General features: G+C 36.1%; 1 protein-coding gene across 1 annotated transcript; it reads left to right on the forward strand.

Moving 5' to 3' along the window:
• The first annotated feature begins 28,091 nt into the window (after positions 1 to 28,091).
• On the forward strand, positions 28,092 to 59,777 carry LOC145787126 (uncharacterized). The gene is made up of 45 exons (XM_082598851.1): positions 28,092 to 28,212; positions 29,978 to 30,045; positions 32,024 to 32,124; positions 32,392 to 32,598; positions 32,889 to 32,997; positions 33,406 to 33,560; positions 34,684 to 34,822; positions 35,968 to 36,087; positions 36,429 to 36,551; positions 36,937 to 37,133; positions 37,686 to 37,811; positions 38,820 to 38,996; positions 39,367 to 39,499; positions 40,258 to 40,493; positions 41,070 to 41,159; positions 41,595 to 41,805; positions 41,925 to 42,079; positions 42,563 to 42,701; positions 43,051 to 43,148; positions 43,863 to 44,004; positions 44,170 to 44,301; positions 44,528 to 44,706; positions 45,062 to 45,175; positions 45,309 to 45,429; positions 45,846 to 45,950; positions 46,546 to 46,659; positions 47,192 to 47,327; positions 47,660 to 47,775; positions 48,025 to 48,150; positions 48,497 to 48,617; positions 49,427 to 49,512; positions 50,129 to 50,281; positions 50,621 to 50,799; positions 52,155 to 52,292; positions 52,858 to 52,991; positions 53,263 to 53,479; positions 53,990 to 54,179; positions 54,628 to 54,750; positions 55,595 to 55,735; positions 56,269 to 56,400; positions 56,872 to 57,054; positions 57,628 to 57,717; positions 58,426 to 58,506; positions 58,780 to 58,904; positions 59,258 to 59,777. Exons 2-45 carry the CDS (start codon positions 29,979 to 29,981, stop codon positions 59,414 to 59,416), a joined length of 6,120 nt encoding a protein of 2,039 aa, XP_082454977.1. The 5' UTR covers positions 28,092 to 28,212; position 29,978; the 3' UTR covers positions 59,417 to 59,777.
• The last annotated feature ends 1,171 nt before the right edge of the window (positions 59,778 to 60,948 follow it).

The raw sequence follows: 60,948 nt of genomic DNA on the forward strand, positions 1-60,948 counted from the left end.
TTATGTTTTAATTAGTAGGCGAGATATACAATGTAAGAATATTCAAAAGAAATTGTTTTTTTGTGACATTGACAAAAAGTATGATAAAATATCATGCAAAGTTGGATATCCTTGAGAAGCAAGATTGGTTGGTTGGTTTTGAATGTTTATCCTCGGACTGACAAAGCCTTGATAGGCTATTTCTGGTTGTTTCGCATAGGCTAGCCTACTTGTAGAGGCTTTTGACGCAGGGCCAGTTACCGAGATTGACAGAGTAAAATTTCCGATTGTTAAAGTGTTGTTGCCAGGGAATTATTCCATCAATTAGGTGCCGCTGAATGGAGAGCAGTCCTTAACGTGGGTTGCTCAAGCGCACACCCCGAGAGTCGAACCAGCGCCGATTGATCTTGAAGATTCTTCGTACACGAAGTCACTCGTTAATCAACTGAGCTATTGAGGCGGACAAATTTGCGGAGTGATTTTTAAAAAGGAAATTTAGAAAATTGTTTTCAAATAGGCTATGAAGTCTAACTGAGTTTGGCAAAAGTGAATTTTATTTTTGGTGCATCATAATTGGTTGCAAATGAGATAGAGCACTCATTGTTTGGAAGATTAAGTGACGCTGACTCGACACTCGGGGTGTCGAGTCAGCGTCTGGCTTCGTCTGACTCGACACACTGGCTTTGAGAAACGCATAAACTCCTCTGCATTTAGTGGCACCTGTTTTTTTTTTGTTTGTTTGTTTATCTTTATCCTGCATTGCGGGAAAGCGGACTTGAGCGCTATGCATCGGTGTACGCCTTCCGACATACATCTGACCCACGCTGCAGCCGACGGCAATGTCTGTTTCCGGTTGTCTACTCTTCTTATGACTTAAATTTGGTACTACCCATTACTCGAAATCGATCACTAGGTAGAGGCAATTATCGTAAAGTTTCTTGCCCAGAGAAACAACAGCAAGTGCGGGTGGCTGGAGTCGAACATGCAGGCTCTCGACTGCGAGCCCAACGCGCTAACCACTCGGCCACGGCTGCCGACTAATTGGATGGAATACTTCCCAGACAAAAACACTTCGACAATCGAAAACTTCACTCTGTTAACCTCGGTAACTTTTCAGAGGCTTTCTCAGTCCGAGGATAAAGATTCAAATAAACTAACTGGGACTTTCCTGAATAGGCCTACCTAATCTCGTTATGATGATTGAACACAATAAAATCTCACTTGCTGTAGAAACGATTTATGCAATTCCTTTCTTATTTTTTGAATGTTCTTGTTTTGCGTTCACGCTTCAGTGACCTCCACTTGAATGAGTTTGAATTAGTGTTTCATTTATCGAAAAGTGTTCTTTTTTGTGTTTCGACTTGAGCGGTGGACGGTCACATTTTTTCAACAATTTTCTTTCTGATGATGGTTGGCTTGTGTGCGTGGATTACAAGTAAGTGTTTTCGTGTACTTGTATAAACATAGGTCAGCTTGAGTCAGAAGTAATCAATTGAGGCCTAACCTGGTAGCCGTTCTTGTCGGACAAAATAAAGCACAACTGTCGGATGCAGGGTCCGTTAAAGACCCAGCAAAATTCGGTTGTTACACTTGCAATGAATTGAATGTAGCCTATAAGTTTGCAATTGTTGAAAAGTTATTTTAGTTTCTTTATAGTGCTCTTAGCTGAGTTTACCGGTTATTTAATTTTTATGCTTTCGTTTGTCCACGCCTTTTCAAATGCTGAAGGAGCGTATTTAGGCTACGATGGCGAAAGCTTTATCAATAAACTGTTGCCGACAAGTTCCCGAACTTGCCTGATTTTATTTACTAGTTATAATTAATTGTTCGACTGCATCTCAAAAATGTAGTGTTGCTCTTAATTTTCAATAACATAAAAAAAAAACGGAGCAGAGGTTAAGTGACGTCAGGGTTTATGCCTACTTTATTTCTTAGCACTATTAATCATCCTATTTATATACCAATCAAACCAATAAAAAGGTAGCCTAACTTCTAGAGTAGCCTACACTTTTTGACATTAGGTTTAACCATGGCCACCTGGAGATGCGGCCTGATTTGTCACATTTTGCAGATTTTGATTACAGCTACTGCTAGTGCTTAACTGACATTTTTTGAGATGTTTTTACTTTGTGCTGTTTCCTAATGACAAAAAACTTTTTTGTTGCCTTGGGGAAGCAGTAGCAAATGAGAAAAAGTAAGTTGAAAAACGCAAAATCAGACTGTTATTGAAAATTAACAGTCTGACTAAAATCTACAAAATCAAATTTTCTTTGTTTTTCAACATGTGAGGATGTTAAAACCTATTGTGTCATCTGGGAAAAAGAATAAAGAAAGCGTAAAAATCTTATTTTTTGAAAAATTTATTTAAACGTTCGCCCAAAGTTAGAAAAACCTGGAAATTTCTGCAAAATGTGACAAATCAGGCCGTATCTTTAGGTGGCCATGGTTTAACTAACAAAAGTTATGGGAGGTTGGGGGACTGAAGGCTGACAGGATAAACATGTTAGTTTTTGTCATGAAAGTGTATTAATTATAGACCAATACAACCTAGCAACCACACGCCATTTAACATAATACAATAGGCTAACAGAAAAATAAACTTTAAATTGCGAACGTTTTCGGCCATCCTGCTCATGTTAACCCTTGTCACTTAACAAAATGACAGATGTTTTACACAACTTGAAAAAAAAACATAACTGATCTGCATAATACTGAATCGAAAAAAGAAATGCTCAAGAATGAACCAGCAAGGCAGAGGAGAGGCAAAATCACATGGCGCTTAATTAGCCTTCGCAAGGCAAAAACGCATCACATGACGCATAATTATTAAGCGAAGACGTTCAGCAGAATGTTAAACGCCGTGTGGTTGCTAGGTTGTATTTGTCTATGGTTCAACACAATCATCTCTTTATCAAATATATAGTAACTAGTTATGGTTAAGTGAAAAAGATCAAAAATAAATAGACGCGGAAGAGCAGTGAACGGCAAATCTATCGAAAGGCAGAGAACTAAAGCAGTAAACATTAAAGTTTTATTATCACACATGAAAACATTAAACTACAATTTTTCCGCAAGGTGAAGTAGTTGTACTGCTTTGTTGATTTGCAATACTTCAAAAATAAAACCTGTCTGAAAAAGTTGAGCTAAACATACTGGTTTATAAATGAGATCGCATGTTCTGATGAGCTATAGCCTACACTCAACGCTAAAGCCTGTTTTATATAGCATACAAGCCACAAGGTCAAGTTGTTGAGATTATGTGCTACACAAAAGTTAGCCTATTTATATGATAGGAAAGACAAGCAAAATAACTAGGAATTAACCTACAAGAAAACGGTTTTGGTCGGGATCATTCCATTCTATATCGAAATCGCTGCAAGCTGATGCATTTACAGCAAAGTATATGGTATTACAAAATGATAATACTTAGGCTAATAATAAGCTATTTTATGATTTTATCCAGCACCTTATCCGTCTCAGATATGTGTTCTTTTCTCCGTTGTTTTGCAAATCAAACATTTTCTTTATCTGTATCTGCTAAGTAGCCTATAACGCACAGCCTGACCGAATGGGTATTGGGTATTTGCTTCAAGGGCGTAGCCGAAGGTCGTGAGACAACAAAATGTTTTAAAACTAGCAAAATCCTTCCAAATGTTTCAACAAACACCCGGCAACATTTCCATACTTTTACGCTTTCCCAAGTATAGGAGGCCTATAGCTGCATGTTTTGACTTGTTGCAGCACAATTCAGTAACCTTACAACACTGCAATGCACATTATGTAACAAATCAATGTCACATGTAGGTCAGGTGCAAAATCATAACCATATAAACAATATCCTCCTTATCTTTAGGTTACAGTAAAGAAACCTGAATTGTTTGAAAAGTAAATATGTTAAAATCGTATCAGGGCGGCATTGACATGACGTGGGCCTTGACTGCCCGAAACACTAATAAACAAAACAAAATTTAAAATATGAACGTTCGACTTCCTTTTTTTTGCAAAGCTATTTCGTTTTTTGATGGTCTACTATAGCTTGTTTTTATATATTGCTGTATCAAAAATAGAGGTGACCCAGACAGCCGCTTTATCCGGTAAAGATCTGATTAGATCCGTATCCGATCAAGTAGATCTGGTCAGATACCTATCCGATCTGGACCAGATAAAGCGGCTGTCTGGGTCACCTCTATTTTTGATACAGCAATATATAAAGACAAGCTATAGTAGACCCACCCTCAAAAAACAAAATAGCTTTGCAAAAAAAAGTCAAACTTTCATGTTTTAAGTGTTATTTTGTGACAAACAAAATAAATGCAAATTTTCAACTGTACATAGCCTATATAGGCTACGTGACATTGTAAAAATTAATCCTTTGTTATCGAAAAAATGGCGGCTTCGTCTATCGCCCTCTTTTCTATGAAACTACAGTAGCCTACATCCAGTTTCTTTTTGAGAGTTTATGTTGTAGCCTACACTGCACAGGAGCGATGTAAGCTACAAGCTACTTATAATTTTATGCACATCACAATCATTTTGCCTCCACTCCTTTCGACTTAACTCCCCTTGGCGTTTATACCTTTGCTACCTGCATGACAACTTTAATTTTTACTGCTGTTTACGCTTATTCGTATTAGTTAGCATTGTACTCGTGCAGTATCTGATTCAAGGGAGGCATTTGGTCGCTTGCTCACTTGCCCCCCTCACGAAATCGATAAAAAACATGTACCGGTAGGTTTAAGCTTTCTTATTTTATTGTTACAATATTTTCTCTCTAGCTTTGCTCGCTTTGTCACACTTCATTCATCTATCTAGCAGCATAGGAATCGCGTCTTTTCAGCAGCACTGTAGGCTAGAATGTAGATACAAGGGGTATGGATATTTGTGCTTTTTAAAAAATGAGAAAGTAATACAATAAGCTTATTCCGAAGTGAAATGCATTGCCAACCCAACTAGTTATCATTTAAATTAACCTATTCCATTCCAGTGTCAATATAAGTACGAAGGTCACATGTAGCTTACATTGTGCACCTGCGATGTGGTAAGGTGGAGATACCGCTGACAGATATTTGAAATCACCTGTAAAATTATGTGATAGCCTACTGTAGGCTACAAGACTAAGCAAAACTTCGTCACAAAATAAGACCGTCCACTGAAATTCTTTGTGGTCATGGAAAAAAAATGATTTAAAACTTTACTTCGATTTTAAACCAAACGTTGTCGCTTTATAGCTTCCACAGAAATTAAGTCTTGATTGGATAAATTTAGCCAAATACACAGTGTGCATTTTAGACGAAAAGACAGATTGGAGGACAAAATAGGCTATTCAAAACGTGACCAAAACGGTGTCCGACGTTTTCTTCGTAAACAGTTCTTCGTAAAGCAATTCTTCGTAAGCAATTTTTCGTAAAACAATTCTCCGTAAACTTAATTCTTTGTAAAACAATTCTTCCCAAAGCATTTATTCGTGCATGCAATGGAGATTTGATGTATACGAAGAAATGCTTTAGGAAAAATTCTTTTACGGATTTCATTTCACCAACAACTGTTTACGAACAATTGTTTTACGAAGAATTGCTTACGAAGAATTGCTTTACGAAGAATTGTTTACGAAGAATTCGCCTATAACCGACCAAAACATGGTAAAAATTGCTAAATCCCCAGAATGTCTGACAACTTTTTTACTTTTTTTATTTCATCATTTACAGTAGCCTACATGGTTCGTTTTGCTTGAATTTTTTCGTTATTGAAATTTTGCTTTCCCACCAGTTTTTTTGGTAGATCGTTATTGTCTGTGGTTTCTGTACAATCAAAGCACATAACATCACAATTTTTATCACTTCAAAACCAGTCTTTGCTAAGCTTTGTCTATTTATAATTTGTGGTTTTGTGTTTATAAACCATCAGCAGCGCGCGTGTTTGGTGCAATCTTGCTTGGTGTCAGATCAGGCAGCATCGAAAATAGCCTATTGTCAAACAAGATTTGAAAAAGATTTATTGACGTCTGATATGACGAATAAAGAAATCTTAAAAACTTACAACTTCTTCGCTGCACGTTTATTTCCACCAAACGACAATAGCCCAAAATGGAAATGGTCTTTTGGAGAACAACTTAATAGCTTTAACATTAAAGCTGATTGGAGTTTCTTGATGCATCGTGAAGAGGTTTATCATTTATTCGTAAGCAATTGTCTCTGCTGTAAACAGCAAAATCGAACAAACGAAATCTTACACACAAGCATAGCTTAATCATGTTTATATGTAAACATCAGGCTTAAAATAAACCGATGTCTGCAAAGCCAGGTCTTTGTGTATTTAGACAATATTTAATACACATAAGAAACTAAATTCAGTTTCATTACTGGCTCTATGTTGAGTAAAATAACAAATAACATGTTGTTTTATTGTGCAAACATACCCCGATGATTCCCAAACCCAATGGCTTATGTTCCTCTTGCACATACACCAACAACCATGGGTTCCTGCAGGATTGGAAGTAACGACTAGTTGTCACTATTCGATAGCGTTATTCGTTACTTTCTGAATATCGAATGCTTATACCCATTCCTTTTAAAAATAAATAAGTTATCGAATGCGCGTTATTCACTGCTTTTTTATGCAAGCAACGAAGTCATTATTCGTTTTTCACTAATCGATATTTAGGAGGACTGCTGAATCATTTTTTGTTGTTCACTTACTTCGTCGTCAAAACGAATTTACAAGATTTAGTCTTCGGATTACTATCCGACTTAGTCCCCTTCCGGTTTTCGAACTTTAAAAGATTAAGGAAAATTTTTCGGCAACACAGTTCAGAAAAACCATGCCAGTGAGAGTCGTAACTCGTTAAATACGCAAATACAATAAAATACAATATTTTTAGTAATTGCTATTCATTGCTTTTTTTAAGTATCGATAGCGGAAAGTCATTGCTTTTTTGGGCATTATCGAATAGTCAAATAGTCATTGCTTTTTGACTAACGACTTCCAACCCTGCTGGGTTCCTGCATAATAATAAAGCGCTTAAATATGATTCAACGTTCGATTTATCTATTAATTTCTACTTTACGTTTGATGGTAAGCAAAAATATGCCATAGCCTATATCAATATAAAAAAATTCTTCATTAATGCAACTAGTGAAAAACTTTTTGTTGGAATTGTAAGCTACAGTAGGCCATTTCTGTTATTTCTATGAATTTAGATTATTAGTAGGCTACAGGAAGGCAGTAATAAACTATTTCTTATTTGAGTCTTTTCTTCATAGGCTCTGGCCAGGGCCGGACTTGGAGAAAGGCCCTAGGCCATTTCTCTTTTGAGGCCCTCAGCCCCCGCCTTCACAGTCATAGAGACGAGCATTTCAAACAACCACTGATTCCATGATGAATTTTATTGGTGATGGAGAAATATGAACACATATGTCGTAATTAACCATTTAAAGATAACCAAAGTTTGTTTTTATTGTAGACTAAACCTTTCGTGAAATATTACTGTAAAATAGGCAATGTTAGTCAAACAATATATTTGTAGGCCTACTTTATCGTTAATGTGATGTTCTTAGTAAAAATAGTGCATTTACAAATTTCATATTGCCTGTATGAGAAACACCAATCAGTAACAAGATAATTATAACTAAGTTATAGCCTATACTTGACAACAATAGTGATCACATAACGCATAGGTCCTACCCGTCCTACAATACACTTTTTCACTAAATAGTATGGTTTAAAACACATAAGAAATGAAATATATTATGATCAAAAATACTTAGATGAATTAAAAAGTTTCTTTCTAGCCTTCCTCATAGAAAAATCGTCAAAAATCTCATAACGATTTATTTGCCTCAGTTTGTCACTTTTAATACACAAAATACTTATAGCAGATAACTTGTCTTGGAGCATTGTGGACTCACAAGACTTCAAAGCTTCATCTCTGACACTGGCCCCCACCTAACAGAAATGCTTTTGCCAAGAAAGGCCTGAATGTGGCTCAATCGCCTGCACACTGGCATCAAGCTGTTTTGCTCAAACATGCGCAAATGGAGGATGGCATCATTTGCGATCTGTGAGTGCGGCAAGGAGAAAGATACGGCCGACCACACCACCTGCAACTATGCTATCTATCATGAGCCAAATGGTGTGCGTGGTCTGCAAACTGGCTGATCAATCAATGCAATGGATGCTCGAAACCTTCCTAAATATCTAACCCGAGTTGCCGCCACTGCACTGCTCAAAGGTGGCGAAAGGCAAACTCCTTCAACCCTTGGAGTGGCAAAGAACGAAAGTTTAAACGAAAAAGAAGTGGATCTTCATTCACTTTTTTAAAGTTTTAAAAAGAACCTCTTTCCTAAGCAGCTGATAACCATTAAGCTAAGAAATAGCCCGATAATTGACTAGAGGAGGCCATCTGAATTTGTTTGCTTGCATATAATTTGATAAAGGTCCGTAGCCTATGAGACAAAACGTTCTCTTCTCTAGGTTAATAGTTTTGTTTCATGTACGCTACAACGTGCGAACTTGTTCAAAACTAGTAAAGGTGTGCAAAAAATAAGAGTTTGTTAAAAATTAGCAGGTAATTTTCTTTTACTGACAGTAATTACTGACAGTCAAGACATTTGCAAATTAACAGTTAAAATTGTAACCTCTAAGCTGTGGTATATTTTCTTTCCATAAAAAGTCTACACACCAGAAATTTAATTTGCATTACGACCTGTTTATGAATACTTACTTTATTAGATCTGCGAGCCAGAAAATTTACGTTATTACCAAGGGAAAGTTTCTACAAATATATTTGTTTAAACATTTTTTAACCCCATTTGGACCAAGTTATTTTTGGCAGCTAATGGCCTGACGTGTGGACTTATTCCATCCACACTTTCATTTTCTAATAACTTTTGATATAAAAACGTTACGAGGTTGCTTTCTTCGCAAAGTTAGATCAAAATTATTGACAAATTGGTTAAAACTTTAAGTGGACACACATAGGCCTACTCTACCAGTTTTTTGCAATTGCCTTTTTGCTAAAAGTAAGTTTTTGCTAAAAAGTTTTTTTGCTAAAGGTATGGACAGAACCCGTCCACCCGTCAGTCCGAATAGGGTACATCTTAAATTTTGAGTGGTACACGTGGTAGACTACATCTTAAATTTTGAGGCCCCTAATTCTTGAGATTCTAATCTCTCAGTTTTTCCAGTCTTGTGGTAAAGCCGACACTGGCTCTAGCCTACTTTTGCTGAGAAAAAATATTTTTATTCTGAGGGAAACCATTCAAACTATAACGAACCAACGACAGAGCGAACCCGAACACTTCGGGACAACATTTGCCCTCGTTAGGAACAAAATTTAATGTCAGAAATACTTTCTCGGATGTTTGCAGACAAGAGCATGACTGGCAGTGGACCAGTGAAAAATCTAGTTAATCAGATATCATATTATTCAAAAAAAAACCTATGATCGGTACGAATGCGATATGAATGTGTTTTTCCGATCATAAATTATTAAAAAAAATGGATTTATCCAAATTGAAAAGCATTCTTTACTTATTACAAAAACTACGGTAGCTACTTTGTTAAATTTCGTGATACATCATGAAAATTTTTATAGTTATTAAAAATTTAGCTGCCGCTGTTTCCTTAGCTTATTGTATTTCAGATTGTGTTTTTTTAGGTAGGTCCATGCAGAACCTTACAATTTACTGTGAGTAGTTATCGGGCTGCCATTGTCGAGTCACTCTTTGTTTTTCTCCGCTTTAAGAGCCAAATAGAAAAGTTTGAGGTCTTCGTTCTCAGAAGTAAGAAAGGTTACAGAAAAAAACTTGTTTTGCATTAAGTTTTGTTTAAAACGTGACTTGAAATTTAAAAAAAGATTGGTTGAAATTTTTTACCTTATCAAGAAAGCAAAATAAAAGCTTTGGATATTTTTAAGACAAAATTTCTTTTTAAAGTTTTTTTTGTACTGACTTGAAAGTTTTCGGAAACTTTTAATGTAACAATTTTTTGCTTTGCAAGTACCGGTACTTTATTTGGTAACATTAGGCTACCAAAAGTTAGCATCAAAACAATACCGTAGTCCCGTTGCAAACAAATATATCCATGCTTCAATTCGAGGATCTACCTTATTCACATAATAAAACTAAAAAAAAATCTAATGTGCTTGCTTTCCTTAGATTACTAGCTTATGCATTCTCTAACTCGGAACAGAATTCTTCAGTTTGAAACGTAGGCTATCAGCAATGGTAGCAAACGCCAAGAGGGTATTTGTATGTCCGAGCATTATCATATCGATGCTTACTTTCGAAAGCCTATTGTTACCAAACTCATTGTTTCTGCAAAAAATTATAACGTTTGAAAGTTAAACACTACTTTAGACGTTAATGAAAGATTAACCCAGTTTTATATTAAACATTCATAAGTTGTGTACTTGCGCTATTTCATAACAAGCCACTGTTGTTTTTTTAACACCCCACGAATTAATCTTTTTTGTTGTTTTATCTTCGAAATAGTGGGTTTTAAATTTTTTAAATATGAATTAGGCAAAAGTGCTTTTTGCTTCATATTTAAAAGTGTTAGCTAAAGATGTTGTGTTTTCAACAGATTGCTCCTTTACGGCGTAGCTCAGCGGGTTGGATACCTGCTAGGATGGGTAGGCAGCTCGTTGGAGTGGGACGCACACAGTACGCAGTGCGTCGTTGATGGCGGTATCAATCTGGTGGGTGTGAGCACTACGACACTAGACCGGCGCGCAGTACTCAGCGGTGGAATGAACAAGGGCTAAGGTAGCTGTACGAAGAGTTTTAGCACTAGCTCCCCAGCCGGAACCCGCCAATCGCCTCAAAAGTGCGACGCGTGTAGATAGTTTTTTGCGCAGTGACTTCAAGTGCCGGCGGTACGTGAGTGACCTGTCCAGGGTTATGCCGAGGTATGTAGGTTCGGCACAGTAGGGCAGGCTTTCCCCATCAATCTTGGATTTCTCTCGCTCGCCGCGCTTTGGACCCCGACCATCTCCTCCAGGCAACATTCAAGAGACCACCACCTATAAAGCAGCGGCTGAAATCAAGACGCCCCTTTGTGCCTGCCGCACAACAACTCCTTAAGAACGCAGAAGAACTTGGTTTAAGTGCGGCACACTGGACGAACCACATGTGGAACACGGAGTGGCAAAATCACATCTCCACGCTCCGTGACTTCATACCCGACGCCGATCCCCGTCCACCAGGGATGTACCTCGCAAGGCTTGCGTGGGTCAAGCTTAACCGCCTGCGAACTGGCGTCGGCCGCTTTCGTTCGGACATGCACAAGTGGGGCCTGGCTCCTTCATCAGAATGCGAGTGTGGTGCCACGGAACAGACCGCAGACCATGTCATCCACCACTGCCTAACCCACCGGCCTCCACACAGTGTGCATGGTCTGAGGGTCCTGGACGACGAGACTGCTGAGTGGCTGAAGATTTCCTGCCCTCCAATCTAGCCTGAAAAGATCGCTCATACGCCATCATCATCAACAGATTGCTTTTAGAGAAATGAAACGCCAGCAATGAAAGCAAACTCTCTACCAAAGCTTTAGATTGCTTTTACAAAATTAAAACCAGTTTTTCAAGTTGATGTGATTACTTGTTCAACCAAAGAATGTTATCTTTAGTAATGAACAAGTGACACGAAGACACGTTTAAAGGAATTTTTAGTATGTTTATACTTCACGTTTTCCTGCTCAGGTTCAAGTGTTCTACGTTGCTGTAGCAAGAGACTATAGTACTTTATCAAAAATTGAAAATTGTCATAAAAGTTCGTAATTTTTTTGTTTATCAATTTTTATGGGGGAAGGCAAAACTTGATTAGGCAACAGCTGAAGCTCAATCCAAAAGTTTTAATTTGTAGCCGAGATTTTAGTTTTGGTTAAGCTATTATTTCGCCAGTGGATCCGGTAAAAATTCGAAATTTTATGTTTCTTTCTTTCTTTTTGTTTTGTCCTTTGTGTTTTCTTCTGCTTTGTTTCTTTTTGTTTTCTGTTTTTTTTTGTTTTTTTTTAACTTCTGGTTTTGTCATCTTTTCGATTTGTTTGTGTTTGAGTTGTGTGTTTACTTTGTCGTTCTCTACATGTTCGCGCCAGCAATGAAAAACGAAATAAAAGGGAATTGAAATGTACATTACGCTTGTTTGAGGACCAAATCCAGAAATAAACTAATAACGAATCAGCACATCGAAAAAGATACGCAGGACAAAAGCTTTGAAACAAGCTTTTTAGTATCTTTAAGCAATCAATTTTTATCTATTTTTTCGTGCGATGAACCACCCTCTCCATGCCATTTTCAAATTTTGCAACTCAAATCAACCTTTTATTTTGTAAGCAAAACCATGACTGTTTCAAAGTATGAAACAGTAAATCTACAAAGGATTTGCTAGCCTACTGTGTTATTATCCATCAAAGTAAGCAAATGGTTATGTAGCAGAAAATTAATAGGATGAGTCCTCTTTGTAAAAAAATGAAACTACTCTAACCTGGACTTGCGTACTTTTGTTTTACTTGTTGCATTTGCAAATCCAAGTTCTGCTTGACTTGTTTTATTTTGTTTTGACGTAGCTTACAGTCCTACACTATTAGTCAACATAAACCGGATTTTCTTTTATATGCTAAAACTTATGTAGGCTGTGTACTTTCTATCGAAATTAGGTTAATTCTTCCTCAATGAATCCAAACTAATACGATTTTGTCATAGCCTACTATTCAGAAGTTTCCGCTGATGAAGCCCACGATTAATACGCCCACCCGCTTATTAAGTCCAATTTAGTCCGGTCCGGAGTTACTGAATGTATAAGAGTGGCAGAGAATTGTTTTCCGCTTAATAGGCCTGTCCGTTTAATAAGCCCAAAATTGTCCGATCCCGCGGTGGGCTTAATAAGCGGGGCTACTGTACTAGGGAACTTACATTGTCGGTGATATGAATTTATCATTTTCCGTTCCACTTAGGGTCATTGACCTATGGGTAGTATAAAAATATACAAAGTGCATGTTTCAAATGCAACAAAAATTGAGTGCTTTTTTGCTCACCAACGACACCCAATGGATGCTATAGTCTTCAAGATATCTGTCTGTTTGCAAAATTGAGTTATCTGTTTTGAAGATGTAAAAGAGCAAATCGATTTAATTTGTTATTGGAAGGAATAGGATCTCCTGTTCTGAAGTTATCTGCAAATTTCAAACCTTAAAACAAATGTTGAAGTTGCGGCAGAGAATATAATTACTGCACTTCCAACCAGTTAGGCCTACAACGTCTTTTCTAAAATGCTAGCCGGTTGTTAGGAAATTTTGTTTCTTTCCTACTGCATGTCCATTTATACATCGCAATCACCACATAATGATTGACTTTCTTACTTTAGTTGTGAGTGACTTATGTGCTACAATGGCTCATCAGAACACTAAATACTTTACCACATCTTGAGAGTAGGCCAACATGCGGGAACCAGGTTAAATTAAGTTGCACTAAATTTAATGCCTATTTGAGAGTGGCACACGTTCTTAGTTATACAAGGAGTCATTAATTCGCACTGCTGGGCGATAAAATCTTTGATTTTGTCAGATTGTTTACACAAGTCTGACTATTTTAAACATTTTCAGTATGCGAAGCTCTTCATCCAAAACCATAGATCAATATCTGGCTGACGTGCTCAGTTACTTTGTTTTTCGTCTTTTCGGCATGTTTATTGTCAATAACTCTTCAGTTACAACGTAGCAATCATCATCGTTATCGAGTTTTGTTTTTTAACTTGCGGGATAGAACTGCCCGGTTCTACATTCACAGGTTCCATTCCAAATGACTGGCTAGCTGCACTCATGGCAGCAGCATTGGCCGTGGTCGTCAGCAGCAGTGGCCGAGTGGTTAGCGCGTTGGGCTCGCAGCCGAGAGCCTGCATGTTCGACTCCAGCCACCCGCACTTGCTGTTGTTTCTCTGGGCAAGAAACTTTACGATAATTGCCTCTACCCAGTGATCGATTTCGAGTAATGGGTAGTACCAAATTTAAGTCATAAGTAGAGTAGACAACCGGAAACAGACATTGCAGTCGGCTGCAGCGTGGGTCAGGTGTACGTCGGAAGGCGTACACCGATGCATAGCGCTCAAGTCCGCTTTCCCGCAATGCAGGATAAAGATAATAGATTTGGTTTAATTGATTGGATAAAGATTGGGTTTTGTGGCCGTGCTAACTACTGATATATATCCTACTACATAATTTTTCATTCAGGCACGTTTTAAACCTTTCAAGGTTTTGCCACCTTTTCGCGTTCGTTAACGTGCTGGTAGGTTTATATCGATTTTTGTAGTTAGTATCTTTTTTGTCCCGGACGCGTTAATGACGAAAAATAAAAAGATTGAAATGATTGATAATAAAACAAAAACAAAACAATGGCAGATTGCATATCGGATCTACTCTTCGCACGGTCACAAGGGTCGTATACAAATAAATTTCACTTGATAGTACTAAAAGAAAAGTATCGAAATGCTGTTTGTTAGATTTTAAATGATCAAGAGGTATTGTGCAGACTCGCAGCTGGAACAAAACCACAAACCTCAACTAACACAAACCTCAAACACAAACCTCAACACAAACCTCAAACTTTACTAGTTTAACGTTTTTCAAGAGCACTGTAATGAAACTAAACTGCAAATTGTAAAAAATTTGCAACTTTTCCAGAAAAATATGAAAAAAAACAAAAAAAACCAAAAAACGAGTGTTTTTTTTGGCCCAAGTTTTTTTTGAAAAAAAACACGTTTTTTTAAAAAAAAAAATGGTTCGTTTTTTTGCATTTACAACTCTACTTGTAGCCAAGGGCAAGAGCACAGCCCTCGTGTTCTTCAGGTTGAACAATAATCTTTTTTCTAAGTTAAGATATTTGTAAAGCAAATCATGTGGTAAAATTACTACGTGCTTGTAATTCATTTTAAATGCTTGTTACTCTTAAGCAGGAAAACAAGAAAATCCATTTTTATTTCTATTTTTGCGGTCATTGAATTGTAAATGTTGTACATTTGCTTCTACACTTTAAACTACTTAATCGTCATAAACCTAACCAACTTTTTGTAAAGTTTTTTTCAGTTCTCGCAATATATGTATGTTTTAATTTTTTATTTTAATTTCTTCAAGACTTTATTACTGGCGACATAACAAAATATAAGATCTTTGCTTTAATTGCGTTGTCATTACCAAAGCTACTTTTAAAAAATGTATTTTATCCGCATATGACTCCCAAACAAAAAATAAAGTAAGCGTTTGTAAGAGATTTCAATTTCTAAACAAAACATATCAAATTTGTACAAGTTTTATACAATAAAAAAAAAAGTCTTTTTGAATTTTTTTTAGTCAGCGAAAGAAACAATCTGAATGAACACAATAGGTTTTAAAATGTGAAAACTCATAGGCTAGTGCAGTGGTTCTCAACTTTTTTTCTTTCGTGGCCCATTTTTGTTTGCATAAAAGTTTTGTGGCCCATTCAGCTTTTATGTAAGAAAAAAATTACAAAAAAGGTTTATAAACAAAAAGCAGCAGAATATTGCGTTTGGAATGTTGCTGGAATCCTCTCGTTGAATCCAGGCACTGACGCTTCACACTACCTTCTTTTCGTTAAAAAAAAGTTCACATCTTCATCCTTGTAATTTGAATGAACTTTTTCTAAGTGAAGTTTCAGTTTTGATGGCCTCAATGAATGATGACTAAGAACTTTACAACATAATAGCCTACACATTGTCCTTTTTCTTCCCTGTTGTCAAAAATTGATGCACATACTGAGTGTAATTTTCATCAAACTTAAAGCTTCAACTATTGTCAATTCCTCGCCAAAATAATCCACAAAATAAAATGCTGTGCTTACTAAAAAGCGGTTCTACAGAAGTTCAACAAGACTACCGGTTATAAAGATGGCTTAATTGTAACCACAAAGTAGTCTCTTACATCAGTGGTTCTCAAACTTTTCAGTTTGCGGACGGCAAAATTTCGAAACAAATTTTGCGGACCAGTGGACTTACAAAAATATGCAATTCAAAAGAAGTATGAAAAATTCAATTTAATGAGAAGTATGTTGCTGTCTGTTTGATATCATACGTGTTAAACGCGGTTCTAATAAAGTTTCGGCAATGAAGTTTAAAATTGGATGTTTTATTTCTTTAATCAATGGACAAGCCCTCAACATCTTGCATTTTGCAATTGAGATATGAAATTGTAATATATTTGGCGGACCGGCAGGAAAGTTGACGCGGACCGGTGATTGAGAACCACTGTATTACATCATAAGTGTTGTAAAAACTGAGTTGATGTACAGTAAAACTGTATGTTGCAATAATTAGAATGATGGTTGCCACTTTGTAGCTAAAAACAGCAGCATCATTCATTGTGACTAAACAAAGTACACAAGTGTAAAATTGACTATAGTATAGTGACAAAAATGAAACAAAATGTTTCAATAATCTTTCAATTTTTTAAATATGTCTGTGGCCCACCTGAAAATGCTTCTATGGCCTACCAATGAGCCATGGCCCACTGGTTGAGAACCGCTGGGCTAGTGCTACTTGATACGTTATCAGGGTGAAAACAAAAATTTGGTAGTTTTGATCAACCGGCAAAAGTTACAATTAATCTAAAAGAAGTTTACATATAAACTTGTTCATTGTAATTGAAAAATAATGTTAATTGTATTTTCATAACAAACCGGCTACAGTGGCCATTCTAAAATTGTAGCCTACTAAAGTTATTGAAACCAGGGGTGTGGAGTCGTGGAGTCGGAGTCGTGGAGTCGGAGTCGTGGAGTCGGAGTCGTGGAGTCGGAGTCGTGGAGTCGGAGTCGTGGAGTCGGAGTCGTGGAGTCGGAGTCGTGGAGTCGGAGTCGTGGAGTCGGAGTCGTGGAGTCGGAGTCGTGGAGTCGGAGTCGTGGAGTCGGAGTCGTGGAGTCGGAGTCGTGGAGTCGGAGTCGTGGAGTCGGAGTCGTGGAGTCGGAGTCGTGGAGTCGGAGTCGTGGAGTCGGAGTCGTGGAGTCGGAGTCGTGGAGTCGGAGTCGTGGAGTCGGAGTCGTGGAGTCGGAGTCGTGGAGTCGGAGTCGTGGAGTCGGAGTCGTGGAGTCGGAGTCGTGGAGTCGGAGTCGTGGAGTCGGAGTCGTGGAGTCGGAGTCGTGGAGTCGGAGTCGTGGAGTCGGAGTCGAAAAAAAAATCGTGGTTAGGGAAATTACTATATACCCTGAAGGGGGCCTGGTACTTTATCATCTGACGACTGATGTGGCTGTTTTAACCTCTGATGGCAATTCCTTTAGATTTGATAATAATAAGATATTGAAAATGTTTGAAGTCGCGGGAAATTTTTTAAATCCGGGCCCCTTAAATATTCCGGGCCCGGGTCTAAAAGTACCACTTAGACCCCCATGTCAACGCCCCTGCAAACGCTTTTAAAGTTGAACTGAAAACAGTTAAGTTTTAATGAAATATAAGAAATGTTATTTTAGTTTATTGCACACTGGAGAGATCTTCGTTGTAAAGCGATATTGGTATCAATTTCATCGCTTGTAGCATAACTTCGATACAATTTTTGTCATTCGCTTATTGCAGTTGACTTGCAAATGACATCCAAGCATGGAATTCCGTTCAATTTGAACCACAAGTTCTTTGTGAAATCAAAGGTTAGGTGTTGCACGATTTGGATTGCTAGAGGCGGTCAAATTGCCTAATCGATCATAAGGCTTTGCCAGCAGGCCAGCCAATAGCTGGTGAAAGGAAGTTGTAGCACGAGCGGAAAGCATGCTACAGTTGTGATCAGCATGTGCTTTTAAAACAAGTCCTGATATCAAAAATTCTCCATTCACCATTACAAGGTCCGGTAACTTTGCATCAGTACACCATGAAACAAACCGACCATTATGAATGTTCTGAATGACTATAAAGGAAAACTGGTGTTTTTTGTATACAGGCAATTCTCAACAGGCCAACCTTTTGCTTATGTGTAGCCTACATGTTCTGGTTATGACAATAAACAGATATATAACACTTACACTGCTTAAAAAAGGGCGGCGTGGAATTAACAATGGCAGTTATACTGTGATCTAATATCTTTAACCTTACTTATTGAGCAGGAATCGATTTCGTTGTCGTAATCTTTTAATAAAACTTTAAGACAGCTTTCAGCAAATGCACAAAATTGTGAGAACTAAAGAAGAAAAAGAAAAATGCTTTGCAGCAAGCAAGCGGATTAAACATGAAACAATTAATAGTAATTTATATGTGAAACAGTACAACTACTGTAATTCCACTCTAAATTTATTGTACACGCACATGATTTTATTCCCAAATGCAGTGGACCGCAATTAAAAGCCATCAAAATTTTCACACCAATTATTGTGCTACTTAAACACAACCACAATGCTCAGCGATTTTCAACCGCTGTGAGACTGAGGGAAACTATTATTCCATCACAATAGCACGAGTAATTAGACAATAATAACATATATAACGTAATTCTATTTGAATAGGCCCCTTTTTGCTTTTGGGATTCCCACCAAGTTGGCATCAAGAAAAGCTACATCATTTTTATTTAGTTTGTATGAAAGTGGTTATCTCTCTGATCAGGGATTTCCATAAAGACGGCATGGCTGAAGGTGGATGCAGCGTCAGTAATCTATCTTACTACCAACAGAAATATATATGGGGCACGATACTTACACAAAAGTAGCCTACTGTTATTGAAACTCCCAGCACAATTGCTATGTCAAAGTACTAGTAGCTTACACCTTGCCAAATTAATACTAACCTAATATTTCTGAAGCTCTACAAAGTTTATTTAAAACTTCAAGACCGAATCAACTTATTTTGAAAGATGTTACAAAAATCTTTTAGGATTAGGATAGGCTACAGCAACGATATACCTAAAACACAGACAACGATATTGATGATGATAAAGTGTCCGTGATCAGGAAATTTCGTCGTGTACTTGCAGATGGTATCAGACAAGCTGGATTGATTTTGTCAGCCTTAACCTGCCAAACCTGTATTTGATTCTTTCGATACCGACGTGCCATTGTATGTGGAACATGTAAATACTTGGTGGCGGATAAGCAACGCATGCAGTCATGGATTAAGCGATGATTCAATATAAGATTACAGCCTTGAGCTAAACTTTACTATTCACAAACAAGATTTACTTTCACATTAAAAAAGTACCATCGAATTTTTGCTTGGAATTTTCACCCAGAGTGAACGGTGCCCCCTGCCATGGGTTTGTTTTTTTTGTTCCAAAAATTGATTTATTCTGCAACTTGTAAACTTTTCCACTGATATTAGTAAAGTAAAAAAATCTCATAATAAATATCAGAATCAAAACTAACCAAATTTGACTAGAATGAAGTAATCTCTGACGATGAATCGGCCTACTGTGCAGGCTATAAACCATACAAACAGAGGTACGATATCAAATTATACACGCACCAACAATCCAACATACCCAAATGTTATACAGTAACTATACAGCCTAGGCACGACTGTAATCTTTGTCACCCTGATTGCGAAGATGACGCCTATTGTGATTTATTTGCAATATCAAGTTTTCAAACGACTAGAATTTTGGCCATCTTTTGATATTGCACAATCTCATAACAGCCGGCAGCATCATTTGTATTGATAAGTTACTTTGAACGCAATAATTGGTGATGATTGTATGCGCATTTTATTTTGGCCATTGAATGAAATGGATACGCTATTTTGCACCCAACTGGTGTGAAATAAATTATAACGTAAGCGTTGACAGGGGAGTCCAAAGGATACTTTTGGACCCGGGGCCGAGATCATTTTAGGAGCCCAAAACCTTTTCAAGGGGCTGGAAACTTAAGAAACCACCGCGTATTTTTTGGATGTAATGCGTTTTTCTTAGAGTTATCTTGACTTGGGGCCGGAGAATGTTATTAGCACCGGGCCCAAGATATCTTCTCAACAGCCTTGGTTATTAATGAAGTTGTGTGTTCTTGTTTAAGTGAGTGAAGTGAAGTCAGAGCCTCTGCCGTCGGTTCGATTTCATAAGACTCTTGGCTATGTCTTAGTAAACTAGAGTCAGGTTTTTGCTTTCCATTCTACTCAACGACTTTCAACCAGACGAAAACCTATCTAACCAAGCTATGTAATTAGCCATATGTGCTCATTAAAACTTTTCATTCCATGTCTGGTTTCTTTTAAGTAGGCCAATATTTTTTTAAATTTTCTTGTATTTTAGTTTTTGCTTATGAAGTAGGCCGTATACAGTAGTTTTTAAGCCTTACTTTAGCTAAGACTTATATAAAAACAAACAAGTGCACATTAGGTTTTCACACCTAGTGTAAATCCTCAATGAGTTCCTCACAACTGAAGAATTACTAATCTGCTAAATACCTTTCACAACCTGAATAGATGGTCGGTAAGTTGGCCACCTGTTGGTTGTGACGTAGCAAGGGGTAAGGGGATACTTGTGGCGACTTGAGGGGTTTCTTGGTTGTGACGTAGTGAATGTGTGCGGTATCGGATGATATATGAAGATAGTCACTTTCAATCGAATGTTGGAATTTTAGAAAATGGCAATGCTTTTGTAAATTTTCCATTTCATTTTTGATTTGATACCTTACCAAAAAATAAGTAGAAATATAAATAATTACACTGCTTTCTTATTTTGTAAAGTGGCATATTCTTTCTGGGGGCGTGGCCAGACCAATATCTCAGGATGTTCAAGTGATTTACAGAGAAGACAAAAATAAGAAAACAACCATACATTGTATAGTTTTTAGAAATAAAAACAAAGCACTTTCGTAGAAAATTTATCCCCTTGAGTCTGAGTTGCTGGCTATGGCTTTAGTGTTTTTTTTTTCGTGAAAATGTAATAAGTTGTTTAAGTCAAAAACTACTTTGCGCTACTACCTGTAAAGCAGGATACATACATTGCTCTTTGTCAAAGATCAAGGATGCCCACCTTAAAACAAGCTTTGTTTTTCAGATATCAAGGCACAATCCAAGATTCGGGAACTTTACTCTGTCAATCTCGGTGATCGGCCTTGGATCATCGATTCAAAGCCTTTGCAAGTATGCGAAACTGCCAGGAATAACCTATCAGAGGCTTTGTCAGACCGAGGATAAAGATTCAAAACCAACCATTACTTTAAATTTAAACTAACAAACAGTATTATGTTCAACTCGTCTCAAACAAGTCATACCTGTTCTAAATAGATTGATAGGTACGCAGAGGGAATAGGCTATTTATGTTCGAGCGCAGTCAGGCTGTTCAGAATCTTAATCCAAACAGGTTTGCATCCTTATAGATGATTTCAATCATAAACCAAACGTAAACCAATCACCAAAGTTGACAATATGAAAGTATTTCCGATTCTTCAAACACGAAGGTGACAAACATCATTATTATTATTGCAATTATCACATTTGTAATTAATTGTTCTTATGTATGGATCGTTCTATCCAGGTCTCCTTGAAGTGGGCTGCTTAGCCGTTAACGTTCAAACTCGTAAAGCTACTGGCTTTAGTATGTGTTCATAATTTGAAGTAATAAAAATTAAATCACAGTGTGTAGTAATTTTTTTCTATTGAACACGACCATTCTTTCATCTTACTTCTTTTGCATTCAAATATATCAATTGACTAATATGCAATATTTATGTGTCTAGCTTATCTCAATTAGCGTATTACCCACTTAGCCGTCCACCTATACACAAGTTTCGAAAGCTAGTGCAAACCGTTACTACCACAGCGAACCCGCAGCATCAGGCTGAAACAAGTCGTTTTATATCTACACATGTAAACTTTTTCCAGTTTGTTTGACCTAAAACACTTTGCAAAGATTATATTCACAATTGTTGCTGACCGACCACCTTAGTGTGAGCAAACACGTTTTTAGAAAACAAAAAAGCACTACACTGAGGCAGAGTCTTATGACATAATCTGAATAACTCTGACTCGATATTAGCTTTTCTGATCTTCTGCATCTAAGAGATATTAAGCAAAAAGCCCAGACAGCAAAATTCGTCATTTTTACATTAATTTAACGTTCGCATACGTTGAATCAATGTAAAAATGACGGATTTAGTGTATGGGAGTTAAAGCACAATCCGAAAGCATTTTCATAATTCTTCTCTTTATTGGCGACTTACAGAGGAAATATAATACAATTTTGTCTTTTTTCTAATTCAGAAAATTCTAAATTGACTTTGTGTTCTTGCAGCTCTAAACTGCGCAACTTGTGATTTGAAAAAATCAGCTGCTGCCGACTCACTTCTTGCTTCTTTTTTAGCAACGATAATTGAGACGCCAAAGCCGTGGCTTCTTTTTTAAGGGTATTTATTTTGGTAGTTGCTTTTTGAAATTTTCTGGTGTACTTTGCAATTAGCTGCTTTTTTGTCATGCATTTGAAGGTTTTATAGATAGGTCGTTTTGACTTATTTTTAAATAAAAAATTTGATTTCTCTCCCCATAAAGCATTATGAACTGGAGGTGCAAATGCACGAACTTCTTTAAAGTATTGTTTGTACAGAAGTGCTCTGGACGATGAGATGTTTCTACAGCTCGGCGACAGAATTTTATCCTGCCCAATTTTGACACTTTTTCTTCCCGATTGAAAGCTGTTCGAACATAAGTACATGTCTTGATGCATCTTCTGAATTCGTTTGTCTTTTTCCGTCTTATTGCTATAAAGTTTGCTCCATTTCCTTCTCCTGCATAGAAAAAAACATAATTTTTACATATGATCCTTTTCAGTAGATAAGTTACTTCCATGTTAAAAAGTTAAATAAGAACGTGTACCACGGCCTACTAGATGTTGTAGTAGGTCATGCGTGTACTCTTACTGTATAATGTTGTGTAAGGTAAGCTATGCAACGCGGTAACCTTCGTGGATATGATGTTCTGCTCTTATTGCCATATTCTAATAAAAACATACTCATACCAATTCAATGCGTCTGGCAACCCCAGTGATATAGAAAAAAGCCAAAAGAAGAAGATGTAAATTGATAAACGTCGAGTTTGAGTTATGGAAAGTTAGTGAGTTGGTGAGTTAGTGAACTGGTGAGTTGGTAAGTTGGTGAGTTAGCGAACTGGTGAGTTGGTGAGTTGGTGAGTTGGTGAGTTGGTGAGTTGGTGAGTTGGTGAGCTGGTGAACTGGTGAACTGATAAGCTGGTGAGATCAACTGAAACGAATGATCAAGAGGAATGCTTTATAATTATTGACGTTACAGCTACGTGGAACTTCCACAAGCCACGTAGGCTTGACAAAAATTGAATATTCTTGTGTAAAGTGTACACTAACACAGCAGAGTGAATAATGAATATATGTCAGCGCTAGGAAGATTCTTGACGACACAGTAAAATAGCTCCATGGTCCAGGGGTTAAGAATCATTGCTCTGACTCCCCAGAGTGTAGGCTTTTAACATACAGGTTTGAAGCTTTCAACCGAATATGGTAAGAGCTCCAACAAATCTTCATGTTAAGAATAGCTCATTGTCTGATTTCGAACTGATCACAAGTGTTTTCGTTGTTATAAGACTTTTTATTTGAAAATGCTGTGACTATTCAGCATGTAAACATTTGGTCAAACACACAGAAGATGGGGAACTCTATAATCCTGTAGTTGTCAATTCAGAAGTTAAATTACTTTATAGTTGGCCACAACTTTCATGCAAAAATACAAAGGATCATGAGTAATAAACTTAGTGGTATACTTAGACGTCACTTGCGTATGCATTATAAGCATTGAAAAGAAAGATTAACTTTATTATGATTTAAAATTTAGATTGTTGTTATTCTTTCCTACAAACTTCTATAAGATAATCTTATGATTCAGCTAAATCTAAAGACTGTAAACTCATTATATAGTCATTTATCCTACATATGCATTGGTGAATGTAGCCTGCAGGCCCAAAGATATCTATTGGTTTGCGCTTATAAAAACTAAGCCAAGCGTACGATTTATAAATATGAGTCTAGTATTATATTTTTACATTTTTTACAAGTCACCTTATATTTCGATATATGACGACTGTATTTTTTGAATATTTTTGTGTGTCTGAAAACCTTCACTCAATCATGCGACGCTTTGTCGTCTGTGACTGCAACTTTTGTTTGTCTGCGTGGTTGTATACATATAACATGGTTGTTTTATATAAAAGCAATGTGGTTACTCACTAATTTCCCACTAAATAGTGTCCGAGTACTAATATTACAATAATGTGGATCATGGCTACCTAGAGATACGGCCTGATTTGTCACATTTTGCAGAAATTTCCATATTTTGTCAACTTTTGGCGACTGTATGAGTTTTTTTTAAAATTGTACTTTTACGCCTTCCTTACTGTTTTCCCCAGATGACACAATAGGTTTTAACATCATCAGATGTTGAAAAACAAAGAAAATTTGATTTCGAAGATTTTAGTCAGACTGTTGAATTTTCAATAACAGTCTGATTGAGCGTTTTTCAACTTACTTTTTCTCATTTGCTACTGCTTCCTCAAAGCAACAAAAAGCTTTTATATCATTAAGACACAGGAAAAAATAAAAAAATATCCGAAAATGTCAGTCAGACACCAGCAGCAGCAATAATCAAAATCTGCAAAATGGGACAAATCAGGCCACATCTCCAGGTGACTATGTGTGTTGATTTATATTGTTTACTTAATGTTATATATCCATCACAGATAGCCTATGCGTTGCAATTAGCTCTTTACAGACTTTTTAATGCTCTTTAATTCTTAACTATTTACTGTCCTGAAGATGTTGCTGATGATGAGTAGTTAATCTTTTCATCAATTGTCAGTTCATAACATTGTATGTGCATTTATCACACAGTGCATATGTAACATGTAGCCTACCATGTTTTTTACTAACAAACATGTTACAAGTGCACCGTTAAAGGTAGGCTACCGTAGGTACCTATACCCTTTGGATAGGTGTAATTAGCTTCGCGGGTTAAATTTACACAAGTTGCATCAATGGATTTGATAGATTACTCTAAAACGTCGAGTTGATGTGTTCTAATTAAAAGTTTCTAAACCCCAGTCTCTCCTCTGAAGGTTTATAAGTTTTATTTGTTGAACACAATCATGTAGATAGAGTCGGCTGCATAGCCGAGTGGTAAAAGCCCTGGTACAGCACTGGAAAGGGCGCCGGCTCGACACCGTTTCAGAGCATATGACTGTGTCTTTGGCATGACACTTAAAGGTATGCCTGAAGGTGGACACGAAGACTGGCTTCCTTGCCTTCCCGTCCACTTAATCTAGTTCCACAACCACCGGCCGTAAGTTTGGATACGACAAGTAAATGCAAATGCAGATATTCTTAGCAAACACCAAGAACAACTAAAACTCACTCATTTGAAGGATTTCGCTTTTCTTCCCATGTGATTCCTCTGTAACTTCTCGGACTGCGTGGTCTCTTCTTTTTGGGATGAATTGTTTTAGTAAACATACGCCACCGGTCGTGTTTGTTTTCACATTTCAAATATTTTTCAATAATGTTGTCCTCATTAATTGCATTTCTCGATGTTTTGTGACTGTACGCAAACGTTTTGTCGTAAGAAAGCATCATACGCCTTTTTAATTTCTATATTAAAAGAATAATTTTAAAAATCATATTCACAGCACATATAGCATACACTTGTCAGTTGCCATTATGACGCCATAGAATATTGCTGAAAGACATTTTTAAGCAGATCTGCCAATGTTGAAAAGGCATTTTTGCAGGACTTATCAACGAAGCACACGTTTTTTCATGGAGAAACGTGGTCTACAGGTATTGGGCCAACATACAGCTTCACTTGTTGCTAAAAGTTGCTTGCCAACTGTTAAGTACGTCGCTACACAAAAAAAAAATAGGAAGAAAACGGCTTTATTAAATTTTCGTCACTTTGCTCATATGCATTGTGTAAAGTGCTTCTGTTTGAAAAATAAGCAGATTTATTTCATGCATGGGTCAACATGTTATACTGTACAGCACAAATGTAATCTTTTCTTGTAAAACCTGTTTTTGTTTTCTGCCATAGTTAATTGTTCATGTTGCCGAATGTTTGAACAAAACATGCATGGGCTTGTATTGTAAATCACTCAGGTATTGCGAAACAAAAAAGCAGCCTAGTTTCTGTTCTACTTCTCTAGCCTATTTCTCTAGCCATATGATACGTATGCAAATAAAGAAAAGCAAAAAAATTACAACTTTGCAAAATAACATCTGGAGACTTAAATGCGCACGACGTTTAATATACGAAAACACCACTCATCTCTATCCAGGGTTTATTAATGGATTGGATGGGCGTAGTGGTTGAAGGAAAGGCGGCCGTGAGAAAGGAACTGGCCATCCTACTCTTGTTAGTACCGATCGCTTAGTACAACGAGAATCTTGTATTCTCATCTAACGATGTTTGGATTCAAGTATGAGACTCACTTTTATCTACAATTTCAATGATTCCGATCTATCAATAGAAACAAATGCTGCATGTGAGAATGTACTATCCAATTTGAAAAGCCGTAGGAGAGTAAAACATTTTTTTTTTGGAGGGGGAAAACAAAATTTGCCCAAATTTTGTCTGTGCAAATATACTTTCAAAAATGCAACATTACTCACAATCTCTGAGGTGGTGTATAGTCTAAACAAGGGATGGGAACATTTTTAGGTATGAGAGCCATGAAAGCTACAGTTTTGGAAATGTATTTTCGTAAGAACCATATAATGCTTTTACACTTAATACAACCAACATGTAGTGGCAGGTGATAAGTTGTAAAGTGGGCTCATGTGTTTACTGAAGATGAGAAAAACAGCGGAGGGGCCTCGAGGAACTTTCCAGAAAAATTTGAAAAAAATGCGTTTAATTTGGTGCATTCTAAGCGTATTTTCAGCTATTGTAATGAAAAGTTGACATAAAACTTTCTGTGATCCAGATGCCATCACGAAGAGCCATATAAGCTTCTGGCTCGCGAGCCATGGGTACTCGACTCCTGGTCTAATAGCTCCACAGTCATCAACTTAGCAGTGTACAAAAATACAGGCAATAAAACGTTCAACTTAGGTGAACAAGGCTGGCTTAACTTTAATCTACATTCATAGACCTGTCTGTGTGCCAACTATCGTAAATAAACCATCTAATTGAATCTTTCCTGCATCAAACTTGCACCTTTGAAAAATCTACTTTTAATACTTTAATGTAACATTACAAATGAAATCATAGTCAATGTTCTTTTAGTACCATCGTTACATTAATAACTGGACATTTTTCCCCAAATATTTTCACAAATAACTGCATTAGTAGAATATGGACAAAAAATCAAAAAACTTAAACAGGTTTCCGATGCCAAAACCCGGTTACCAGTACCCAGCAGGCTTTCAAAATTGTACAGATGAAGAAATGTAGGCTAGTATCCTAATGCATATCTGAAATAAGCTGTAGACTGGTGTAGAACACTGTACGTTATGTCACAATTGTGTGGTGATTATCTGCAAGGTCAGTTATATGAATATACATGTATATGTTATTTTTATTCGTTGTGTTCTGTGAAGATGCTTCGTAGTTTAGCGTAATATCAAGAGTCGGAGTAAACTCTTCTACAAATGGACTGTGTTATGACATAGAAGGATCTATATCTTTTTTGTTGAAGTTTTGAAATAAGACAAAAAGGCATAGGTTGAACAATTTTTTTACAAAAACATTTCAGTGCGAAACAAGTTCTTCCATTTTCAGACGCATATCTTCTGAGTTGCCAACCGGCAGAACAACTTAAATTTCTTGCCTTATGAGAATTTAATCGAACACGGCACAGAGCGATATAAGATGATTTGTGACTCGCCCTTAGGCAGGATAAGTCTCCCTTTTAACTGAAGTATTTGCCTATTTTTACACAAACTAAAATTATAGTTGCTTGAGTCCAATAAAGATAAATTTGTGTGTTCAGACAAACTTTAAAACTTACATAAGTTTAATTTGTCAAGCAGCAAAAGGACTTTGCTTCAAACTCAAAAGTCTAACTCCTTACTGATGTAATGAATGAATTAATTTAATGGCTGTGCTAAGCAATAAAAAAACAGTTGCTATGTTGTAAGAGCCATTAAAATTGTAAAAAGAGCTTCGTTACACTAACAGTATTGTTCTTGTATTCAGAAAATAGAACCACAGTGTTTAAGAAGGGGACAACCCTCGATCTTTAACAATCATAGCTGAGGTTCTTTTTAAATTACCCCACAGAAAGCATTAGACAGTGAAAAACCGGAACAAGTCAGGTATGAGTTTTACTATTGATTATTGTTGAGTAATTTTCTTATAACTTTTATTGTGAAAATTGTTACTAGAGCTGTGATTGTGAATAGAATTGTGACTCTTGATGTTTCAAATTACAAAAGTCATTTCTGAATTTTTTTGTAAAGTGTACTAAAGGCAAATATTTTGATGTTTGTGATAAAATACAATGATTCCGCGAGACCTATCGTATTGGCTTCGAAATACCAGTTAGTTAATTTTTTTAGAAAATACAATAATGCGGAATTAATGCGAAAAACTTTACACCCCATTGAAAGCTACACGCTAAGTTTGCTACTACTTGTCAAGACCTAAATGAGAAGCTATGTTTTTATTAAAATTTACAAACTTCCAAATGTTATGCTGGTCACTAAAGATCTTTTGATCATATTTTTGATTTACACATAGGCTACGCATAGGCTACACATAGGCTACGCCTGGGTTACACATAGGCTACACATTGGCTACACATAGGCTACACATTGGCTACCCATAAGCTACACATAGCCTACCCATAGACTACACATAAGTTTTCATCTCTTAGTCGGCAACTTATTGTCTAGATATCATGAATGTAATAACATTGCAAGGAACGTTAAATGTTTAGTAGTTTTTGTTTAAAGTCTTACTTTATTTTTTCTTGTTTATGATGCTTCTACTTGTGATTATAACCTTAATTGTTTAGTTTTCTAGATAGAAGTTCTTCAGTTAAAGTGCTTTTTGGTGCTATAATGGTGAAAAAATTTAAATGAACAACCATCATGGTTATATGTTGTAAACTGCAATGCAGGCTATAGCCCGCTAATAAATCTAGCAAATATTTAGTTTAAAATTGGGACGCTGATGGTATTATGATTATATGATTTTTTGACCATGAATTTCAATACTTACTTCCGTGAATAAATGAAGAATACTTAATGAGATCTAATTTTTGCTGATGGAACGTCAGATTTTAGTATCCCGGATACTGCAAATGATTAAACTAAACCAGTTAGACCAGAAAGTTTTCCCCATTTTGAAACGTTTTTTTTTCAACTTGTGTTTTTTATCTTAAAATCATATCTTCGTATGACGCGTTAAAGCATGAGTCATTAGAAATCAATAACCTGACTATCAAGTATTTCAAGTTTAAAAGCACACTTTCACTACCATGATGTTTCGTGGTATTAGCTTGTCTTCAGAAAGTATAATAAAGAAACAAAGTCACTATAAAAGCCATAGGGCGTTACTTTTATGTTAAAATTTGTTTATTGTGAAACTGCAATTTTTTTCTTTTGGAAAGTTATGAAAGAACCAATAACAATGAAATAGATTATCTTAAGTTATAGGCTAATATGGATAGTTTTATTTTGGGGTCTGCAATAAAAATTCTTATCTTTGTCATAAAACTTCTAAAGTGAAATAGGATTTTTTAAAGTTGAGATTAATCATAATTAAACTATTCGTGAATCAACTGGCTCATGTCATAACACCCTTTCATTTTTTTTATCTCAATTGGTTAACACTTCTTCATAGCAAATTTGTTTCAAAATACATAAATTGCTCTGATTTCTCATGTGCTGTAGCTTGGCGTTCTTTTATGACCACCTTATATAATTTTGAGCTGTATTGGATTACTATCAATGTGCTAACTGTTAGCTCCGTGTCTCAACATTTTGGCCAAACCTAATTAAACAGCACTCTTTTTTTGGATAGAGGTGAAGAAACTTTTACAATAAAACAATTTTTTAACGCATGTATGCTTTGCAGAATGGTGTCACAAACTTTATTCATCTTTGCATTGACAATTGGTGCTGCATTCGCTGGTGCACCTGCTGGTGAGTATTTTTTTTCGTTGCATGTAGCCTACTGTAGCCTAGTTTTATTCTATAATTATTTTAAACAATGTTGCAGTTGTGTAAAGTGGCAGTTCTTAAAGCAAATTTTGTAAGGTCTGTTCTTTAAAGTTAGTCGTTATAAAACGTTATTAGTTTATGGCGGTCTCTATCCTCGTTTAAGGAAGCCTCTTGGAAACGTCGTTCTGGCAGTTTCGAATAGTTTTTGAAGCTTTAAGCTGCCGACCCAAGTCGGATGCCAAGGAAGCAGTGGCAGATCTAGGAGGAGGCGATTGCTTCACTAAAACGCAACAAAGTTACTTTATTTACGATGTTTTTGCAAAGGTCGAATTAATGTAAACCTACACAGCATTGTGGTTTAATTCCACCCCAAACCTACTCGCTAGATCCACCCCTTAACAAAAGGAAGTTTCTTCGTGTAGAAATGTGGTTTCCTGTAAATTATCTAATCCACTAAGTGCGCCAATTGGAGAGTTGTCCTTGAAATGCGTTGCTAAAGAGCACACCCTTGATCTACCGTTCTTTGATTATTTCGTAGGTTGTATTTACTTGCAAAGCCGAGGTTGATTCAAACGTTCATGTCGATGAACAACGGTTCAAATTCAAACTTCAATTGGTTTAAATAGTCTACATCGTCTTCCTATGAAGCTTCTAAAATTGCTCCAAAAAAGCAAAAGAAAGCTATTAAAGTCGTTTTCAATACACAACAATTTTTTGTTGCTGGTTTATCTATATTCAAAGCTACTTGTTACGTACTTACTTTGTAGTTTATCTTTTGTTTAAAATTAACTAATCAAGTATCCTCAGCAAGTATTTTAGTCAGCAAGTATCCTCAGTTGGCAAGACAAGTTAAGTGCTGGTTGTCATTCACTTAGATTGTATAGAAGTCTGTGATGCTGCTTTATCAGCGTCTAACTTTTGCACCCTTTCCATGTCTATGCATAGGTATTAGATCAGATAAACAAGGACAACTTAAGGTGTAACCCATCGATTAAGTTGTACGTCTGGTATTGTTAGCTATTCATGGTACAAGTAAAACGGCGCCGTGTTTCGTGCAGTTCATGTTCAAATCCGGTTTTGAAAGGTCGTGTTTCACTTCAGGCGCTTAAAACTTGTTTGACAACATTTTTTGCCGATCGAATCGTAAGCCAAAAGTATTGCACAAACAAAAGTTTTATAACGATTGAACGTGTTGGTACATCAGTCTAAAGCTTCACTCCGACCGACAAAGTAATTGCCATAAAACGTATAGTTTCATTTAAAGCATTTAATTTTATTTTCTTGAATTTGCAAACAACACGCTTTTAAACACACTTTTTAAAAACGTTGTGAACGAGTAAATCGAAACTTTTTGTGCTGTAACTTATATTAATCGATGATAATGGCTGACATTCTTTTATATATTCCATCTTTTAAGCTAAAAATAGAATGAAATTTTATTTATTTTTTGGAGTTGCCACCTGGGGTTATAGCCTACACTCCAGCGATCATTCCAGTGTACTCCCTGTACTGATGAAACATTTACGTCGAAAAGTGTGCATTGCTCGCAGTTATACATATATTTATTTTTGAACAACAAATACTATTAATGCTACAAAAAGTGCTCAATGCCAAGCAAAAAGTGCCAAGCAAAATAAATTACATCCAATATAGTTATTACTTTCTAAAACCTCTACAGCCTATTTCACCCTAAATGGGGGACTATCAGAAGGTCCTTATTCAAATAGCATTAAATAGATTCTGTTTCAAATATTATTACTATTTCTATTTAATATATTCAAATAGAATTAAATAGATTCTATTTGAATTAAGCCCATCTGACAGTCTCTATTTTAAGGTGAAAAGGTTTTAAAGATGCTAGAAAGTAATACTTGATGTAGCCTATATTTATTTTGGAATATTTTTTATATTGTGTATACTGTATATTTCATTTCATTTAAACTATATTCATATTTTGCAGATAACACTTGCAGCGGGGGGTTAGACTTGGGCTTTATTCTCGATTCTTCAAGCTCTATAGGAGACGAAAACTTTCAATTAATCCGCGATTTCACCGAAGGCGTACGAATTAATTATTTTATTTTATGAAACACTTGACAAATAATTTTGGTTTAAGAAATGCAACTTAAAGCAGCTTTTATGGTAGTGATCAATGCACAGATTAATGATGCTAAGGCAAAGTTTTTTCTAAATAGTTTTACTAAGTCATTTTATTATAAAGATTTTAGAAAGAAAAACCTTTGTTGAAATTTGAAGCTTAAAGTCACTGCAAAACTTAATTTCTTGGTATAGAATCTTAAATTTTATTTGCAATAATTTTTCTCACAGGTAGTGCAAGGCCTCGATGTAGGCCAAGGTGACGACCAAACCCGCGTCTCGATTGCCAGATATACCAGTTGGGTAGACTCGCAAGTTTTCTTTAACCAAATTTCCGACAAAGAAGGAGTGATACAAGCTGTTAGAGATATTCCTTATTATGGCCAGGGCACACAAACAGCCCGGGCATTGCAAGTATTTGCCCAACATCATTTGCAGGTCAGCTTCATGTGTGATTACCCAAAGCTTCAATAAAAAGAACGGTGGGCTAATTATAATTGGATATAGTTTGATATTTTGGATGTTAGTAAGAACAAAAGCACACTTAGGCCTAATTGTCTTAAAAAACAGGCTTTTATGACACAAAATGCTTAGCCTACTTATTTCAAGAGAACAAGATGTATACATTCCGATTTGGTTTTAAAACATTAATAAAATTAAACTATATCTACTGTATATTATTTATAGCAGGTTAGCAAGTAAGCGCTTGTATCTTTTGACATTTGCAGGGATTTAGTGGTTGGAGAGAAGGCACTGAACCTACTGTTGTTATTGTCATCACCGATGGAAGGTCACAAGACTCAGATAAAATAGCAGAATATGCAAGCCAATTGAGATGTGAGACATTTCATTGTTAAATAATCACTTGTATAAAAGTATTGCAGCGTTGTTTGATTTCTGGGGAAACATAACTTAATCATTTCAACACTTTGAAACGATTAATAGTAACATTGCGTTATGTGAAATGCAACGTTCAATTTACCAGGATATTTTATCGTCATCAGCATGTTTTCGTTAATTTGTAATTAATGCATATAGAGAAATACTGCAACTTTGACTTACTTCTGGTTGTCAGATTAGTCTATCTCATTGCAAGGCTATAGTTGAGAATATTATAGGCCTATTTGATCCTCCTCTTTAACCTATGTGGATTCAACATGACCTTCAATTTGCTTATAAAAAAGATATACAGTATTTCTTTTCTAGCTGTTTGCTTGTTTGATGAAAATACTTTTTCTTGCTTAGCCAAAACGACACGAGTGATTGCTGTTGGGGTTGGAGAGATTGATGAAGCCGAGTTAGTTCAAATTGTCACACAGCCGGCCGGAGAAAACCTCATTCTTTTAGATGACTTCAATGCTCTTGCCGATGCTCTTCAAATTGGAAGCATTCTCAACATGGTAAAGAATGTTTTAATGAAATTTAAAGGTCGTCAGACCACTCGCCATGCAACAACTCAGCAAGTACTTCAACTCAGCATTTACATTTCAGCTAGTATCCAAGTCAGCTAACGAGATTTTTACCTAGCATCAGATTGCTTGCTAAATTGAATATGCTGACTTGTGACATGTCAAGTTGCAGCTGGCTCAGTTGTTACTTCTTCAGTTTCATCATCTATCAACTTCAGCCAGTTGATGAAATGTTGCTAGCTCATTTGTCACTTGCTTAACTGTCATTTGTTCAGTTCACAACGACTGGCCTGTAGGAAACTTAAATTTAAAACTTCCCGATTACTTCATCGAAGCAGTTGCAGCTTTGTCGCAATGACATAACGGTTGAGCTAGTAGTTCTGTCATTTGACTTTTAGTTACAGTATGTAAGCTTGGTTTAACACGAAGTAATGCTAAAAGCCTTTAAACAAACACCACTCATTTCCAACCCGGATGTAGAAAATTTATTTCTTGATGACCTGTGCTGTATCTGTATTGGCTAACAAAGATAACACATCATCCATTCAAATCTTCTATTTCTTTTATAAAGCGCAAGTCAATTACTTTCAATACTTTTTTGACCTACTAAAATGTATGTTTCGGCTTTATTAAGTCCTACCCAAATACTATTTTCAGACATTATTGTAAAAAAAACTTACCCACGGAATAAACAACCAGCAACTCTATCACATAAGGTTGAAATGACCAGAACTTTGTCTTCATATAACTGTACAGATTTCTCTGAGACCTTGTATTTAAATACAGGCCTGTCGAGAGGCTACAGTGCGCTAGGTATCAATCTCGTTTTCAGGCCTTTTAAACAAAACACTGCTAATCAAATGCGTTACAAAAAAATATTTGCAACGTTTTTATAAACTTTCTTAGCTCCCTAGAAAGGTTTCGTGCTTTTAGATATGTTCTTGGCTAGGGTTCAAACGTTTCTTCTGGGTTCCCTGTCAACGCTACTGTTCAAACATGCAATCTTGAGGATGTCGTAGGAATTATGAAGTACTTTTAAAGATTGCTCAAAAACTTCTTTCTAATTAGGGACTATTAAAACAAAGTTAATACAGCAAGTAAATCTTCTTTTTAGGTGTGTGACGCCCTTGATGATGTCAACGAATGCCTCGTCGACAACGGAGGATGCTCACAAAGATGTGTTAATACCTACACTTCCTTCTACTGTGAATGCCGAAGTGGTTTCACATTGGTCGATCAGACCGATTGCATCGGTGTGTACTTTAAATCGATACAGACCTAACCAATATGAGACTACACTAATATTACTGTCAATTGCTGTCAATTTCAGAGTGGCTATAGCCCTAGATTTCTGTCATGTTTATGAGCAGAAAGCTGCTGTAGAGAGAAAATCCTACGGCCCTTCTTTGAACTGAAATGCACACTAATATTCCCCTTTTTATCAATAACGTATCCCTGACCAGGTGATCTATTTAAGAATATGCACCCAGTTAGTAGCGACGTTCATGTGTTAGCTTATTGACTTTTTTGGCGATTCTGAATATATTTTCAGATTTATGGGATTGCGTTGTCTATGTTTGGTTTAGGGATATCTAAAGAAAGGGATACGAAGGCTTTTATTACGTCTGACAATAGAAAGGCTTTTGTTTATTGTAAATAATCTCTGTTTATCTTAAAACGACAATTGGCACCGATAGCAGTTTAATAAATGTTGTTATGATAACCTGCATTGCGCTATTAGCATCGGGTCTAGATATTCACTGCAGCAGTGCAGCATGCTCATGGTTACTTGTTAATTCAACTACCCATTTACTTGCTTTACATCTTGTCTACAAAAACGGTTTTGTTAAGAAAAACAGCTTACTGGTAACTTTTCAACTGTCTTTCCAAACAAGTATTCTTTAAATATGCTCTACGTAATATTTGGTAACTGTCTTCTGTAGCCGACTGTACCAGCTGCACTACAAAACTTTCTGCCGTTTTTAAAAGAACGCATGTTTAACGCGCTACAAACTGCCGCCCTGGTAGCGTCGTAAGAATAAGTGCAAGCCTTCGTATCCCTTTCTTTAGATATCCCTGGTTTGGTTTTTTGAAAACTTCCACTACTATTTAAGAATCTCACATTTTATTGTTTTCTATAAAAAACAACTTACTTATTCACAGTTTACTTTATAGCTTGGATTAAAAATAGGCAAATTTGTAGATAACAAAACTTTAAAAAACAAACAATAAAAAAAAAGAAGCAGTGATGAATTAAAATTTTTTGTATTATTAAAATTGCTACCAAACTTAATTTGCAGAGTTTTCAGTTTAAGATTTTATAACTCAGTAGTAGGCTACACAATCGAGCTAAGCTGTATCAAAATAGGCCTATTAAACACTGTTTTTGTGCTTACAGACGTCAATGAGTGTGCTGATGATAATGGAGGTTGCTCTCAAATCTGTACTAACAGTGAAGGAAGCTTTCAATGCAGCTGCAACCCAGGAAATATTCTCGCTGGAAATGGACGAACGTGTGGTATGTAGAATAAACCAACGTTTCTAGTTACATGATAACGTTTATCCAAGATTGTGGAATAGGAGTTGGAGTCGGAGGCATTTTGGCATCTCCAGAGTCGGAGTCAAAGTCAGCCAGTTACAAATCGAAGAGTAGGAGTCGTATAGTTTTCGCCTGACTCCACAGTCCACAGTCCTTCGTTTATCTCAACGCAAAGAAGAGCAAGTAATCTATTGTCAGTGAGGCACACCGTGCATGTCGATAGGCATGTGTTTTTAAAATAAGTTCTAGAAAATAAACAGGTTTGTGTGATTGAAACTATATTTAAATTTCCATAGTTACACAATTTTATTGTTTTGCAGTCGCGGACAGCTGCTTCAACAATAACGATTGTCAGCAAACTTGCAATAACATCGTTGGGGGTACCTTCAGGTGCAGCTGCGCGGCCGGATATCGACTCAACGAAGACGGTGTCTCATGTGATGGTAACTAAAGCTGGTCAATTTGTACTTGGTTTTGTTACTTTTGGCTCAGAAACCAACATCGTAGCCTACACCAAGCGAGTTTCAAAAAAGCTTTCAATGAAAGAAATTGTTTTTCAGGCATTTGATGTTAAAAGTACAACATTTTTGATTGGTGTATGTGTATGAGCATAGGTACAGTATCGGAAAAAAATTATGTAGGTGACATTTCGTTGTATTATTAATAATTAGCCTAGTTGTATAGCCTATAATTAGAAAGTTTTTCAATTGACTCTCGGCATAAAAATTCCAATTTCTGCTAAAGGTAATGAAAAAGATCTAATAAATATTTTCCCCACGAAGTAAAAAGCGAATAGTCAACAATCTAAGCCTATCAACAATCATTTAGATATCAACGAGTGCGAAGCAGGCAATGGAGGATGCGAACAAATCTGCAACAACACGATGGGAGGTTATGAGTGTCTATGTCCAGAAGGGTTTGGCCTAAGAAATGACAGAAGAACGTGTGGTGTGCAGTGCTACACTTGTAACAGAGCTCTTTCCAATGCCGAGTGCTTGGACGCCGTAGTATGCTCACCAAGCGAGGTATGTTTTCATGCTTAAATCTTGTATACAGAAAGTTTAGAACCTAAACCCCAGTCACCAATATGGTTTATTTTCTTAACTTGCTGTTAAAAATTTTGTGTAAGATTCAAGGTAATTCGTTCGCTTTCAGAGAATTCATAGCAATCTCTTCAGGTTATCCTGATCACGTTCTAAAAAGTAGTCGGCCTTCGTAGACCTTTGCTAAAAAGTAAAATTAAACTTCAAGTACCGCTAAACATTCATTTAATTCCCAATATGGTATTGTATCAAGAAGATCGAAAAGTCGGATTTTAGTTAATGTTTTTGACTGTGGTCTTACAATTTTTTTTAAATATTTCAAAAGGGTAACTGAAGAGACAAACATCAACTGGAAGAGAAATGTTACACTTGTTTAGTAGAGAAAATTTAAGAAAACTTTATAATATTATTTTAACATATCTGTTAGCTCTCGTCCAGTCAACATTGTTACACTGGTGTGTCAGACAGACAATTATTTTGTAAAAAGAACACTAACAAAACGATAACTTTATTGCTTTAAAATGAAACTTTCAGAGATCTTGCCAGACCACCGTACGACGAGAAAATGGAGTAGATTACATAACCAAAGAATGCAAGCAGACTGAAGCTTGTGCAAACAATTTCATACAGAACCCTAGAACAGCATGGTCGCCAACACAGGTGAGAATAGGTAGTCTAAAATTTGAAATTGCTTCAGATAGAAATCTCAAATAAAACTACTCAAATCCTATGACATCTATAAAAGACTCAATGACTCTCGTAATTAAGGTGAAAGATTACAATATTTACATCTAAGCTTTAGTATAGTTACTATTCTCTAAAACCTCTACAGCCTGTTTCACCCTAAAAGGGAGATCATCAGAAGGTCCTGAAAAATATGGAAATTTGCTCTGCTTGGCTTTTTACTCGGCATTGAGTACTTTTTGTAGTATTAATAGTATTTATTGTTCAAGCTATACAGTATGTACACTGTACAGTAGTCGTTGCAAGATTATTGTGACACTAACAAATTGTTTCATCTACTTTCTCATTGTAGCTTACTGCTATTTTTCTCTTTATTAAAGTTATTTCTTTAATCTTATTTTTTTTGGTGAAATATACGCGACCATTGAAGTTCAAGGTTAACTTTCTTGTAATGTGAAGAAAAACTCAACAGCCAGGGTTTACGTAAAATTAAGCATAAGTTACTGCAAACTAGTAGCAGATCTAGAAAAAAACATTTGGAGCGGCAGCAAAGCTTCCACACAGCAAAATTTTGAGGTGCCCCACCTTTATACACTCTTCACCGCAATGATCGATTAGCCCTGGAAAAGGTTAATTTCGTTGTTAACTAATAGAGTAAGCAATGTGTTTGCTTTGTAATATTGCTTATTGTTTTAGCTATTGAAATGCCCATAACAAATGTTTACTTTCTAAATTTACTGCTGAAAACATGCCGTCTAATGCCGCCAATTATAATATTAAAATATAGTTGAGAGAGCTAGGCAAACGAAAAAATTTTGCAAAAACGAAAAAAACAAACATGTTTTTTCTCAATTTGTTTTGGATGAGTGCAGTGTCCTCTCTGAATTTGCTACTGTTGCAAGCTAACTCAGTAACATGTTATTGTTTCTATAGACACTGACATAATTTATTTTTTATCAATCGTATCGACTCTTTTGTTATTAGTGTAATGGAGCAGAAGATGGTGCATCCGTCTGCCGATGCTGTTGCCACGACAATCTCTGCAATGCCGGAGGTGATTGTACCCTTGCTGATGATTTTGACATTAATTGTCCCAACCCATTCGACTTGTTCGAGCTGGAAGAAAATCAAAACCTTACTTGTTCAGATGCTCCATACTCGGTATGAATAGGATTAACCTTCAAATGGAAATTAGACTTATGACAATTAAACATAATTATTTACTTCAGTGAACTAACTTAAATGTTTTTTAATCATTTTTAAAATTGTGATGTTGTATTAACCTACATTTGAGATTAGATGCAAAAATTGCTTTTAACAAAACACAATAGAAATATGGGTTCTCGTTAAGTAATTCAACAAAGTTTCAATATTGAAGAGTAGCCTACTGCTATACTGTCAAAATTGTTGCTGAATTTGAGAACGCGTTTGCTACCTGCAAGAGCATTTCAATTGATTTCTTAAAATAAATTATGTTGGAAACAATTTTTTACAAGTTGTTTTGAGAAAAGTTGATTTATCTTTTTCAAAGATTGGAGATGTTTGCACCGTAACTTGCCCATCAGGATATGGAGTGGTCAATGGTGCTGCAGAGCTGGTTTGTTCTCTTGAACCAAGAACTGTCGATGGTGTCTGGTTAGGAGGCCAACCAGGAACTTGTGAAGGTAAGAAAGGGAGATGCAATTTCACTCTTACATTCTGAGCATAACTTTAAACATTGTCGAATCCAAACGACCCAAAACCACCACCACTATATTTTACCTGGAATCAAAAGGTCTAGAGTAGGATACCTTTTTCAGCAGCTGCGTCCGTTAGACTCTTAAAATGGCATTTAAGTTGATATTTATCCGATTGACTTGACTCTGAACGAAAGTAATTCAAATTGTTCCATAATTATAAAACAAATTCAAAATTGCAGAATACAGTACAGGTTGATGACAATGTTCAAGGCCACTGTAAGTACACGGAGGATTGTGGTGGCGGTCTGAGCGAGCAGTCCATTATTAAAAAAAGTATCGATAGCAATAAAAAAATCATGATTTTTCAAAAGAATTTCTTCTTCTTGGAAAAAAAGCGTTTAAAAATATTTTTCTAAAGTATAACATGCAACAGCGTAAGCCAAACTGACAATGTTTGCAAAAAGAGAACATTTCTGAAGATTTCTACAGTTACAAAATAGTTAAATGACTTGGAAAGTTTCCGGTAACAGAGTTGAAGTGCTGATAACTTCATGTTTTTACTTTAAATTAAGTTATAAAGGTTTTCCAATTGAAAAATATTTGCTTTTTTCCAACAAGTTTGAATTTAGAACACATGGAACACATGCCCATAGTTTATTGCTAACTTTATTCATTGCGTAGACAAAAGAATATGTTGTTTTACAATTCTGTGGTAGTAGATATGGATTGTGCTTTTTTTTCAGATATCGATGAGTGCGCAACTGACAATGGTGGTTGCTCTCATGGCTGCACAAACACCGACGGATCTTTCATTTGCACTTGCCCTGTGTTGAACCCGTGCGAAGCTCAACCCATTGATCTCTATTTCATTCTTGATTCTTCAAGTTCAGTCGGCGACGCTAACTTCCGTATCATGATGGGTTTTGTTACCGATCTTGTGTCACCGTTCAATGCCGGCCAGGCACCAGAGCAAACGCGGGTAAGGCAAATTGCACCTTCACTGATTTCAGTGCTTGAAAATTTTGTTTCTTCTACTTTTTTTGGACCTTTGCTATGATGGCATGTATTGTTTTTGCTGTGGTGTTTAGAAATAAACATAACTGAACTAAACTGAACTCAATTGTAAGTTTTAGACAGCTTGTAAATAAATAAGTGAAGCAATTGAAAAATAAAACGAAGAAAAATTATAAACAAACTTCACTGGCATTTAATTTGCTAAGCTTTCTGTTGTTTTTTTAAATTGTTTCTTAGCTTGTAGTAAATAATGATTTGCTTCTTGCCTTGCAGTGGGCCCTTCCTGTACTTTAGTTTATGAAATATAGTGCTGTAGATACTAATGTTTGATATGAATAATGTAAACCAGTTTGGTGAAAATAAGGAATAGGCCTATATAAATTAATATTCCAATTAGGCCTATATTTAGCTTGTAAAAGCGAAAAACTTCTTGATCACTCACACTTTGTAGCAAAATATACAAAGTTTTTAACCTGACAATATTTTCAAAAACAAGTGTTGGCCTTTCCAATAATTCTTTGTATCTTTTTTGTGGTATTAGGTTGGTGTGATGACTTACAACCGACTGGTAAACAAGCGATTTGACCTTAAAGATGCCGAAAGCACTGATGATTTGCTTGAAAGGCTCGGAGTAAGTTTAACCGATAGGCTTGGTCTGTATTTACATACAGTATGACAAATTCGGGGTGATGTGTTTAAGTCAAGGAAATTAAGACATATTTCCGCTTCAGACTTCATTAATTTAATTCGTATTTTTACAAGTATAGTAGTATGTTATTTAAAGCATTAAATAAATCATTGTGAAAATTATCTTTTAAAAACTATAGCTTTTTGCAACTGCAATTTATGATTTACGTTGATGAATAAAAATAATTGCAACTTTATGCATGCGTGTTTCAATACTATCCAATTCCAACATACCCTGTAAAACAATTTTTATTCAGTTTCTATAGTATTTTATTTTACATAACATCAGTATCAAGGAAAATATCGCTTTAGTAGATCATAGGCTGTCTTTGCGTGGTCATGAATGCACCAATCGTTTCTAAACATTCTTCCATTACAGGAAATTGAATACGCAGGCCGAGGAACAAGGACAGCTCAAGCTATCCAGGCGGCAACACAAAACTGTTTTACTGCAGCAAGAGGCCGTCGTGCTGGTGTCCCTCTGATTGTCGTGGTTATGACCGATGGTCGATCCCAGGATGGCAATAACCTTGTAAATGTTGTTGGTGCTTTACATGAAGAGGCTACAGAAGTCTTTGTTGTCGGCATCAGTAAGTATAGTGCTTTTTAGACCACAGTTGCATAAAGTTTTTCATGGCTAAAGCAACTATCGTAGTTTTGTTTCAGTGTAAAAGTAGTTTTTATCATGTACTTTATTTTAACTCTTTAGCTCAAAACGTCAACGAACAAGAAATCCTAATGATTGCTGACAACGACCCAAGCAGTTACCGAATTGTTGATAGATTTGAAGATCTTGATGACGATCTTATGAATCTTGTTGGAGACAGACTTTGCACTGAACCAGAGCAACAGCTTTTCCTCACCGTAAGACAGTTTAGCTAAAAGCTGTTTTACAAGTTTTATCTAATTTTATGTTGCCTTCACGTACGTAGGCTACCTGGTAGTTTGATGGTTGGAATCACGCTTCCGTAGAAGCAAAGAAGCCAATAATGTGTTTATGCTTTCAAGTATGTCTAAGCGTTTTCTCAACATACAGCGTGGACAAATGCTATAGCGAATAACAAGTGTCGAACAGAGCGAAGGTCTGCACGCGTTGAGAATTAGGCTGAAAACGAGTTGCTCTCTATAGTACCATTTCGGTGTTGTCCGGAAGAATTCCGCTAACTTGGAACAGGAAAAAACTAGACCTTAAGCCCAAAGGCTAAAACAAAGACAATCAGTCGAACCGAAGTGGCGCATTGTTAGATGATCTCACTACTCTGTCACGTGGCCTCCCTGTTGTAAAAGCATACCAACTTGTTACTTTTTTTTTTAATTATTTTGACTTAAATTTTGCTTCATGTTCAGTCTGATGAGCGAAGATGCGACTTTGACGAATGCAGCCTAGGAAATGGAGGTTGCAGCAACAACTGCACTAATACTGTCGGTTCCTATTACTGCACTTGCCCAGAAGGCGAAATCATCGGCAGTGACAGACTAACATGCGGTAAAATAATCAGCTTCTTAATTTTTCTCCAATTGTTATAAGTTATTGTCTTATCTTAGCTCAAATTCCAATGAAAACACTTAACTTTCATTTTGTTTTAAATTTTTGTCTGCAAAATTTGAATAGTTTAATGGTCAAAGATATTCTTGCTTGAAAAATTATTTAACTGATTACTTCATTTTTGGAACTACTCTGGACATACCGCTTGGTATGTGGTTTGTGGTAGATTTATAAAAGTTAAACATCTTTTACTCAAAGAACACTCTTTTCCATTGTTTCAATAGGCCAGTATTTGCATCATCCTTTTGTTTATGACTGTCACCGAAACGTAATATTTGTCAACCTTTAGCTACTGATTTCTGCGCAATCGACAACGGAAATTGCCAGGAAGGCTGCGTCAACATACCTGGAGGAAGAAACTGCTTGTGCGGTCTTCAAAGCATTTTGGTAAGTTTTGCACTTTTTCTGCTTTGTTATCAGGTCTAACAAACCAGTAGTAGATTCATTAGTTTTTTTTTTGTGCGACTAAAGTACGTCTGCTGTGTTTTTCTCTCAAACAACAATTGAGCATGTTAGGCGTCATAGATGAACTTGGTGAAAATGATCTAAGAGAAAAAATTATAAACAAAACGAAATAGATCTATACCTGACCTTCACTAAAGCACAGCGACAATAGATAACTTTTTACCTCACTAATTATATAATTTCGTCTCAGATTTGAAGCAAATATGTACCACGGTCTACGAGCAGTGAACACGAACACTGTTTATAGATTTTGCTTGTGGAACCAGTTTTTTATGATACGGTACTTCCACACAAACTACAGTAGAGTATAAAGTGTATATGTTGAGCAGTAATGATACTGGGCAAAATCTGCCAGTCGTGAAAATACTGTAAAACCAGAAAATTGATGATAAAAATTTTAGTTTAATTTTTTGAGATAGTGTCACATGCCTGTATGCTACTGTGCAATCCATAAACATAACATCACCACACACTCTTTTAGTTGTATCTAAATCAGTTAAATCAATAAAATAACCTTTTTACTTGTCAACTATTACGATAATTGTAACTTGCGCCCCATGACGACAAAGAGTTGGTTGTCCTTCCTTGATCGAATGAGCTATTTTGAGTCGGTGTTGTTAATCTCTAATGCTGCAGGTTGACGAAACTAACTGTGCTGACATAAACGAGTGTTTGGATGAGATGGGTGGATGTTCCCACCTTTGCCAAAATTTGGATCCTGGCTTTGAATGCTTGTGCCCAGAAGGAATGCTTTTGGGAACAGACCGTGAAACCTGTGGTAAGATACAGTAGTATTAATTCTACATCATCAATGCTTCAAGTATTTGGAAACTAATATTAACAAGGCTTAATTTTGTGTGTATTATTCTATAGAATTAAATATTAAAAGTTAGTTCCATAGACCAAGCACATAGGCCTATAAGAATGATTTTTTTGTTTGTAGAACCTGACAGTTGCTTCGGTCAAGTGCCACCACTGCGTTGCGAACAGATTTGCCAAAACATTCCAGGGGGATCTTACAACTGTTTGTGCCAACCCGGTCACATTCTCCAGGAAGATGGGCATAACTGCACTGGTATGATATGTGACAATCAATTGGGACATTTCAGCACATGATAAGTGCAAAACGCTTTAAGTTTGTTTACACTTCAAGTACACTAACTAGAACATATGCGTGTTCTCAAATTTACTGTAAAATATGCTGAACACAACTTATCAAAGAGATTTTGACTGCAGGGGATTTTACATTGTCATAACTTTTCGTATATTTTGCTTACCATAAATCTGTAATAATTTTTCAGAAATTGACGAATGCGCAACTCAAAATGGCGGATGTGAAGACACTTGCGTGAACACCATCGGGTCGTACCGATGCGAGTGCCCGGAGGGTCTTAACCTTCGAGATGATGGCAGAACTTGCGGAGTGGCTTGCTACACTTGTGACAACGCGTTGGACAACGCTGATTGCCAAGACTTGAGCGTAAGCACCATTTTGTTTCATAGCTTGTGCTCATTCAATTTTTTTGAGAAAATTTCTTCTTTACTGTTATTATGTAAACAAGCATGGTAGAAATCATTCGACCGAACTTACTTTATTTTATAATTTCGAAATAAAGTCTACTGTTTTTGCAATGAGCAAAACTTTTTTGTTTTGTAACTGCTATTTTTAGTACATAATAGGTACAGAATAAGGTAGGCTATAAACAATGAATCTCAAATAAAAGTAACATAAAGCGCCATGTTTTGAGTAGTTATTTTTGTGTTTTTTTGATGTAATAAATTTTTGTGTATATTCAAATAAAATTTGTTTTACAAAATAATGTTTGTACTTTCAGTCGTGTCCATTTGGAGCTGACTCCTGCTTTACGACGATGCGTACGAGGAACAACATTACAAGGATCACTAAGGGTTGCCAACAGACGCTGGCTTGCATCAATAACTTGATCCAAGTACGCTGTGACTTTGTTTGAAAGCTTTTTTTCCTCAATGATGAAATTTCTTTTTGGTACACTTTTTGCAATTATTGATTGTTTGTTTATATGTTTCAAGTTCAGTGTCTTGTTATTGGTGGTTTTAATGCAGAATCCAAGAAATGCCGGGGAAGGCCCATCCCAATGCAACTTCAACGAAATCAATTCAAAGTGCGAGTGCTGCTGCACTGAGTCTAGTTGCAATGCTGATCTTTGTCCTTACGACTTTTTCCGTAAGTTCAAGAAATGTTAAACTGTAAATTAAATATTTCATGCTACAAACTGCGCTTTTGATTTCTTCTAGGTGAAAAACAAATAGAATATTTTTCCTATTATATGTTGATATGATGTTTTAATAACAAATTTGAAAAATTATTTTTTAAATTTTCTTTTTAAAGCTCTACTTCCATATTTGATTGCATAACTGATGAGTATCTTCCGCCAAATGTGAAATTTAAGCTTAGTGTTTGATGACAGTTCAAACGTTTACGTATGTACAACAACATGTTGGTTGAGCAGAACGACAGACATTAAGCTTACCCAGTTGTAAACTTAGTTCCGGGCTATTTTGCTGTAGCCTACAATCCAGTTCGTACAAGACGTCCATTGAACATATCATATCACCAAGTATTTTTCTTGTTCATTTTAGTTGACGGTTGCCCAGTCTTTGCCAGGACGGATGTTGTTTTCCGTGGTCTTCAAGAAGGAGATCAAGTTTCTCCAGGAGGACTTGCCTCAGTAGAATGCCAAGAAGGTTCGCATCTGTTTATACAAAAATGTGCATATACGTATAGTTGTGAAGGCATGGTGGATGAAAAGAATTTAGGAGTAGAGTTGATGCTAGACAATGTATCGAGCTGATTTATTCGACTACAAAAACGCTTTAATGAAAACAAAACTGTAATTGCAACACGTAAACTGAAAAACTTGAAGTTTTTCTGCAGTGAAAGATTAACTTTAAAAGCAACGGGGTGGTTATTCCTTTGGTAGCATCACAAGTATGTGACAAAGCAATATAGCTGCTTCTTGTTTTCATGCCAGAGTTGCCAGGTAATGCTGGAGGAATTCGAACAGTATTGGTTTAAAATTTGGGAATTTTAAGACAAATATTGTAATAAAAATTTCTTTTTGGTCCAGCACATCGCTGATATTAAAAGAAATTAAACGTTTGTACAAATAAAATTATCCGAATGACTTGCTAGCCGTCGGACACAGTAGCTTATGTAAAATTAGGCCAATTTAACTTTTTAGTCCGAATTTCGGAAGACCTGGCAACTTTGTTTTATTGCACAAAATGTATATTTATAAATGCACTGTAATTTTTAATTGAATATTTTCGAACTATTTAGGATATGAGCTTAGCTTGCAAGGAGCTGGAAGGTCACAGCTTAACTGCATTTACAATTTCGTCAATGAAACATCTTCATGGGACGGAAGCCCAGAGGATTTGGACGTTTGCGTTGGTAAAGCATTTTCCAGCTTTTGTTTTAAGATTATTCAGCACAACTTCTTGAATAGATGAACAATTCCACGTAACAAATTGCTTTTATACTTTCGTTTTAAACGTTTTAAAACTTTTATGTAAGCCTACAGCCCTACATGTTTGAGTGCTGAAAGCGAGTGTATCAGGCGTTTGAAGGGTTTTTGTTTTGATGCCAATTAAATGAGGTAGCTGTAGCCTATGTGTTGTTTCATTGCAGTTTACTTTGTTTTAAAATGTAGCGAGGTCAGACAACCGGTGATGTCGTCGCCGTGCCGTTATGCATTTAGTAGGTGTGCACTTCTTACTGCAAACTGAAACATTTGGCAATCTTCAACAGTGCATTTTCAAGCCAAACTTAATGTTTCTACTTTACATTTGTAGTCCAACATCAAATTATCATACAATCCATTAAAAAATTGCACGCCATTCGGAGACAATAGCCTGCCACGTTTCTAAAAAAACGAAAACCATGTTTTTGATAGTATAATTTATTACAACCCATTTTATTACAGACACGGACGAGTGTGCGGTTAATAACGGAGGATGCGTTGCCCCAGCGACTTGTGTTAACTTGGAAGGCTCCTTTGATTGCGTATGCCCCACCGATTTCTCCGATTATGTTCTAATTGATGGCTCGATCTGCGAAAGGTGAGTTGATATTTCTTTTGTTTTAGTTTACTGTGGTCTACTCTTCGTTTATTATTTAATGTTTCATTGTGAAATTTTCCTTTCTAGAAGTTAATAATAATGAAAAATTGCTGTAACTAAGCGTTGCTTTATTTGCAAGAGAAAACATATCTTAAAACTCGAAAAGTTTCATTGTTTTAAAACCTTTCCCACTTTTTAATAAAAAAATTTTGTTTTATGATGATTATTATAATTTTGTTATGTTGAAATATATTATGCTATAATCTATATACTATATATCATTAGTTACACTGTAGGACTATGATTTATAACATGGCATTTGTCTGTTTCAGGGACGAATGCGCCGACGAATCAAGTGGATGCTCTGACAACTGCACCAACACGATTGGTAGTTTCACCTGCTTCTGTCCACCGAGATATTCGCTTATCGAAGATGGTCTTACTTGCGGTGAGATACAATACACAGAAAAGTGAAAACTATAACTTACTATTTATCTGCTGTACACACCCCAACATCAAAGCTGACAAACGCGATTGAGGGGCAAGCCAATAGACTATGCTGGACACACCAGAAAAAGTTAGGCCTACATGTCAATTAAAAAAACTCTTTTTAACTTGCTCAGTTAAACTTTAACCAAATGCATTTGACTTCTGATCTGCTCTAAACCCTTCTCATGAACTGTTTTTTTTTCTCCAGACCCTGATGAATGTCAAGATGCCAACGGTGGATGTCCGGAGGTGTGTGTCAACACTCTAGGCGGATTTGAATGTCGCTGCAGAGGAGAGGGCAGAATTCTGGCTGGTGATGGAGTGACCTGCATTGGTAGGATGAGACTAGATTTTCTTTTGTATTGGACAAATTAAAAAAATCGTGCTAAAAGTAAAGTAATGAAAACAGTTATGTAGTCTTTATTTATTCTTTTTCATGTTTTCAAATGTTAATGTAGAAAAGCTTCGTTTTTATGCTCTTCTTGTGAGTTCTTGCGGAAGGGTCTATCCTTTTACCAACTCAGGTCGTCCATGTTTGCTTTAATGATTTTTAAAGACATTCTATTACCTACAAAAGATACGAAATTATGGAATTCGATCCACACCATCTTAAACACTATTTGTTGTTGTTGTCAAATGTATTTGCGTCTGATACTTACTACGTATATTGTCACATATAGATGTCGATGAATGCCTTGTTAATAATGGAGACTGTGCCGAGAGATGTACGAACTTGGATCCAGGATATGAGTGTTCTTGTGACGAGGGCCGAATTCTTAATGATGATGGTTTCACGTGCAGGTAGAAGTAAAAATCATTTTTTCTGGTCATTTTATAGTATTTTTGTTTCTTTAAATGTCACCATAACCTTGCTGTTAAGTGAGATGTCGATCTGCCCACCGCAGGAAAATGAGTTGCGTTGTAAGTTACAATAATATTTAGCTTGAATAATATGAAATGTTCTACTGGTGCAAATTAAGCTAAACTATTACAAGATGTATACAGTGACAATCTGCTTTTATTCCGACGTTTCGTCAATCAGACAGGACTGACTTCTTCTGGGGGCTAGACCAGGTAGTGACTACCTGTCTAGCATGCCAAAACACAGGACCATGTTGCTGAAATCCTTTGTTTTGGCATGCTAAACAGGTAGTCACTACCTGGGTAGCCCCCAGAAGAAGTCAGTCCTGTCTGATTGACGAAACGTCGGAATAAAAACAGATTGTCACTGTATACATCTTGTGATAGTTTAGCTTAATTTGCACCAGTAGAACATCTCATATTATTTAATTTAATGCCTGGTGAACAGCCTCATTCCATTTTCAATATTTAGTTTGGTTGCTTATTTATGTCATTGAATTGCGAAACGTTTTAGTTAGTTTTAATAAAAGTTTAATCCAAATCAGCATTCAGTGTTTAAATGGACAAAGGTTAAAAACGTTAAACCAATATGCGATCTTTTGTGTGCACACGACTTGATCCCATAAATATTTGCCATGTCAGCATGTTTACTTATATGTAATTAATACGGTTATTTTAGCATTGAGTAAATGTCAGTTATATCCAGACAAGCATCAAGCTCATTAAAATTGATTTTTGTTGAATTGCAGAGCTAATCCGTGCGCCGAAAATAATGGTGGATGTGGACAAACATGTACTCTGACTGCAGACTCATATGTGTGTTCTTGCGCCCGAGGTAATTTTTTGACTGTGGGTTACTTATTACCAATTATTTTGGCGTGTTTTTAGACTTTTTAGCTGTGATGTCGCCTTCAGCAACAGGTCACTGCGAGTAACATTTCTTGTAAGTATAAAAACTTATAAACACTTTTACTGTAACAACGTTGCATTCAAGTTATACAGACGTAGCCTAATATACGTCATAACTTATTTTCCCTTTCATTCGCCTGATTTCATTTCAAACGCAAAGTAACTTATTTCATGTAAGTTCTTACAACTCCAGCTAACCAATTTGGCTCTTTTTACCTTGATTTAACATCTATGGACTTGAAATCAATGACAAAAACAAACAGTTTTTCTAGCTGGAATAGTGCGTCGTTGGTTCAACGCTAAAACTGCGAAGTGTCGAAAAGTAAAATTTTTTTGGTCAGTTTTTATTTGAAGTTGTGAACATCTTTTTTGAAGATGGATGCAAAGGTCGGCCTCCTAGCCTTCCAATTCACTTAATCTTGAACTTCCAAACGTAAGCCTGGAACGAAACAAAAACCTTTTTTTTGTTAATTAAGTTTATGCTTAACGATGTTCCGTATTAAAAGTACAAACAGGTATTGAAACAATTTTTTATCGCATAGGATACAACCTGTTGGAGGATGGAACTTGCCAGGACATTGATGAATGCGCAGTCAACATGGGAGGCTGTCAACGAAATTGCACTAATACAGACGGAAGCTTTTTATGTATTTGCAACGTTGGTGAAGCGCTTTCCTCGGATGGGTATAGATGTGGTGAGTTTGTCTTTTTAATCTGTTTAATTTGGATTTTTTTTAAAAGCAAAAACAAGTATACTTTTAACGAAAAATGAAGGTCACTGGACAGTGGACTCTACAGTACTTTTCCTCATTCAAAATTGATGTAAACTTGATTTGATTTATGCCTTTCCTTCCCGAAATGTAATAAAGTACTTAAATTAAACACCTAAAAACACTTTTATTTTATGTTTTTAACCAATAGAGTTTTCGAAAGATTTGTGCTTTTAATCAAGGTTTCATTTACTTGGTGTGTTATCTAATTGTATTTTGCGTACTTGCTCAATGAGTGTTTTATTTCACATCATTGATTTATAGGAAGAGCCTGCTATCAATGTAACGGAGCAGCCACTAACGAAGAATGCAATGCTGCTGGAGTTCAACTCTGCCCTGATGACGCTGATGCTTGTGAAAACGAAGTGCGCGTACACGATGGCAGGAAAGCGATCTTTAAACGATGCAAACAAGCGCTGGCTTGCAACAACAACTTCCGACAGGTATATGCCACTTGTACACGTACTTAAAACATGCAATCAAACACGTTTAGTTTTGATATCGCCTAATAAATATAGCATAAGATCAGCAGAAAATGTAACATTCATTTTTATTGTTATTCATTCACACACTATTAAAAAAAACTTTTCAAGCCACATCTGAAAACCACCAAAAAACCTATGTTGCTACTTATGTCACAGCATTTGCTATACACTGGCTAGAATTTGTAAGGTTTTAGTTTGACGAAATTTTTTGAGCAGAAACTTGTCACTTGTATATTGTTGGTTGTTTTATGAAATTTTTAAACTATAGCAAAGCTTATAAAAGCAACATGTTTATTTATAGCAAAGATATTGCAATTACATTGCTTCACATTATCCAGTAATCTTAATACGTATCATCTGAAAATACATATTCCTTAAAGGGGTACTAAAGGAAAAACCTGACTTGGCGATTTTCCACGTTCTTTGTGTTTAACATGCTACCATAAAACGATTTTCAATAACATTTTGCTCCATTGCGGTCTGATCACCATTGTGCGCGTACTTTTGTCAGAGCTTTCAAAATGAGATTGGGCCTGAGCAACGAAGCGTGCGACTGTACAGTCTACGTAACAAAAGACTAGCAATCAACCGATCACGCAATAATTGTTACTGCGGGCGATTTGACTGTAGGCTATGTATGTATGTACATCAAAACAGCGCAACATCAAAACAGCAGACAGTTTGCTCAAAACATCAGATGTGGTAACGTGGCTTTTGTTATTGCTGTCTTTTATTACGTATTCTCGAGTAGTGTTAGCACGTTTTGGTCATTTTGAAAAAAATGAAAATAAATGAAACACTGGACTTTGGGCCTTGCCAGCGCCATTGAAAACAATTTTTTTTGGGTAATTGTTTTTGAAATGTATTCTTGAATGTTCAGTTTACTCATTTTAATGCTTAATTCCGGTTTGAAATTTTCATTTAGTATGCCTTTAAACGTTTCGAATTTAACTAAACTTCAAAGACAACAATATATCAGCAACCAATCAGACATGATTTTTTTATGACAAATGATACAGATTTGTAAGCTATGCTGTATAGCTCTTATTGTCTTCATCAACTGTTATTCACATACACTAAACTTACAAAACACCCTGCCCATAATTTCCCAACCAACTGCTGGACATGTGCTTGTATCATTCGCACACCGATATCAATCTTGATCTTGTAAGAATAGCTCATCAAAAAAAATTAAAAAATCTTTGAAATATATATAGGCCTAATATATATATTATTCATACCAAATAAGCATTGTTATAGCCTATATTTTGAATAAACCCTGTCTAACGTTTGCCTTGTTTATCTATTATTAGAACCCATTGAGTGCTTGGCTACCAACCCAGTGTAATGCTGGTTCGGCAAACGATGTCTGCCGATGTTGCTGTACTGGGCATCTTTGCAACTTCCAGGAGAGGCCTTGCGCTGTTGCTGAACGATGTGCACTTCAACAGGTTTGTCATACTTTGTTTGCCTAAAAACACAAATCTGCCAATTTTATGCTAAAAATCATTATAACAGCAAAAAACAACGTTAAAATCATACTGTAAATACATGCTTGGCATGTGAATACTTCCTTGACAAGAAAACGCAACTGGTTAGGTGAATTTACCGTAAAAATGCAAGTCGCTTTTGAAAGAAAATATGCATAAATTTCCATTTCCATTCTTATATTCTTTCATTTTGATCTATTTAATGACGCCTTAAATGCGCAGCACAGTTGTTGCTCAAAAAATTTCGTTGTTACAGCTGCTGTCTCAAGGATAGTCAAGGCCTTTGACCCTAGACTAGAAAAAAATAACACTACTTTACACAAACAAAAGAGTCTTTATACATGACTTTTAATGTAAAAACAATAAAAACTATTAATACTACAAAAAGTGCTCAATGCTAAGCAAAAAAGCAAAGCAGAGCGAATTAAATCAAATATAGTTATTACTATCTGAAGCCTTAACTGCCTGTTTCACCTTTAACGGATCATCAGAAGAGTCTTGAAACCCAACCTGTTTTGTTACGTAGGCTGATGTCATCATCGTTGCTGACTCATCGAGTTCAGTTAGATTTGACAACTTCCAAAGACTTAAATCTTTTGTCAAAGCTCTCCTTTTGAGTTTCAACCTTGGCGAAGACTTAATCCACACAGCTTTGATCAGGTATGCAATGAAGGCGCTCACAACATTGCTTGAACAAAATTTGGTACTTCACAATGTACATTTTAACGACCTGTTTCAGCTTGATGCTGCGAGTTCCCTGTGGTAATAGGGAAGTGCACTAACTTTTTTAATTTGGTATTTGGTAATCTTTTGGTAATGGTAATCCAAAATTTGATAACAGAACGTAATTTTATTTGCACTCAGATTGATGCAAAACTAACTTTAATTGACGTTGACGCAATGCAATTGACGCTTGAATACTTGCGCACAGGTACAACAGAGATGTTATTGAAGCGTTTAACTTGGATTCCTCCAACTTCCGGGACGATGTTGCTGATGCCATAGACAATCTTCCATACGATGGTAGTGGCACCCGAACAGGCCAAGCATTGGAATACGTATTGGACAACCTGCTTCTTCCAGAAAATGGAGCACGTGGTGATGATGTTCCAAAGATCGTGGTCACCATCACAGATGGACAATCCCAGGTTTGAACAGTTTGCATTCTCTTCTTTTTCTTCTTCATGTACCGTGTATGTTTCAAGCTTAGGTGTTCATGCACAGTACTTTCCATTTATTCCAGTATTTGACGATTAAAAATCGCTGTTATTGCAACGTAAATGTGATCCTTGAGATGATTAAGAAAAGTGAAACCTGTTATAATATTTAATTCGTGTTTCGTGGCGCTTAAATGACTTTCATTACCATAACATACTTATAAAGTTATTATTGGCACAGTTTTTAGAGCTTTTGATCTGTTGCAAAAATTCCTTCGAAAGCTTACCATGCCTATTTTTAGTTAAGTCTCTGAGGCATGATTTATGTGCTTTTACATCTATTACAAATATGGGCTGTATAAAGATCGACCGTTATCCAAGACTTTATCAGTAACGCAAGAGGCAAAGCATCCTTTATCATGTCTCTTTTGAAATAACTACGAAAACCTTCACTGCTATCCACTGTCAGACCATTATTATAGCTGCTTATTCTACTTTTAGGATAGCGTCATCGGGCCAAGTATGGCCCTCAGAGATGCTGGCGCAATTACCTTTGCTGTTGGAGTTGGAAACTACGATGAGGCAGAACTGGCTATGATTGGTGGTGATGAAAGCCGTGTTTTTGTGGCCGACGACTTCGAGGCATTGGATGGTTTGGTCTTGATGAACATTCAACGAGGAGTTTGCTATGGTGAGATAATTTAGTAGTAGCCTGCAACTTATTCGTTTAAATTAATTTTCGATCTCCACTGTCACCAAATTTGTGTGTTTCGTACGTGTAATTGAACCATATTAGAAAACTCCTTCTTTTGCAGCTTCAATTTAAAAATAATATTTTCTTTCAAAACCCAAATTGCATACTGCAACGTTTTGAGTGTTTTTTACAAATATCATCGTTTTTAGCAGTAGTTGCAACATTCAGTGAAGCAATAAAACAACTTGTTTGTTTCCGCTTTTACTTAGCATTTATCAGATGAACGTTACCACTACTACCAGAAACGAACCTAGGTTGGATGTAATGATTAATCAGTATAGTCTATTTGATACTAGTTGTGTCAGCATGGATTAAAGATATTTATCCAAATGATGACAAAGTGAAATTGATGCTGTTCATTAATAAAGCTTTTTGGTGCCTGTAGATCGTAACGAATGCGAGGTAAATAACGGACAATGCAGCCACACTTGTGTCAATCTGAGAGGGTCTTACCGTTGCGAATGCCCCGAAGGGTTGCGTCTGGACGCCGATGCTCGATCTTGCATAGGTAAGCGGTCAACTTTTGCCTGATCATGCGAGAGTTTAATGTAGAAGTTCAAACTTTGTAGCTGAAACATTTGGATACAATTTTGTTACATTTTATAAATATCCGCAAGTTTTGTGGTTGTATGGGAAATTTAAGCCAGAGATAGCTATGAACTTAATTACACATTTGACTACAAAACAATGTAAATCTGAGCAACTAAACTTAGCCAAAACAAATCAGATTGGCCACAAATACACAGAAAGTTATGCATTCAAAACTTAAACACTTCTAAATACAATAAGTGCACATGCACAAAACATGCCGCATTTCCCGTTTCGAACAAAAGAAAAATTTTCAACTTTGTTCAGTGACGCATCCGCATATACGTCACACTACGTCACCATCCGAAATGTATCATGGAAAGTGGGAACTGGTATCGGTGGTATTGATCCTTTTTTAACTTTACGGACCAGAATATGACATATTTGGTTCCTTTTTTGTTCGTTTTTTTTTGTGGAAAGCTTGTTTCATTTGTTTTAGTTTAAAAGTTCCATTGTCCACATTGCAGCATCTGCATTTGACGCATAATTTGAGATTTTTTTTAATTGTTAGACCGACGACATAATTGTCGTGAGGGTATAGCTTTTAGAAACATCACCTTTATGTTTACCTCAAACTGGCTACCTATTCAACTGTTGGATATAAAGAGTTGCCTGCAATACACAAGAATGGAAGGCTAAAAAGGTTTCGCATCAGGTATCCGCCCCATAGATTTAACAAAATCCAACTTATACCACCTGTATTTGCATGTACAGTACAAGAGTAATCATGAATCTTAAGCTTCAACAACGTTTTTCTGTTGCAGGTGGAGAAGGGCGATCAAATGTTGACGAATGTGCCGAAAACAACGGCGGATGCAGCCAAATTTGCATCGACACTATAGAAGGAAATAATTGTACTTGCAGAGAAGGGTTCGCTTTGGGCGAAGACGCACAAACTTGTTTTGGTAAGAGAGAGTTTTTCACAGTCTATTTTACTTAAACTTAATTCTCTGTTTAAATGTTGAAAAGACTCTGACTGAGAGTGACATTCAAGTTCTTGGAGAAATTGTTATCAAAATACAAGTCGCCTCAACTTATAAACCAAACTGAAAGTTACTTTTTTGCTCTTCTGATATCAATAAGTAGGCTATTATTTTTCTTGTACCTACTTGAGCATACTTTAAGACTTACTACAAAGTTTTTATTGACATTATATAGGCTACAAGTCCATAACTTAAACAAAAGTTGCATGTATCAGCATATACAATCTAGTGTGTTAACTTTACAAAGATAAATTACTAACATTGAGCAAATTGAAATATGACGGTCTGGAAGGTTTTTTCAGCAAGATGACAAATATCTTGGAGTGTAAGAGTTAAAACAAAGAAGTTGTGGAAAGTAAATTTTCTTCACTGAGAAAACTTTTCTTGTTGTAAATTAAGCTTTTATGCTTTCATTCATCTGTTCATGACATTGAGGTGCTGTGCTTCAAACGCAGATGTTAATGAGTGCGAAACAACCGAACCATGTTCTCATGGATGTGTCAATACCGAACCAGGGTTCTTCTGTGAATGCCCCGAAGACCACGAGATAACATCCGACAGTAGAACCTGTGTTCCACGTGACGGACGTAAGCTAATTATTTTCTTGTTAGTTATATCTGAAATTAAATCAGTTTAGTATTGTTGTGTCAGTGACATATATATCTTAATGTGGAATAGTGTAAAAACCTAGTGAATAGTATAATTCCCCTGCAACAACACTTCAACAATTAGAAAACTTCACTCTGTCAATCTCGGTCATCGGCCCTGCGTCGAAAGCCTCTACAAGTAGCCTATGCGAAACTGCCAGGAATAACCTATCAAGGCTTTGTCAGTCCGAGGATAAAGACTCAAAACCAACCAAACCAACCAACCGCAAACAATTTAACCTAGATATTTCACACTTATGTCTACTTCGATAGCCTGTGGTTACTTTGTTTGAAGCAGCAAGTTAAAAACTGGAAAACCGGAAAAGGATGTTTGTAGGTTTCACTTGTGCATCTTTTTCTATTTCTAGATTTCAAATGTTGCTAACCCGTTGAACCTTTTGTTTTTCACAGTCGCTGATTGCCCTGCTGGCTGGACACCTTTGGGATCAAGCTGTATGCAAGGCAGTGACGATGCTGCCACGTATCCGCAAGCAAGTGAAAATTGTGCAGCATCCGGTGGACGACTGGTTGTGGCTGACAATGAAGGTCTTCGTCGACTGATTGAGAGAAACTTCCCAGGAGAATACTGGATCGGTAAAGCAAAGTCTAAACTAAAATTTAAGCCCAGCCATTACCTAAAGATGTTTATCTAACTACAGACAGTGGCACACCATTTCGGCCAGTAGGTATACTGGAATATTTGAGGTCGCAGTCCAACTAAACACTACAGTTTAGCATGATAGTGATCTTGCAACAATTTAATATCTGCACAGAGTTAAAGTTTGCAATTATACAGTACAGTAGTATCAGACTACTGTATCAAATTATCAGCAAAGTAAAATTGTTAAACAGATTATATCGACAAAATATGACATCTGGACGTAAACTAAAGCTAAATTTATCTAACTGACCAGATTTACAAAATAAAACTTCAAAATAACCCATGATTATTGAGTGTAAACGACCTTAAACGGTCTTATTGTTTTTTGATGAGACTTAGCGTACAAGAAAAGCATACTTTTTAATTCGCAATATTTTGCCTTTTAATATGAATAAATGGAGACTTTTTGTCGTCTAAACTTGATTAAAGCAATTGCATTGAAAGGCGGCGTAATGTCTACTAACTTGAAAAGTTTAAACGTTGACCTATGTTTTAAAATTTAAAAGGATTAACCGACCGAGCGGAAGAAGGTAGTTGGGTATGGTCTAATGGGGAAGCCTTGTCTTTCAATGACGGATGGGGCCCAGAACAACCAGGTGAGAGTTACATGGAAATAACAATATTATGTTGATGTGAGATGTACGGAAAAGGAATTTGTCGAATAACCACAACACTATTAAAATATGACTATAGCAAACCTTTCAAATTTATGTCTTTATACACAAGCCTTTTATTGCTCAGTTAAAGCATAATAAAAACTTGTGTAGTATCTATGAACTGTATTGCAAAGTGCCTAAGTAGGCCTAATAAATTTTAGTGGTAAATTTGTGAAGTTATGTTTAATGGATGTTGCTCACAAAAGATACACTCTTTTACCGCTAGCTGTGGTGTATTTTCGAAGAATGTTCATCTTCACTGAAGTAATAAAACGAATTAATCGTTTTTTCTTTTACATTTATTGTACATGGAATTAAATTTACTGTACATTTAAACAAAGTAATTTAGATAAACATTTAAACCTCGCAATACTCACAAAAGATAGGTTATACTTTCAAAGCTAAGCACAAGATACTCCATTTACAAAAAAATGTTATATTTTTCTTTTCCAAGAAGAAAAATATATGTTTGGTACAGATCAATTGAAACTACTAAGACTACATGACCAAGTGATTTTGAGTTTAAAACAGTTGTTGAAAAACACCAAAGGCGACATCTGCTTGATTTAAACTACTGCAGTGGTGTAACAAACCTCACATTTTATTTGCTATGCTATTCAGAACCAACAAAGTTGCGTTGTTTTGCAGGAAATGGTGACTGCGCTTACGCAAGAAGTTATTATTTTGCCTCTGGGTGTAATGCGCAACGACAATATATCTGCGAGATGGGTAAGTGTACCATAAACCTGTTTAACTACTTTGTAGCCAGGTAGTCTACGCCTGAGGCATTGAAAAATCGGTCAAAAGCGTTTTGTTTAAATTTTGTGGACAAAACAGGAATTCACAATTCATCTGTTGTTCAAAGCCTATGTAGACCTACTATGTGAACTATTTAAGCATTTGCGATAGCTTGTTGTATTTATAAAAACTTGTTATATTTTGTAAATCTAAAAGTTTTGAAGTAGATGTGGAAAGATTATGATAGAAAGTTATTTATTTCAGTCCGAGACACAGGTTTTATCGTGTTCTCTCGCACATGGCCAAACGGAGCACAAGGAAAACTGTATCTTCCAACTGGCAGCTCCTCTGTTCGAGTAATCTTTCCAGGTCCTGTCATACGGGCCAACGTAAGTCTTTCAAAATAAATTAGAACCTTTAAAATAGTTGCAATTTCTTCAAAATACTTTAATGTGATTAAATTTCAAACACAAAATCAGCGTGATGGAAGATTATCTTTTCTTCTCCTTCTTTTGATTCCTTGCAACAGTCCCAGTGAAAATTCAATTTCTAGCACTTGCTTCAAGCATCAAGTACAATAGACTTGCACTTCCTCTCTTTCCTCATTCTCCCTCTTCTTCTTCTTCTTCTTATTCTTCTTCTTCTTCTACCTCCTCTCTTTCTTCCTCCCTCTTTCTCATTACACCGCCACTCATCCTACACAACGTCCGATAGCGTTTGTATAACAATGTTGTTTGTTTAGTGGTGGTTTGGAAGCCAAGAGCAACGAGTTACTCCAGCCGAATTCGTCGTCTCACAAAATTACATTGAACAGCAAAGCTCTATGGGACAAGTGGAGTTCACTGTTGACATGCGCAGTCGATTCCCGGATTATCAAGTCCGAGTGGAGCCTGTTGCATAGATCATAAAATTACATTCAGAAAAAAAATCATTCCAAAAAACTTACAGTTCGAAACAAAGTTGGACAATTTTTGAAGCATAAGTTTGCGATTGAATCCTGTGCACAATTGGACACAGCTTACTTGTCGAGTTCCGTGTTACCAAATCAATGATGGTTATCTAATTACAAAATGGCTTGGCGCCGTAAACGACAACAAAATATTGAGATTACAGAATTTTTAATTTTTGTGTATTGAAAAGTTGCTTGTTATTTTTTTGTTGCCAAAATCTTACCGCTATTATATCCGCAATACTATATTTACAGGCACTTGATAACAGCTTGACACAATAAAATGGCCCTATGCTGCTGTGGGGTGGTAGTACGTATTGTCTTGTAGCATCTAATGCAATTTAAAGCTAAAGTTTTAAAAAGGGCAGTTTAAAATTACAAAAAAGAAATGACAATAGTATCCAAACTAAAATAAAAATTTGACTTGTATTTTAGTTGGTCTATTCTTGATTTTCATCAGATATTGCATTCGTTCTGCTGAGACTGTGTCTAGTCTAATCCAAGGGTTCTTTGTCAAGGCAAAATTTATTCTTTATTGCAAATTATATCTATCACAGAGGTAAATTTTACGCAACCATAAAAATGGATTCAATGGTATGATGTAAGCCATTGTTTTGACCTAAAAAGAAATGAGGGGGCATAAATTTACGTGCAGAAAGTCGGCCATAGAAAATCAGAGCATAAAATGTGGAAAATTTCTATTTTAAGAAGAAGCAGATAGAAAGAGAAAGTTAGCCAATATCAATACACCTTTAACATATATTACGCAAAACAGTCAACGTAAATTGAAATCCAGATGCCATATCCTGATAATTTACAACAAAGTGAGGATGAAATACATTTTACACTTTGCATCAAATTAAAGTATAGAATTTCTTAACTTTACATCCTTTGATAAAAGGGCATGTATGTTGCAATGGAAAAAATCCACGTCTTAATCTCCTTATGTACACTGTAATAAGGATTAATCAAGCACATTCAGCTTTACGAGTTATTTACAGCATGCACGCAAACGAAAAACACCAGATGATGTATTTGACAGCGGTTTTGAGGATTAAGTTTGGATAAAATTAACACACCTGGTATAAGTTCATATTTTCAAGATTAAAACAAAACAAAAATGGTAGTATAGCCTAACTTTTGATTGCAGTTTCACAGAAAATGATAAATATTACATTTCCTGGAAATACGTTTTCCAGTAGAAATTTTGGACCGCAAAATTAGACGATATAGTAGGCCTATACAATTTGCTTAGGTTTCTGCAAGTGAATTCTTTTATCATCTTGCGACGCTTTCTGTTGTGCTTCGATTAGTATAAACATTTTTTATTATAAAAGGTTAGTATAAACATTTCAAAGTTTGATTTTTAGTTTCCACATGCAAAAAACATAGATCATCTATGTTTATGTTGATATGTTAAATTGTTAAGTGGTCCCAAGCTATCTCAGAGTTGGCTTCAAGTTAAAAGTGCTGATATAATCCTG

This window comes from Aplidium turbinatum, chromosome 18 (genome assembly GCF_918807975.1).
Source record: "Aplidium turbinatum chromosome 18, kaAplTurb1.1, whole genome shotgun sequence".
Taxonomy (NCBI): Eukaryota; Metazoa; Chordata; class Ascidiacea; order Aplousobranchia; family Polyclinidae; genus Aplidium; species Aplidium turbinatum.

Bases quoted from the DNA above. Each gene is read 5' to 3' on its own strand.
- LOC145787126 (XM_082598851.1), top strand. From the start codon at position 29,979: ATGGTGTCACAAACTTTATTCATCTTTGCATTGACAATTGGTGCTGCA. The intron at 30,046-32,023 runs GTGAGTATTTTT...CATATTTTGCAG, and splicing joins ATTCGCTGGTGCACCTGCTG to ATAACACTTGCAGCGGGGGG. The intron at 46,660-47,191 runs GTAAAGCATTTT...ATTTTATTACAG, and splicing joins GGATTTGGACGTTTGCGTTG to ACACGGACGAGTGTGCGGTT.